The following is a 72,089-nucleotide window of genomic DNA, read 5'->3' as shown; positions in this document are numbered from 1 at the left end:
GTTAATTCATTTAGGAATGAGGGTAGGAGGCACAAATGTTTGCGGTTAAGGGGAAAAGCCAGTCACGTTGATTTAAACATGATTGTTTACTGCTTTTCCAAGGAGGCAACTTTACCAGTACCAAGATTACCACCATCATGATAATTGCTGCCATTTACAGAGCACCTACTCTGGAGATGGCACAATATTAAGACATGTCACACATTAACATTAATTCTCACTAGTTCATAAATGAGGAAACAGGCTCAGAGAGGTTAAGTGATTTGACAAAGGTCACACAGTAACAGAGAAACCCCTGGTTTGAACCTTAATCTTTAATGGATGCATATACCACTTGGGGAGATTGCTAAATTCAGATTCTGATTCAGTAGGTCTGTAACAAGCTCCCTACCTATGTTGAGATCTCTGTTCCTTGGCCCACTTTAAGGAACATGTTATTTTAAACATTCAAACGTGTATAACTTGACACTTCATACACTCAAACAATGAAGTTAGACATCTATTTCCCACCCCCATATACCTATGAAGTGGCTTTATAGGTTTTTGCTTTCTTACAGACAACCTGTGCAATTTTTAAAAACTTGAAATACGTAAAGCCCTAGATTGTCTTTTTGAGGAGAAAAGGTAATACTGGGAGCTCATCCTACACTTTGTAGTTAAAAGTTTTTTATCTTCATTTTTTCATCTGCACAAGTGTTAATAATCCCTTTGAACTGATACTGTGAACCACAAATCCAAATTAACTGTTGGAAGAGATTTGTTTTCCTTCTTTGTTAGAAGAAAAACAAATTATTAGAGTTTTCTAATTGCTGGCAAAGGGCTTGGATGCTCTCAAACATCTTACCTCTCCGCTAGCACAGCACGCTCTCCCCAGCCTTGCCTTGTAGCAATACCCGGACGATTTGTCACAAAAGGAGAGGGACCAGAAGTTGTTTATTCTAGAATGAAAGCCAGAGAGAGGGTTATGTCATTATAAAACATAAAGTTGAAAAGTCCCTGAGACTTGGGGGAGTCATGGCAAGTATCTGGAGGGCCTTGGTCACCATGATCCTCACACTGTTAAGAATGTCATACCTAAAGAGACAGCCTTCATCCGTGAGGAGCACTGTCATTTGGTGTTGAGGGTCAGGAATACTTTTTTTGCCAAAGTTGTCCCAGGAAGATGGTGAGATGGGGGCCGCTGGCTAGGTATAATGGAGGTTCTTGAGAAGCTCCTTAAAAGAGCTGTCTTCTTACCCACAATTCCCCTCTACTTTCCAGTACTGCTTCCTTCCCAAGATAGCCCAATAACTGCCCCAAAGTTCCGAACATCACCTTATTTTGTTGAAAAGCATGCTTTCCTGTTACCAAGGCTAATGGTGCACAGATGGACCTTCTAAAGAGAGGACAATGGTACCTTTTCCCATGGTGAGCCCTTGGCTGAGTCTATAATGAGGCACAGTGAGTGCGTCTGTGCCCTGGGAGCACGGGCTGGTCTCTCGTCACTTCCAGTACCAAAGCTTTCTTCAGCCTTGTCAGGCTCAGGTGCCTCATTCACCCCAGTGCTCCAGGGTGTATGCACCTGCCTTGATACACAGATACACATCTCTAGACTCTGAGTAGACAACTGACAATTTGTACAGCAAATTTAATGAAGTAGAAAGCTTTGGCATAAAGCAGACATTGTATCAGTGGTTAGGATAACCACTGACACAAGCAGCTTTCACTGACTTTACCTCTTCAAATAGAAATTCAAAGAGAATTCCTAGTGATCTAGTGTTGCCTCTGAATGTTTATTCCTCCTTTCACTCTGTATGAAACACCACTGTGCATCCCTTCAGGGACAACTGCCCCCAAATGCAAAATTTCATCCACCATGCAACCAGCCTTATTTCTGCAAGCCCTCTCTTTTCACAAGGAAGAGGAAATCTCTCTAGTTCTTTCTAAAGCACATGGCTTTAGGGGACTCCTTTAAATTTGGAGAACTTTTCTCAAAGCCTCCAACGAATGAATTCTATCTATGCCCCTAACCCCCACTAGGCATTCGACATTTCCTTCCCAGATCTTTCAAACAGCCAAGCAAAGATCCTTACCTTTCCCAGCTAGAGTTAGACTGAGACAGCTGCCTGCCCCGCAAACAGCAGCACAGATAGGGGGATGCAAATCACCACACTAGGGACCGTGAACAAAGTACCCAGCAAGGCTTATACAAAATTAAGGGACCGGAGACAATTTGGTGAGAGGAAATCCCTTAAATGTTGCTGGATTTTGCTGTTTTCCTCCACGAAAATGTAATCCATATATACATATGTAAAGGGCATCAAGTTTGAAAAGAATATCTTCCTTTACTTTTCTCTTTTTACGTCTTTATTCAGGCACTCATTTTCAAGGTTTTTTTCTATCCAAAGCCCCCATTCTGATGCGCTCCCTTTGTGAATCAGAACCTACAGAAAAGAATTTGTAATCTTTGCTCTATATTTCTAAGGGAGTATGGGGTTGGAAAGTGTGTAGATGAGAGGCAAAGTTACTTAGGGGAGAGGGGTCTGGAAGTGGAGGAGGGCAGGGAGCATGGTGGGTACTATGACAAAGAGGTCATTTTGCCCATTTCCCTAAAGTGGAAGCCAAAGATTCAGGCTCTAGTTTGCAAAGGGGATGTTTTGATTTTCCTATTGAGTATATGCTGTTGAAGACCTGGAAATTTCTCCTTTGGGAATACATAAAGTTTGCATTTCGTGAAGTGTAGCCCCATGTGTATTCGATTACTGGCCTGTCTGTATTTCCAATTCACTTGTGCTTGGTATGTTTGAGCTGGCTAATTTCCAGCAGCCTTGAGGATGCCAGTTACTCCTGGCCCTCTGTCCAATCACCACATGCCTTTGATCTTGGTCATCACCCAGTCCAATTGGATGCAGTGAGATTTGGGAAGCTGGCCAGGTTTTCTCCCCTCTAATGCTTCTTTTAAGGGTGTGTCTGCATTTATGTTCTGAAATCATGGACATTTTGAAAAGTGATCTGTGCTTTTGTGTTCATTTTGGAGAACAGGTCATGTTACTATTCCCCCTTTCCTTTTTTGCTCCTCCAAAGCACTTTTCTTTGAGGTCTAGGATATTCAGTAGAGAATTCTGATAGTACCAAGAGGAACAATAAATGGGCCTTAGATACAAATATGTATTTTACTAATTGGTGGTCAATTTATAAGTATGGGAATCTCATAAGATCCCTGTGAATATAGAAATGGAAACACACGACTTTTAGAAGCACGTTACAATCCCTATTCTCTTACCCCATTTTGTTCTGAGTGACTACGAAATTTCACATAAACATAAAAAAAAAAAAATAGAGCTGAGTAAATAATCTCTCACTTCAACAAGAACTAATTGTCATTCTGGCCTCAGATGAGAAGAATTGATTTTCTTGTCTCTAAATCAGAATATGCACTGAAATTCCAGTCATTCTGATACAACCCCATACATTTTGCATAGAATTTTATATTTATGTATGTTATTCTTTGGAGGCCAAAGATGAGAAAACCCAAAGTTCCAGAGTTACCTCCAATTGGGCTGACACTTTCTTTTCTAAGACAAATGCACACTCTTAGAGTCAGCCTCCCTTAGTGAGTGAGCTATGGGTCACGTATTCCGGGCCTTGCAGGAAACCACAATACTTTTTTTTTTTCAGGGAGGAGAAGGGAAGGGATCATAATGACCTCACCCTTTTGCCACTCCTTTCTATACTTGATAGCCTGGAGCCCTTCAATGCCTGTTTACAGCAAAAATCTCCCCCTAGGCTCTGGTGACCAATGTCACTTGTCCTGTTCATGAAATGATGTACATAAACATTGTGTGACTCCAAATCCACTCCTAATCAATGCACAACTTCTAGGCTTTGACACCAATCTGGTACTGGAAATTGGAAACCACCCTGCAACATGTGAAGTGTCCTAAAAACTGATAAGCTGTGGTAACTCTGTAAGGGTCAGTTAGCTTTTCTCTATTCCATATTCACAGAACAGAATATGCCTTCCGACTGGATTAGCCTTCTCCCAGCTAGGTAGCACTGGCCTTAAAATGACTGGCTTAGGATGGGCTCTTCAGTGCTGGCCTCTCTCAAATAACTGATAACACAGTTTAAACCACAGATTTTAAGTTACCGGTTCGGTAAGAGAAGCATGGAGGATATTTTTCACAAATAACTTTATAATTCTCTATTTTGCTGAGAAAGAGATGGAGGTTCAGAGACTAGCACTGTTTCTGGGTTTAACTCCAGGACCCAGGCTCCTTCATTCTGAGGTGACCCACACTACATGCTCCATTTGGAGAGGAAAGAGACACATTAATGCAAGCATTTAACATGCACTACCCATAGCACAGATCTCTCTCAAGTAGTTGTATTTTATTTACAGAGAAAGTGGCAGATCCAGGTTTCACACCTAGGTACCTCTTTCTTCTTCTATGTTGTGTTGTGAGAAATTCATTTTTAAAGTTAGATTATGTACATTTTCCTAAGTTTTGCTTAAGTCTCATTTTCTTGGGTTCAGGGTGATACACTCTCACTAGATTTCATTTGGGTAAAGTGCTCTGAAAAGGGGTACCTATTGCTTCTAGAATGATTAAACCATGTATTTTGCTTCGTATGCATCTGGGTATTAAAATAGAGCTGCATTACTAAGCAGATTTGGTAGGTCTGAGGCCAGGACAGACATATGCCTGGTACCCGTGGAATTCATGGAAGATGCCATGGCAATTGGGCCACTTCAAAAGTCACCGAGGCCACTCCTCTGCCTTCGGGAGCATTTTATTTCCTGTGCTCTTTTGAGTGCCGGGAACTTGCTAAATGCTGTAGCTGAGCAGACGCAAAACAGTGAACAAAGCATGCTCTCTGCTTTCATGGGGTCTATCATCCAGAACAGGAAAGTCATGGGGACACCAATGTCGGTAATCCTTTTCTAGAAGGAATAACAAATGGCTGTGGGAGGCCCAGGGAAGATGAAATCAATTCAGACCTAGGGGTGTGTGTGTGTGTGTGTGTGTGTATAGGGGGTGGGCGGTGGTAGTGGTTGGAATCTTCATGGCACACAGGCATTTGACATTATAAATAGAAAAGGAAAGAACATGATTCCAGGTGGAAGAACCAGCCGATATTCAAGCACAGCTTTGAAAAGTGCAAGTCTTCTGCAAAGACCACTGAGTAGCTTGTTTGACTAAATTTTAAAGAGCACAGGGCAGGCAGAGAGCAGTCAAAATAAGACTGGAAATAGTTTATGGTCAGCTTATTGCCTCAATGGCAAACTTGGACTTTATTTTGAGAGCAATGTGGTTTTGAACAGGATGGCACAGTCAGCTTTGTGCATTATAAACAGTAGCCTGAATTTACAGTGTTGGGATGTCCTAGGGAAAGTCAATATGGGGAGGAGAGAAAGTGGGCTGTGACACCAGTTCAGATGCCACTGTGATTGTCCAGGTAAGAGTCACTGGGCACCTGATATTGGGAAATGTGGTCAGGTAGGAAGCCACTGCAATGGTAGAATCAGCAAAACTCAGCAATGAATTTCAAGTGGGGAAAGTTGTCAAGGGAGAGGAGTTTGTAAGGTTTTAAAGCCTAAGTAATTAATAGCTTGAGGCTGCTGTGGGCAGAAATAGGTCAGGACAAGGAGTAGATATGGAGTGAGGAATATGCAATAATTTTGTTAGCATAACTATTCACTTCTCCTGTGAGAGACAAATGCTAGAGAAAGTTGACATTACTGTCTGATGCATTGTCTGAATTGTCAAAAAATGCTGTCATAGGCTCACAAATAAATTTTCCACTTAAAATTGTGAACAATTTTATAATTCATTTCATTCCATATGCATATGCACACACACGAAATTGCTGACACACGATATATACGCACAGGATGTGAGATTGCTAATGTTTTGCATAGAATAAGAAAATATTTTAAGAATTCTAATTTGAGACTTTATTTTTACTGACCATATGCAAAGAATATATTGGTTATATGTTCAATTTTAAATTCCTTGAGAACAAGAACATAACTGTGCAATTCTTTTTTTATAGTGTTAGACATTATTTTAAAATAAGCACGACAGAGATACTTTCTGGTAATGAAAACATTTTCTCCAGTGGTCACTACTCTAAGGTACTACTTGTGAAGAAGGAATATATAGAAGACTCTCGTCTTCTCACTTCACATATGAAGAAATGCTTTTGCCTTACTCAGAACTAATTTTATGTTTCCCCCATGAGTTAATGCTTTAAAAAAATAGCAATCCAAATCCACTACAGATTTATTTTGAAATGTTCTGTTCTGGGCAATGGAAGCAAGCTTTTATATTGAGGGGTTTACCATGATCATGTTGGTTGGGAAATCATCTATCAGTTCCTCAACGATATTACCATCAATTTTGCATGCTTGGAAAGTCATTGCCAAATAAGCCAATGAATAAATAAAAGAATGACTCTACATTGAAATCAGATGTAAACTTGAAACTCAGACAATTACTTAAATGGGCTATTTTAAGGTACCCAGATATTTAGTGCTAAGTACATTAATTATTCCCTATTATAATGAAAAATATTAATTTATAAATGAATAGTAATTATAATAATTATTCAATTACATTTGGAAAATGGTGCCTAGGACTAGAACCAAAGTCTGATTGATGCCAAAGCATATCTTCCTAATCCCTGTGGGATACTGTTTCTCTGTTCAAATGATGGCGCACTTTCCGTGGCTCATAAGGAGTAAACTTGCCTTCAGATAATCTCATGGGTTTTGATATGATTGCTTCACCAGAACAACAACAACAAAAATGCCATTGCCTTCCCACCTCTGTAGTGGTATATTAATTGAGGATAGAACTAGCTCAACAAACCTTTTGGAAGCATTTTTATCCTCTTAAAAAGTCTTTGATATCCACAACAACGTGTGTGGGTGGTAGGAAACATAACAATTTGCCCAGCTGAACTGAGTTCAAAACAGAACTGTTTATCTTATGAACTTATCTTATGGAACAATGCAGGGAGCAGATCGCTTGCTCTCCTTCTTTAGATAAAAATTTTAAAGTCTCATTTTGTAAAGGAGACGGAACTTTACTGTCTCCTTATTGTTTACTTAAATAAACTATGCAGGAAACAGGCATTATTGTCTTGAAAAGGCAATGAAAAACGTGGTAAAACCAATGATCCCCAGAGAGTACACAGCCGAAGAATGAGAACACGATGTTGCTTCCATCAGGGCACACAGAGGGGCACTGAGTCTACTTTGAATTCCAACTGTACATTTGTACTCAGTCAGTGAATCTGCCATTGATAACTTTGGGTGATTTCCAACATGATGGACTCTGTAGCATCAGGGAAACCTTGTTTTCCTGATTCATTTCTTGCAATTTATTTTCTAAGTTAAACTTAGTTTGCAAAACTTTCTTTACAGTGCTGTTAGGGCTTGCTTATCTTTTTTCTAGGGTTTAGGTTATAGCATAAGGTTTTGGATTGCTTCCACAATTATATGAATATTTCTGACTCTCAATATTGTTGTGCAATGAAAATAGCCATGAACTGAAAGTCAGGAAACTTGAATTTGACTCTTCTTTCCTCTTTGTCCCTTGGGCAAGCCACCCAACTTCTGAGAGTCCCATTGTCAGATCTCAGGATCCCATCTGTAGCTACTTTATTTTTTCTTTTGTTAAAACAAAATCCTATTTGGGCTCAGAATATCAGAGAACTGAGACAAGACAACTTGGGGAAATAGCTAACACTACTACCAAAGCTACCAGAACAGCTGTAGGAAGCCTCTTTAAAAAAAAAAAATCCCCTGGTGCAACATCTGTCAGCAAAACCACTGACCTTTTACTGTGGATATTCATCTATTTCCATGTGAAGGGACCACAGGCGTCTGGCTCAGGGACTGACTGCAGCATGAAGGTTTTCTTCTGTCCCGATCAGAAATTCTAGGTTTGCAGGGTTTACACACTAATTTCCACTCTTTCTTACCCAAAACCAATGCAGTAAGGAGCACGGAGAGTCCAATACAATAACAAACTGTAAACTGAATTTGAAAGGAAAGCAGCAGGGGCCAGAGCTCACACTTGTGGAGCCTCACCCTGCTGTGACTAACATGACGTAAGTCAGAGACCTCGGTTCACAGTTTTATGTGACAGGACACAAGAGCAGCCAACTTTAGGGAAGACTGATAGGAAAGTCCAAGGGTGAATCTCTCTGGGAACAGGAAGCAGGTACCGCTGGACCAACAAGGCTTTTGGACAGAGGACTTTGGCAGTTTTTGTAGAAGCAATTGGGCTCCCCTGAAGCTGCCAAGAGGGTGTGCTCTGATCACATGGAGTGTGCATTTCCTTAGAGCTCCTCCCTTCCCAGCTGAAGGAATCCAGAAAGAAGCTGCTGTGCTGCTGTGTGACTTCCATCAATGCAGGGGATTCCTTTATAAACGCACAGTTCTCATAAGCAGAGAAAAAGATAACACTATATATATCCCTCTTTCCCCCAAATTTTCTTATATTCTTTTTGGTAGGATTACAATCTTACCACTGTCAAACATGTCCTGTACACCAGGGAGGATTTGTGCTACCTGCATTAGAATCACACAGGGTGCCTGCAAAAAATACAGGTTTCTGGGCTCCACCCCAGACCTACTACATCACTGCATCAGGAGAAAGAGAGAGAGAGAGAGAGAGAGAGAGAGAGAGAGAGAGAGAGAGAGAGTGTGTGTGCTGAGAGGTCAGGAACTTGCATTATTTATCTGCATCCCACATGAAGTTTGAGATCCTCTGGTTAATGCTAACACAACAAGTTATCAAGTTTGTAAATCTGGCCTCACACCACTTTAAAACCCATCCATGATTCCTCTTCATCTGAGGTCTAGAATCTCAGCATGACACACAATTCTTCCCATGAGCTGGCCTCTCCCTTCCTTTCCAGACTCAGCTCCAGCTTGGATCAGGTCTCTTGCTCTCTTTCTTTAGATAAAAATTTTAAAGTCTCATTTTGTAAAGGAGACAGAACTTTACTGTCTCCTTTTTGTTTACTTAAATAAACTATGCAGGAAACAGGCATTATTGTCTTGAAAAAGCAATGAAAAACGTGGTGAAACCAATGATCCCCAGAGAGTACACAGATTACAAATAACAAACAACACATTATTTTATGTTTGTCATGCTTTGTTGGTTCCTACTCTTGGAGACTCAAGATGATGTCTACTTGTCTTTTCATGACTACCTTAAGCATCATCTGCTTCTAGAAACCTTCCCAGATAAGTCCTCTGTTTTCAGACTAGGCTGCTTGAGTTTTCTTCCCCTATGTTCCCATACTGTTTATGCCAGTTTTTCTCAATCTGGGTACTTTTGACATTTGGGGCTGGATAATTATTTGTTGTGAGGAGCTGTCCTGTCGTTGCAGAATGTCTAGCAGCATCTCTGGCCTGTACCTACTCCATACCAGTAGCAATCCTTCCTCTTCTGCCCAGTTGTGACAACCAAGAATGTCTTCAGACATTGCCAAATCACCCCTGGTATGAAAATGTTCCTGGCTGAAAATACTGATCTGTGCTTACATGTATCACAGCCCTCAACAAATAGTGTGAAAAGTAGCTGTTTGCTTGTTTATCTTCTCTAATCTAAAAGACTGAGAGTATCTCAAGAGTAAGGAGTGTACGAAATTAATCTTTGTGTCCCATGCACTAAAGCACATCTAATGCATAGTTAGACACACGATACACATTTTTCGAGCAAAACTTTATTGATGGAATAGATGTCAGAAACCCTAGCCAATCTTGGTTGGCTCTACTGCTTGCAATGTTGTGACTGGGGACATATTAGTTAACAGCTCCGTGCCTCGATTTCCTTTATTTGGAAAAGTGGGGTAACCATGCCCACCTTGCTTATTTGGGTTATTACGCAGGTATGGGAAAGTATAAAGTGCAGGAAGTAGCCTGTTTACAGTAACATTACCTAAAAGTTTTTGCTCTCATGTTTGCCTTCTCTGGATCACATTGAAAGTTCAGGGGCACCCAAACAATATCATTCATTTTAACAATAGCTGAAGGATTTTACTAATGCAGAATGTTATAAATGTAAGAAATCTTACTGAAAATGATTGAACCCCCAATATGGAATGAGACCAACATTAATTGTTAAGGAGTTCTCTTAACATTATGCTGTACAACACACTATGGATATCCCAAAGAGCGAACAGTCTCATCCCTATCTGTTATGCCTCTGGATAAAGACTTAGCCAGGCCTAAAGGAGCCTTCTCTGCTACAGATCTATCTGATTTTTTTGTCCTTGAGAAAGTGCCAATCCCATTCTTTGCACCATCTTCTGTCCTGGTTCCCTTCTGCTCTGTGCTGGGACAGTCCGCTGCTTCCTTGCTTCCTGACTCTGTATCAGCGATAGGAAACTAGCAGGTTTTGCATCTATGGGATGCTTCTCCTGTTATTTATTACCTAAGAGCTTTCTCTCTCTCTCTCTTATTGTCTCTTTCTCTGTCTCTGTCAGTTTCTCTGCCTATTTTTCTCTCTTCCTGACTCTCTCTCTCTCTCCCTCTCTCTGATTATTTTATGACTTCCTTTTGTACTTCGGCCATTCCATCACTGTTGCCTCTGTACTATCCCAGCACTGTGGTAGGGTGCTTTAGATACAGTATATCTCTCCCTACTATTACAGAAATAATTAGCTTCCAGATTGTGGTCAGCTGAGAAGGACCCCTGTTGCATGGAAATGTGGACTGCGCCTCTCCCTGCGCCACCATCAACCCCCATCCCCGACCAGCTGCAGCTGGCCAGGCTTTCTCGTTAACCATTTCATGCTCCAAACACTTAGAGTACAAAAGCACTTAAAAGCTGTAAGATTCTATGCAAAGGCGTCAAAAAATCCTAGACACATCTACTAATCGAGCTCTTTCACTTTAGTCTCAGGAATATTGAAACCTGAAGTGGTTAAGTGACTTACTACCATTTTCTTTGCAGTTTCTAATCATCTCAAAAAGCCAATCCGAATCATTCTGTTATCTTTTTAGTGTATCATGACTAATCTTTATTTTCCAATCTTTCCTACACTTCACGGTCTGCTCTTTTAAGCTTAAAATAATAAGCTCCTTTTAGTACAGGCTTTGGAGATGTTTCATCTGAAAAATGTGATAGATGTTGTTTTTAAAACACTGAGTTCTATGTATCTGTTTTTACAGTAGCACAAGGTTTAGAGTAATTAACAAGTTTCTATTTTTTGCATAGATTTAGCTATGGGAGAATATATATCCATGCTTGGATTTACTATGGTATATCTATTTTAAAATTTAATTGTAGTAAGAAATGTACTTAACATGAGATCTACTTAATTATTGTAGACTATATTAGAATTGAGTCGGTTTTCTATATTATCCAGTAAAGTAGATTCACTTTGAAAAATTTTTCTATCTCCATTTGCTATATTTTTCCTAGAGGAATGTAAATTCTTATTTGAGTATCTCCTTTTTATCTCATTTTATTAGTCTTTTCTCATGCTGCTAATAAAGACATATCTGAGACTGGGCAATTTATGAAGGAAAGAAGTTTTATTGCCTCAAAGTTCAGCATAACTGGGGAGGCCTCAGGAAACTTACAATCATGGCAGAAGGGAAAGCAAACATGTCTTTCTTCACACAGCAGCATCAAGAATGAGTGCCCAGTGGAGGAGGAAGCTCCTTATAAAACCATGAGATGTCATGAGAACTCACTCACTATCATTAGAGCAGGATTGGAGAAACTGCCCCTGTGATTTAATTATCTCTGCCTGGGTCCTCCCATGACATGTGAACCACAATTCAAGATGAAATTTGGGTGGGGTCACTGCCAAATTATATCACTTACTAACTTTAACACATCATTTGTTATCCTTTGAAAAAAATCCTTCTCAAGGCTGTGTTAATCTGTTTATAACTTACAATTAAACTTTTCAAAATAAATTTTAAATAGGAGACTGCAGTGTGTAAAGTATATGTCAGTGCCTGGCATAAACTAGACACTCAACTATTTTTAGTTTCCTATACCCACTAAAAGTATGTGTTTTGACTTTCCATATAAAACAATGCCAAACATTTCACGATGTGATAGCCAAACTGAAATTATGCTTCTATGATCTTTGAGAAATGTTCTTGGATAAATGAGGGAAAAGGAAATAAAAATAACCTTTAAGTCTTAGGAAACCTTTCAACCTAGCTATACACCAGCTTTACCCACTCACTTCCTGCTCTCTTCTGCGCCCTCTACCGACCACTGGCTGCAAGTCTGTATTAAATTAGCAAATTTAACTGTTTCGAACATACAAAAAACGCAATTTTCCCCAGCCTATGCCTGAAAGTCATAAAACACAAATTATTGCTTTTAAGAATCATGATGTCTTTTTTCTTTTTTTAGTGGCACCAGGAAAATCTAGCTCTAATGTAAAAAATAAGATAATATGGATAAACCTAAGTAGAAAATAAAAATCACATTAACTCTGCCTTCAATAGAACCATCAACATTTTTTGTATCTTCACTCCATCTTCTCTACACAATATGTCCATATTTTTCTTACAAAAGTAGGATCACGTGGTATCGAATTTGTGTAAACTTTCTCTTTTTGTATTAACCATCAATGGCAAACTCTTTCCAGATAGATAAATGGATCATCAGAAATGGCTACATCATGTTCCATTGCAAGAATGGCCCACAATATCTTTATGGGTGCATATTAACTCTGCTTCCAGCTTTTCTTGTTGCTTTAAAAAAAATTTCCTCTCATGTCTCATCTTCTCCCTGAAAATATGATAGAAGCCAGGGCCAACAGTGATAATTAATTTTGGTGGCTACAAATGACACATATCTCAATATGCACAGTATGTTGTTAAATACCTCTTCTGCCTCATTCCATTGCCTGTACCGCTTTTCCTTTTCCACTAAATTGCATCAAAATATGCAATATTAGTGCACATTTAGTGTGCACATAACAGTGAACATTTTGTAAAGACTTAAATTTTTTTCTCAATAAAATTCAAGAAGACTTTTCACCTCCAAAAATGAGAGTTGACAGTCATTAAGAATCTGCATACATAAAGTAAAAATGAGAGAAAAAGATAAGGAATGAGGACTCCTAACCCAAGGCATAGTCTATGCAAAGTAGAAATTCCAGAGAATATAATGGAACTGTAAGAACACAAGCGAAGATGAAAACAGTAGAAGAAGAGCATTTTGAGCCAAAGGAATATTTGAGTTTGATATTTTAAAAGATTAACCGAAAAGAAATGGAAAAAAAAAATCCCCACATTTCTAGGTATATCCAGGCGAAATTCTTGAATATAAAAGACAAATAAAACTTTCTGTAAGAATTGAGACTTTTAAAAGCCTCATGTACTCTACAAAGGAATAGAAGTCAAGCCATTTTCCCCAAAGCTGAATGCCAAGCAGTCAATGTTTACAGAATTTTAAGCATGAAATCAAATTAACTCATGAATAGTGAAGATGTAGTTCACAAGTACTCAAAGTAAGCACTAAAGTCATGCTTTAAAAACATTTTACAAATGTAAAAATAGAATTCTTTACAGAGAACATGCATGTTTTAAGCCACAATAATACTAATCCAGATTTTTATTCCAAGGTAATATAAGCAAATCCAGGAAATGGCAGATGTTAGTGAGAGAAAGTATAAACTTTCTATGTTTATTTTACACAAAGTCAGTAATAGTTTGTTTCTTGATACTAATAAGCATGATATATCTATTCAAAACCTAAAGGTAACTATCATATGCAGGAATAAGTAACAAAAATAGAAGACATATAGGATATTATATGCAGGAATATACTGATATATATACCACTGTATATCTCAGGTGGTGATATATCAGTATATTCCCGCATATAATAAACCACCCCAAATATCAGTGGCTTAAAAGGACAGTAGTTATTCATTTTGCTTGTGAATCTGTAATTTAGCTCAGGCTCAGTGGTGACAGCTCACCTCTGCTCCAGGTAGTGTTAGGCAGGTCAGTCCAACAGGATTGGATGGATGGGCAGGAGGATCTACTTTCAGGAGGACACCTTTATATGGCTGGCAAGTCGGTGCTAACTGCAGCTGCGGAGCTCAGCCCAGGCTGTTGGTCAGGGGATTCAGATGTCCTCCAAGACATCCTCTTCACAAGATGCTTGGGCTTTCTCCTGGGATAGTGTCTGGGTTCTGGGCTCTAAAATGATGTCTGAGTTCTGACTTTGTAGGCAAGGAGTTTGAATTGTATTTCATGCACAGCCAAGTCATCAGAGAATTTTAGGTGGGGAGTGGCATGATCTCTGGGTTCTGAGAAAGCTCCAAAAGAAGCAGGAAGCTGTATCATCTTTTATGACGTGGTCTTGGAGGTCACAGAATATCTCATCTGACATACTCAGAAGTCTGCTCCAATTTAAGGTAAGGGGACATAGGCTCTATTATGTCCTGTGTCTGGGGTGGTATATTCTATGCAGGAATATACTGATATATAAGATTTTTTTATGTGGGAAGAGAAATACTGTTGTGGCCATTTTAGAAAAGTACAATTAGTTCGTTTTCAAAGTGCTAAAGAAAAAAAAAAGGCTTTCTTAAAATTTAAATTTAATTATGTATGTTCAGAGATAGGTTTCACTCTGTTACCCAGGCTGGCACCTGGGCTCAAGTAATCTTCTTGCCTCAGCCTCCCAAATAGCTGAGACTATAGGCCTGAGCCACCATGCCTGGCAGAAAAAAAGTACTTTTAAAATCCTCAAATAGATGCCCTTATTTGGCTTGGTGATTATGAAAAATTCCTTGGAATAGAGGGATCTGGATATGTATCCCATTTGTAATATTTACTTTCTGTATATCTGCAGAGATGTCCTTTAGTCTTCTTAAATCATGTTAAATGGAAATACAGATACTTAACTCACTGGATTCATAGTGAGATAGTATACTTTTAAGCACTGAGCATAGTCACTGACACATATTACACAATCAATAAATGGTGGCTTTTGTTTCCTTTTTTTTTTTTTTTTCTTGAGATGGAGCCTTACCCTGTCGCCCAGGCTGGAGTGCAATAGTGTGATCTCAGCTCACTACAACTTCCACCTCCCAGATTCGAGTGATTCTCCTGCCTCAGCCTCCCAACTAGCTGGGATTATAGGTGTGCACCACAGTGCTCAGTGTCTTTAGCAGAGATGGGGTTTCACCATGTTAACCAGGCTTGTCTGGAACTCCTGACCTCGTGATTCACCTTCCTTAGCCTCCCAAAGTGCTGGGATTACAGGTGTAAGCCACTGCACCCGGCCTAAGTGGTAATTTTTTAAAAGGCAAGAAAGATGACAATACTCCTGTTTACATTGCTCAGGATTTCTAGCCCAGTGATTGTCAAGCTTGTTTTTTATCAGTAGAACCCTTTGCCTTTCTGGCCAGGTGCAATGCCTGTAATCCCAGCACTTTGGAAAGCCAAGGTGAGAGGATTGCTTGAGGCCAGAAGTTTGAGGCCAGCCCAGGGAATTCAGGGCGATCCTCATCTCTACAAAAATAAATTTAGAAAAACTTCTGCTTCTCATAAACTCTTCTTCAGAGTCTGAATACAGAAAACCAACAACTTAGCTTTCATTTGTAAAGCAAAGATGAGCAAGCCTATAGCTCTCTACCTGCTAGTTTACCTTACTCCCTACAAAGACACCAAGAGCATCTGCTGAGACATTATGAAAACCATTGGTTTCAGCCCAGCTCATTTAATAGCACAGGAAAGAAAAATAATTGGTACAGCTATTAGAAAAACTATGGTAAGTTATCTCTTCCCCCCCTTAACAATCTGATTGTCTATTTAGAAAACTTAGGAGAACAACTTAAAAACTAATAGAACTAGCAAAAGACTTTAGTTTGGTGACTAACACATTCATCATTTATACATAAATATGTGTATGTATACACATACATATTATGTATATAGCTGTAGATCCAAATCTCTCTCTCGGTATGTATATATATATATATATTTTTTTCTAGATATACATCCAGAATTCTTATATTATTTTACCCAACAGATATTTGCATACTTATTACACGCCAGGTGTGTGCTAGTGACCAGGGAGGCAGTGGTAATGGGGGAGCAGGTCTCACAGTCCAGCTTATGCTTTAATGTGGGAGACAGACACTTAGCTAATTACTAACTAACTGAGATTAGTGTTGGAGAGCAATTAATATTTATTTATTTACTTTTTATTGTTTTCCTCCTACCTCCACTGGTGTACAAGTCCAGTAATACATGTTATAAATTTCATACAAGAAAAAAAGAAAAGGCTGAAACTTTAAACAAGGAAGAGTTGGGTGAGGGTTGGGATTGAGGGAGGAGAATCTATGGAAGGAGTGCTTAACAGATACCTGAAGGGTAGGGATAGGTGAAGTGCTGAGGAGGACAGGTGAAGTGGAGAGAACAGTCTGGGGAGGGGAGGGGTTGAAAGGAGAACACAGGACTTTGTAGACAAGGAGTTTGAATTATATTTAAGGCACTGTGAAATCATAAGGGAGGATTTTAGGGAGGGAGTGTCATGATCTCCTTAGCATTTTAGCACAGCTGTCTCTGTCTCTGTGTAGGGAGTGGATCCAGCAGGGAGATGTCAGAAGGTCACTGAATCATCAGGGCAACATTGATAGTGGCTTCAGCTGGTTGGGCAGTCCAGATAGAAAGACATAAACAGATTTCAGCTATGTGGGAAGTAGAAATGGAAAAAATGTTGACGAATCAGATACAGGGTTTGAAGAAAGCAGAAAAGTATAGTTGAAAGGTTTTCAGACTTCCAAACAAATCGGATTTGCCCTCGTGGACGTACAACCTTAGTGAAAAAGCAAGTAGAGGACACCCAGATAAGTTTTCTTCCTTGGTGGAAGTGGTCTGAATTCAGTCTGCTGAAGTCACCCAGAGCATAGTCTACAGAGGAAGACAGTCAGGACTCTGATCCAAACTTGAGACCTCCACTATAAAGAGAAGATTTCAGGTGCAGGAGAAAAGGCACCGATATTTATGCTGATTAGTATGAGGGTGCAGTTCTGCAGTCTGGGGATCACAGCCCAAGTGTAACTCTAGACTTTCGGGCTAAAATATCCTGGTGTTGAACTTGGATCTCCTGCCATGATGAATCAGAGAACGGAAGGGATTTCGTAATAGAATACATCCAGCTTGTCTGTGGAATCCCTTTACTGGAAGAAAGGTGAATGATGACTTTATTCTCTGATCGCTTCCAGGATTCAAACAAGCCTAGTGTTCTGAACGGTCAATTTTATTTAGTAAGTTTCACATAAAGTATTTGTATTAACAGACAAAACTGTAAACTCATCTTCCCTAACATCGGATTTTCATGTTCTTATTTTACTTATATTAGCAGGCCAAATATACTATGGAACCTCAGTTTCTATGGTTCTATGACAAAATGGTTTAACTAACTCAATAACAAAGTTATTATCCAATGTATCCTTGTGCCTTACTTCCTTCATCTGTAAAATGAAAGTGGTAGACTCAATAACACATAACATGTACATAAAATAATTTCTCTAATTCATTGTTTGTGTTCATGTGTTTACATGGAGTACTGGTTAAGAATGAAATTTTGCATCTGATACATCTTTGTACTTTACAACAGCTATTATGGCCATGAAACCATAAAAATTCATACTGAAGGAGCTTTTGGATGTAGCCTTTAATGTATTCTTTTATCTATTAGTGTACTCATTCATTTGACAAATATGTATTAATGATAAATACATACTTGTCAAATGAGTACATAAATAAGAAAGAGAGACTACATTAAAGGTGATATCTGAATTCTTTTTCAGCATGACATTAGAGTATAGTTTTATGGCTATCATGGCTCATAAAAAGTCTTTTGGTAATGAAGACCTTTACAAATGTAATGGGGTTAGAAGCAATGTTCACTACTTCATGCCCACAGATTTGACATCCGTAATAGGTGCCCAGAACATGAGAAAGGGGGCTTTAAGTCTCACAGAACTGACTCTAAACCTCAGCTCTGCCTGTGACCTACCCATGAGACCTTAGAAAAGTTACTTCACTTCTCTAAACCTCAGTTTCTTCCTGTGCAACCTGGAGATTATACAGAACTGACCTCACAGTGGCATTGTTGGGATTAAATGAAAACACTTAGCATAGTTCCTGGTCCATAACGAGTACTCAGCAGGCTTAAACTATTATTAACTGACTGTTGCCAAGTTATTTCATAAGCTTTAGAGGCCAGCAACAGTGGTCTCTAAAGCTTATCAAATGACTGTTTTTTTGTTTTGTTTTGTTTTGTTTTGTTTTGTTTTGTTTTGTTTTGTTTTTGCGACGGAGTCTCACTCTGTCGCCCAGGCTGGAGTGCAGTGGCATGATCTTGGTTCACGGTAACCTCTGCCTCCCGGGTTTCAGCAATACTCCTGCCTCAGCCTCCTGAATAGCTGGGATTACAGGCATCCTAGTGGACTTTACTAGGAGTAGGCATTCAATAGTACAAGTTGAATAGACTAGAACTAAACTGATTTGGATGGCAATTGAAACATTAAAATCGGCTCTGCTGCAACATTTAGAAATGCCTATCACGTGTTCACTTTCACTTTTCAGAGTGCTTTTGCTTGCATTTTCTGTTTAATCACCTCAACAAATCCTCAAGATCAGTATTATTATTTTAATAACACTGGTAAATAAACAGGTTTAAAAAATTAAAGTGACTTGTCTGGTTCTTAAAGTGACTAGAACTTGTCCTTGGCTCTTATCTTGGGAATCCACATACTAAACTGATTTTGCAATGTGAAAAACACCTTTAGGGAAAGTGAGAAGTTCTAACCTTACCCAGATGTTTTCTCTGTGATACCACCTACTTCATTTATTTCTCAATTGCTTGGTGCATAGTAGCTTTTACTAGTAAATAAGAATATACAGTAGCCTCCTCCGTAGCCATGATTTCCTTTTCCCAGGTTTCAGTTACTTGTCAACTAAGGTCTGAAAGTATTCAATGAAAAAGTTTCAGAAAAAAACAATTCATAAGTTTTAAACTGTGTGCCATTCTGAGTAGCGTGGTGAAATCCTGCATCACCTCACCCCTTCCACCTGGGACATTAATTATTCCTTTGTCCAGTGTATCCACTCTGCCTACTTAAGTGACTCACTTGCTGGAAAGCAGCCGGCTCAGTTATCAGATTGTCATGATACTGCAGTGCCTTTCTTCAAGTAACACTTAGTTTATTTAATTATCCTATTTGATGATTAGTTATTGTTAATATTTTACTGTGCATAATTTATGAATTAAATTTTATCATATGTATGCATAGGTAGGGAAAAGCATAGTATATATAGGGTTCAGTAAAGAAAAATCACGGTGTATGTGGGGTTCAGTACTATTCGTGGTTTCAAGCACTCACTGGGGTTCTTGGAACACAACCCCTGAGGATAAGGGGGGAATACTGTATACTTTTAGTATTTCAATTTTTTTTTTAATTGATTATCAGATAACGTATGTGTGGTCTCTATGCAGTTAGGCATCTGTGAACATTCATTCATTCATTTTTTAATAGCATTCTAAAATGGTGTTTTTATTCTGCTATTTTTTCATTACAATTGTACCTTTATTAGAATTTTTAAAATTTAAATTATGCATAATTCAAAAATACCAAAAAGAACAGATGGTAATAGAACACTCATGAACCCACCACTTAATATTATGCCTTATTTACTTCATAATTTTTTAAAGAAATAAAATATTACAGCTACTGTTGAAGTTAAGCTGGATCCTTCCTATTTTACATTTTAAACATTTCTGGGCACATGTATAGTTTATAAACACTATACATTTTCTTGCCCTGTAGATACTTCCGTGACCTGCTTTTTCAATTTAACAGTTTTCAAGATTTATCCATGATAAATAAGTAGATTTTTAAAAAACTTCAAAGGCTATCAGATGAACAGATTTGTTTAATTATTTATTTGCTTACTCTGTGGTTGGTAGATATTTATGTCGTTTCCAAGTTTTTGCCACTAAAATAATGTGCATCCTTATGTACTATTATCAGTTCTCTCAGGCATACTCAAAAATGGAACTGCTGGGTCAAACAGTGTGTGTATCCTCACATTTAATAGGTCTTGCCAAATTGTTTTTAAAATTACTATTGGCCCTTTAACCAGAATGTTTTCTGTTGGAGCTTTCATTTCCATGAAAATTCACCAACACCTAACATCAGATTTTTAAATTTTCTCCAATTTTCTGTTAATGAAAAGGTACAGTTTATTTTGCATTTCCCCCATTACTATGTAAGTAGAACAGATTTTCCTTGTTTATATGCTCTTCGGGTTTTTTCCACTGCTCATATTTTCAGTTGCATTATTTGGGCTTTCTTATTGATTTCTAAAATTATGCTGTATATTTTCAATATTGATCCTTGTTTGTCTGTGTAACAAATGTCTTCTACCAATCTATGTGATGGATTTTAATTTATTTATAGTGTATGATTGAACAGGAACTCTTGCTTCTTAAAGTAGGCAATAATTAATAATTCATGGTTTGTCCTGTGTTATGTCTTTAAGAAATTTGTTTTCTAACTTTTAAGTCATAAAGGTTTAATCCTATATTATCATTTTAAAGTTTCCACATTTTGCCTTATGCAGTTGCTTCTTTACACATCTGAAATTTCCATTTGTGTATAATATACAGGAATATAATTTTAAAAATAAGGATAGCCAGTTGTTCCAACAGCAGTTTAAAAATTGTCCATTTTTTCTTATATACTATGTTTCAAAATGTACATGAGTTGATTATGGATAGAAAGCTGTTACATTGGTTTCTTTTTATTTTTTTCTCTACCCCTAAGTCATTATTATATTATTTTCTTTATGATAAATCCTAATATCTAATAGGGAATATTTTTTCTTTTTTCCCGCCTACTTTTAAAAAATTGCTTTCCTATGTTTTCAAATTGCTTGACCTTTAACTCTTTCTTATAAATTTTAGAATTGATGTGTCAAGTTCCTTGAACACCCTTTATGGAAATCTATTTAAACACCATTGGATTTATAGTTTGGATAGATAGAAATGGTGTTTAAAACATTAAATATCTTAAGCTAGGTATATAGCATTGGTCAGAGGTCAGTGCAGAAAACAAACACTCTCTAGGTGTCTAAGCAGAAATAAATTTGATACAGGGAATTTGTTGTAGGCTAGAGTATGTATATATTTGTTTTATTTTTTAGCTTCCAAATGTATAGGGGGTAGAAACTGGATATTTTTGTTTATTTGCTCCTTCTTTTTTTTTTTGTGGCATTGTCATTGGAGAACAATATTGATTCTTCTGCATTTGTTGAAAACATCCTTTGTGGGTTACAAGACTACCAATTTTAATGAATGCCTTATGAAGATTTGCAAATGTTATGTGTGTTCTACTTATTGAATATGAGGTTCTATATATGACCTTTAGATCAAGCATACGAGTTACATGCAGAAATCTTCCATATCTACCATTAGTTTTTTTTTTTGTCTGCTTAGTCGGTTTCCTAAAAAGGAGCCTTAAAATGTTCCATTGTAATTATGAATTTACTGATTTCTCCTTATACTGATGATAATTTTTGCCTAACTTATTTAAGTTGTAAAATAAATAAATACAAACTTAAGCATTCTGAATACCTGAAGAGTTGTCCTTTTATCATTAACTCAGAAACTTCTATTAACTTTTTTCCTTTAAAGTCCATTTAGTCTGATATTTTCAGAGCCACACAAGCTTTCTTTTGTTTCAGATTTACTTGTATAAATTTTCCATATCTTTACCTTCACATTTCTGTGTAATTATGTTTTAGTTATGTCTCTTATAAATACACATAGCTGGGGTTTCCCTAAATTTTTATTTTGAATAATTTCAAATATGCAGAAAGGTTAAAGAAATAGAAAATAAAAGCCTGGCTACCTTTCATCTAAATTTATCGATTATTTATATTTGTCACTTTGCTTCTCTTTCTGTCTGTATGTCAATTGCACTTTTTTAATGGAATCATTTGAATGTGAGATGCAAGTATCATGCTGCTTCACCCCTAAATAATTCAGCATTCATTTCTCAAGAATAAGAAAATTCTTCCTCTCAACCACAATAAAATTTTTTGCACCTACAAAGTTAACAATAATTTTGTAATGTTTTCTAAAAGTTGTGCATATACAAATATTTCCAATGATCCCAGAAATGCCTTTTAATGGCTTTTTCCTAATCCATGGTGCAAGATTTATGCATGACACATAGTTCCTCTTTCCCTTGACTTTTAGAATATTTTCCTCCATATTGAATTATTTTACTAGTTATTTTGAGAAATTTTCCACTTTCTGTATTTGTCTGATTGGGTTCTTATGGCTAGTTACAAGTTAGACATTTTAGCAAAAATGTTTAGATGATATAAACATATTGCATCATGTCATGGAGGCTGTAATGTCAGTTGTCCCACTATTTGTGATGCAATCGATAGCTTGGTTAGGTGGCAACCACTAGATCTTCCCACTATAAAGTTACACTTTCCTGCCTGTAAGTAGTAAGTAATCAATGGATGATGCTTTGCAATCAGATGAAAAGCTTAATCTCCATGCCCTTTCACCCAGTGGTTGCGACATTCATTTATGATCCTTGACTAAATCTATCAATTATTCATCTGGGGGTCAAAGAATGCAAGTTTTCAAATTTTGACATTCTTTTTACCCAAATTATTTGGCATTCTTTTCGAAAGAAGAAGTTTTCTCCTCTCTACCTTCTCCATTTTTCTCCACTACTTTTCTTTTTTTTTATAATTGAGTAAAACTGTGGAGACATGGATTTTTTTTTTTTTTTTTTTGAGACGAAGTTTGCTCTTGTTGCCCAGGTCAGAACGCAGTGGCACAATCTTGGGCCACTGCAAACTCTGCCTCTCTGGTTTAAGTGATTCTCCTGCCTCAGCCTCAGCCTTCCAAGTAGCTGGAATTACAGGTATGCACCACCACACCCGGCTAATTTTGTATTTTTAGTAGCGATGGGGTGTCATCATGTTGGTCAGGCTGGTCTTGAACTCCTGACCTTGGGTGATCCGCCTGCCCTGGTCTACCAAAGTGCTGGGATTAAATGTGTGAGCCACTGCACCTGGCCTGGATTTTTTTTTTAAAGTCAATATTTTATAATCTATTACTATAACTATTCTTTGTAATCTCAAATTTTCTAAAATTTGAATAGTGGGAACTCTTTCAAGCCAACTCCCATATCTTTTTGACATAACTCTGTTTGTCTTTGAACATCTCCTTATTCTCAGGCACAACATGTTTTAGGCTTACTTTAGAAGTTCTCTGCTCAAGTTCTAGAATCAGTCTATTATGCAAGTTAGGGCAGATGAGAATGCATATATCCTACGAGTAGACAGGTGTCAAAAAGGAAGAGCCAAAAGGGTTAATCTAGACATGACCAATAGTTCCTCAACTATAGTCATGCACAGCATAATAACATTTTGGTTAATGTTGGACTGCATATATGATGATGGTCCCATATGATTAAGCACCATATTTGTATTTTACCTTTTCTGTGTTAATTATGTTTAGATATACAAATTCCGTTTTGTTACAGTTGCCTTCAGTATTCGGTACAGTAACTTGCTATACAGGTTTGTAGCCCAGGAACAATAGGCTATACCATACAGCCTAAGTACGTAGTAGGCTCTATCATCTAGGTTTGTGTGAGCACACTCTATGATGTTTGCACTGGGATGCAATTGCCTGACAATATATTTCTCAGAATATAACCCTGATGTTAAGCAATGCATGACTGCATTTAAATTACCCGTCTTCTGCAGAGTAGGAGTTGAGCAAATGAGTGAGGCCAAGCATATTTCCCTAATGAACGTTCTTCCACAGGGACACATTGTGTGGGGAGGTGGGGTGAGGACCAGACATCCATTCTAAGAATATCCAAGAGCTGGTGTTGCTGGCTTTCATCCTCTCTTCCCTCTCTGAAACCTGGAAGTACTCCTTTTCACTTTTCAGCTAAGCTGTGTATTTAAAACCATTTTCCGAACGTTTTAGCCAACATTGCAATGTTTGAAGCCAGGAGCTTCAGCTGCCATGTTGCCAGAAGTTCTTTCAGAGAGTTTTTTTCACAAAGGAAACAGGCTATTAAGGCAATTGCTCAAGAACAGGCCTTCCTAGATTCCTTTCCAAGCCATTTTTAGACTTTGAGATACCACAAAATATTTCCTAACATTATTCTGTCTTTCATTAACTGTAATAAAATAATTGAGTGTAAATATCAACATATTAAAGTGTATATTTTTCTCCTGAGTTTAGTAGGCAACACACTTTTAAACACATACAATAGATACAATTTGAATTGCATGTCTTATGTCTTACATGATGAAATTTGTGCTCTCATGCTTGTCTAAATTAGTCTATTGGTATAGAGTAACAGAGCTTTATCAAATCATAACTCTATAATGAATTCCTTGAAGATATCTGAAAATAGTTCGTAGCCATTTTTTTTACACAATTGCTTTTTCAAGCAATGAATTTCCACTTAAATAAAATATAGATTTACAAAAAATGGAAAACTTACAAAGCATTATAAAACAATGGGAAAGTATGTCCTTAAACTTTTGTGCATTTATTCTAGGAAAATCTCACATCTCCTTTTCCACACCTATAAAACAAAACAGAATCAGCACTGACCTGAAGAAAGCAATAATTTACTGCCAAATGTGATCATTTCCCTGATTGGAAATTCACAGAAATGAAGAATTTGCCATCAACTTTCTTTCAAATAAGGAAAGAAAAACATTTCAATATAGTCATGCAAAACAAGTGAACATTTTTATTGAACATTTTCTTGGACAGGCACTGTGCAAAATTATTCTGTGTCCAATCACCTCCTCCGCTGTGACTGGCAGCACAATTCTTGACCCATTTTACAGATTAGGAAACATGAGTTTCCAGAGTTTATTGACACTCATGTAGCTGTTATGTCCTTTTGATGTTTAAAGGATCTAATTTATTCAAAGCCAGGTAGTACCGTCAGCTGATGGGAAATAAAGTATTTCCCAAGGGACTTCAAAGGAACAAGTAGATGTTTGAGTTGCACAGTGAGCTAAATTATGCAAGTTGCAGAAATCCTAGGTGGATATTATGATACCTTTCAGATCAGTTTCTACCCTGCAGGGCGGCAATAACCTTGCAGATCCTTTATGGATTAGGTTTGTAAGCGGTTTTGGTTTCATGAACCCCTTGAGTTTTCTAGTGAATCCAATGGACCTTGTCTCAGAATAACGTTTTAAGATGTATAGCAGAAAGAAGAGAAATGATATTGGAATACAGTTCAAGCAGATGACCCCTTAGGATTTTCCCAGCATTTCTACTCTGCCTACTTCTCCTCTCATGTCTACCAAAGAGGCTTTCTCTAATTTATTCAGAAAGGTAAAGGAGAGACACCCAAGCAGGTCTGTAGGTTATGGGGGTAGCAAGGAGTATGGGATGGGCTACTGTGGACGTGTTTTTGAAGTGACATCACCGTCTCCCTTCCTCTTCCCTTTCCCTTCCCTCTGGAAGCCTCCTCACTTCTCTAGCTCTTCCTTCCTTTCCCACACCAAGTCCAACTTCTTGCCTTTTTACCTCTCGTCTATCCTCCTCACCCCTTGCTGAGCCCGCCCACTTTTCTAGGCCCGCCCCTCCAGGCCGCGCCCCCTGTCTAGGCCCCGCCTCCTCCTCAGTTTCCTGCCAATGACGCTGGGGCCGCCCCGTCGCCCCGCCCCGTCGCCCCGCCCCGAGGCCCACACCAAGCGTGTCCGCGGCCTGTCCTCCTGGCGGAGGAGCCTGGACTGCGGAAGGATGGAGCTGGCCGCGGGCAGCTTCTCGGAGGAGCAGTTCCGGGAGTCCTGCACCGAGCTCCAGCAGCCCGCTCTGGCCGGGGCCGACTGGCAGCTGCTGGTGGAGACCTCGGGCATCAGCATCTACCGGCTGCTGGACCAGGTAGCGGCCGACCCGCTGGAGGACTGCAGGGCCTGAAGTGCGACGGGGTCGACCTCCCCGCCGGGAGTGCGGGGCGGCAGTCGCGGACGGGACAGGGGCGGGTCTTCTCCGGCGCAGGGAGGAGCTCCGCCCCGCCCGGGCTCCGGCTCTGGAGCTAGCGCAGGGGCGGTGCCTCCAAGTGAGTGCCTCGTGCAGATCCAGGGGAGCTGGAGTCATCGGGGTTCAGCCTCAGGTCAGGCCCCACGGGGGAAGTAGTTAGTTCGAAGTTAATGACAGTTGAAACGTGGGTCAGCTGGTTCCTAGGCCTGCGCACATGCCTACAAGGGACGTTGATCCTCACTTTCCATTGAGTGCCAGTGGCATCGTGGGGACTTGGGGGGATCATAGGGCTTGGATAGAGGAGGAAATGAAACAGAACTTTTAGGGACTGGATGTGCAGATGGTCAGTGTCGGGGATTGCCAAGAAAGGCCCTACTATTTTAGTGACTCGTTTATTTTGGTTGTTGCCCCTTCCTTCTAAGTGGCACTTAATGAGTCCGAAGCTTCAGGCAGAAGGAGTAACAGGATTGGTAATGTAGGAGTAACAGGACTGGTTATTAAGGTCTTTGGAACCAGGTAGCCATCCAGGTGGAAGGCATTGCCCCTGAGGCCTGGCATCCAAGGCTTGTCATCAGTTGGTTTGTGTAATAGTCGCAGCATGGCCAGTAAGTTAAAAGTTGCCCGCAGGTAATGTGGGTGAAATTGAAGTTTCCTGATATAGGACCAGGATATTATAGTGTTCGAGCTAGGAGGATACCTTGTGCTCACCTGGTTAAACCCTGCATTTCATAGATGAAAGCAGCAGCCCTCGAGGGTGAAGTCACTCCTGAAAGGGTCCAGATAAGTGAATAGCACAGGTGGTATTGCAGGGTCCATAATCTTGTGAATGTCAAACATGTGGTTGCTTTTTTAGGCAATTGCATTTTTGTTTACATCAAATATAGTATTTTTATATTTTAAAACAGAAAACAAACGTTTGCAATATTTAGAATTTGGTCATCTGTTAAACAGGAATGAAAACTCTGCCTACCTCACTGCAGGGTTGTTAGGGGGGTTAAATCCAATTTGTCAAGATATGTGTGAAAGTCTGATAGTGTAGATGACTACAATGCACAGGACTGTGCCCCCATACCTCTCCCAGGGAAGAATTATCCAGTCCCAACTGTAATTTTGCCAAAGTTGAGAAACCCTACTCTAAATAAATGGAGAATATAGGTATTGTGAAGAAATTTCCTGTCTAAATATGTACATATTAGCTTTGGAGGCAGTCCATCCCTCCCCAGTTAGTGGGATATAAAACATGCTACTTTGAATACTTACAAATTGGTAGGGCTAGGCTTTTCATAATCCAGAGCACAGCAGATACTGCAAGTGGATAAACTGCCTTATTTACATTTTTTCAATATACAGATGTTATATCTTGATGGATTACTCACTCAACAAACTCTGAATACTTGCTGTGTGCTAGGACCATTGGGTGGGTATAACAAGATAACCAAGAAGCTTACAGTCTAGAACAGGAAGAATAAATTCTTAGGGTTACTTTAAAAGGTACCTCAGTTTGAAAATTGATGTATTTTCAGACAGTGTTTTTCTTTAATTTTAATTTTTTAGAGATGGGGCCTTGCTATGTTGCCCAGGCTGGTCTTGAACTCCTGGGCTCAAGGGATCCTCCTGCCTTAGCCCTCAGCCTCCCAAAGTGCTGGGATTAAAGGGATGAGCTACCATACCCAGCCAGACAAAATCTTTTTATCTTTTCTGCTATTCCATTTTCCTTACCAGCCACATCAAGGCTTTGGTCAAGTTTTGTTGTTTCAACTGCACAGACATGTCTAGCATCTGGCTTATTTCCTCCCGTTTTCTTTCCTTTATCTTTGCTACTCTGGGTACTCAGCACCCCTCACTTAGAATTGCAGTGACCTCTTAACTAGTTTCTTGACCTACCACCTCTCTGCTCCTGTCTATCCTACACATCACAGCACAATCAAACATGTGAGAAGGTGTGATCTTATCACTACCATTTCAGTGACCTATCGATTGCAGAAATTGTAATAATCATCTTTGTAATAGCTAATATTTATTGCATGCTTTCTTATAATCCCAAGTGCTAAGTGTTTTGCAAGTACTGATTTACTCAATCCCTGCATCAACCCTATGATATGGTATTATGATGATTACCTTTTTACCTAAATGGAAAGGAATGCATAGAAAAGTTAAGTCGGTTGCTCAGGATTCCAGCTGGGATCCAAGCCCAGCTGTCTGCCTCCGGTCCTGTGCCTTCAACCTGCTCCTGAATTGCCTCGCCAAACAGAAGGCAAATGCTGTGTGGTGGCTACACTGAATTAACTTGGTCTCGACTCACATTTCCATCACTCTTTCCCCTGACTTGTCCATAGACCTGACCTCTTCTCTAGCCAGACCAGACCACTGTGCCATCTTCCCTGTATACAAACAAGGCAGTTGAGGTCCAGGGAAAGTCAGTGGCATATGCAAGGGACATGGCTAAGAAGTGGTGAATGAAACTGGGATTTAGATCCAAGTCCATCTGCCCATGAAGCCCCTATTCTTTCTCCAAGCCACACACCGTCTTTTTCTAATAAAGCTTCCCGCATGTGGGGTGGACCATCTTAGGAAGGCGAGGTCCTCATTAATGGAGGTACAGTACTGTGTTGGAGAAAAAAACTCAAACTGTTTTTTTCATTGTCTCAACATCACCAACAACAGTTAGCACAGAAGACTCCTGTGACCAAATGCCTGAGGATTTCCCCCCAAACACCAAGTAAGCAGTCAGTTTTGCGGTGGACATGAGCTAGGTGTCCTCCAGTTCAGTGTTGACACTATCTACCCAGAAGTAGTGTCAGATCCCATAGGTTGAGGTCCCAGTTCCACAGATTAACCCCCTCTCCCCTGCCACTTGCAATGCCACTTGAAAGCCCCAGGTTGTTTTACTTGTGCTTCTGACGAACTGTCTATAAACAGGGGATCCCACAACCCCCTCCTTGGATTCAATTAATTTACTAGAGAGGCTGACAGAACTCAGAGAAACACTTGATTACATTTGCTGGTTTACTATAAAGGATCTTGCAAAGGATTCAGATGCATTGGATGAAGTATGGGGAAGGGGCTCGGACCTTTGGATCCTTGGATGTGCCACCTTTCAGGAACCTCCATGAGTTCAGCTATCCAGAAACTCTGAACCCCATCCTCTTGGGTCTTTTATGGAAACTTCATTGGCTAGGCATGATTGAAGAATGGACAACAGCATTGAAATGTGACTGAATGCAAAGGATCTGAGCTCATATTAGTAGACTGACTGGGGAAACCCAAGGAAGTCTGTCCAGATTCTTCTGGCCTCTCCATGCAGCATTCCTTCTTCCAGGGTGTCGGGGAGGACCCTCTGTGGAATGAAGGTGTTATGACTCTTGATTCAACCCCTGAGGTCTAAAGTGCACCAACATACAAAACACTGTTCCAAGGCCTATGAGAGTTATGAACCAGAAACGGTGGACAGAAATATGTGTGTGTGTGTATTGGCTGTACAGTACTGGAGTGTGTGTGTGGATATGTGTGTATACACACATTCTAGTACTGTACATCCAATACACACCCCACACACACCCATATGTATACACACATATGTATATATAATGTATATTTATATACACACATATACATGTGTGTATATATATATATATATATATATATATATATATAAAATCTCATAATATCACAAGTACTGTATTCAGAAAGGAGACCGGAGACCATTTGTATGTATACTTCATTCAGCTTTTATTGAGGCTCTGCAATGGGGCAGATGGAATGCTATGAATCTAAGAGTTGCTCCTCTGAAGATCCTAGTAGTTTAATTATGAAGTTATGGGCATTGGTTGGACTGATGGTCCTTGAAGGACGGGATTGTGCACAGTATGCTTGCCACTGTGTAGTATGAGCTGGTTGTGATGACCCCTTGCTTTGCTTCCCACATTCAGCATAGAGGTGCCCAACCTAAGACCAAAGCTATGTGGCTCCTTGGGGCTTTTTTTTTTTGAGACGGGGTTTCACTCTTGTTACCCAGGCTGGAGTGCAATGGCACGATCTCGGCTCACCGCAACCTCTGCTTCCTGGGTTCAAGCAATTCTCCTGCCTCAGCCTCCTGAGTAGCTGGGATTACAGGCACGCGCCACCATGTCCAGCTAATGTTTTGTATTTTTAGTAGAGACGGGGTTTCATCATGTTGACCAGGATGGTCTCGATCTCTTGACCTCGTGATCCACCTGCCTTGGCCTCCCAAAATGCTGGGATTACAGGCTTGAGCCACTGCGCCCGGCTCCTTGGGGCTTTTGAACAGGAATTGAAAGAAGGATAGAGAAAAACCAAACTGTGACCATTATTTAAATGATGCTGTAACAAAGTTACTATTATATGTTTTTAAAAGACTGAAACAAGAGTAGAGGCTCTTGAAAGAGATTTCAATGTAGCCAATTGTATTTTAAAATAAAAATAATATAACCATGTCCTTTCTTTAGTTGACACAGATGATTCTGAATCCTCTTCTTGGACAAGAGGGCACTTTTGATGTACAGCATTTTGATAAATTTTTTGTTTTCTATTTTTCTATTAAATCACAACATTTTTGGATTGGAAAGTTTCTTCTAAACCATGCTGCCCAACACCATCATCTTTTTATTTCCTTTACTTCTTCTTTCTTTGCCTACTCTGTTTCCTTCCTTTCTTCTCTTATTTCCCCTCCATGATGTAATGATAATAACTTTATTTGATGCTGCAAATTATAAATGCTGTCACATAAGTTTTCATTTGCCCTTTTACACAGATGTGGAAGATAGGCAAAAATGGGCTTATTTTACAAATGGAAATAAGATCTGGAGTTGTTGAGCAAGCCACATAAGACTTCATAACTAGTAACTAACATGAACAGTCTACTTTGATGAACTCAGTACCAAATACACAGCTTGCTTCAAAGCAAGAGCTGCGTTCTGTTTCTGGAGGCTAAAGCAAAACTAGACCAGGACTGCCATGGGTATTGTGGGAAAAACATGGATTTTGGAGTCAGATAGTCCTGTGTTAGAATCTCAGCTCTGTTCTACTATCATTGGTTTATTCATTTGGGAGATATTCATCAACTGCCTCCCATATGTTACTGTCTTTGCAGACTGTGGGGATAAGTGGTGAAAAAGGAAGATGGTGCTGCTGCTTCAGTGAATGAGCTTCTTTTAACATGGTTCATACTCACTCATAGTGGAAAATGCTATAAAGTGCTTTAAAGAAAATGCTGTTAAGAAAATGAAGTGAGATAAAGGGATAGAGAGATGGCATGGCAGGGTAGCCAGGAGTGATGTGATATGTTTTAGATAAGTGAGTCCAGAAAGCCCCTCTGTGGAGGTAACATTTACCTGATTTGAATAATGCAAATATCTGGAGGAGAAATGAATCCGGGAGTGTTTCTCAAAGTTCAAGCACATTGGAAGCACTTGGGGGAGCTTTAAAAACAATTCCAAGCCCTGCCCTAGGGATTCGGATTTAACTGGTCTAGGGTGGGGCTTGGGTGGTTCTTTTGATAGGCTCCCCCTTCACATAGGAGTTATTTTATCCTCTCTATGTTCATGTATGTTTGAAATCTTTCATAAGAAAATGGTTTTATACACACATGTATATGTGTTTATATGTGTGTGTGTGTGTGTGTGTGTGTGTATTATGAATGTGTATGTATATATAAGCTTCTTAGGAGATTCATGTGAGCATGCTGGCTTTTAAGCCACTGAGGTTGAGGGAACACTGAGTGCTAGTCCCTGAGCAAGGCTGAGCTTGCCTTGTTTTCAAGGAAGAGCCAGGAGGAGAGTGGAGCTGCGATTGAAGAGTGGCCAGGGGCCAGCCTCCACTTACTGGTCAGGTGATGTTGATCAGTTACTTTTCCATTTTGAAATCTCAGTTTCCTCATTGGCAAAACTGGGATAATACCTTTCAGGGTTGTTGAGAGAATTGAATGAAATGATACATGGCAGAATGGTTCTCAAACTTGAGTGTGTATTAGAGTCTCAAACTTGAGTGTGCATTTGGATATATATATATAGTACATATACACAGAAGCATGCATTGAGTGTGCATTAGAATATATATATATATACATGAACACATACATATACACATGTGTGTATATATACACATACACATATACATGTATATATACACACACAAGCGTGTGTGTGTATATACTCTAAAATTATATGTGTGTGTATATATATTCTGATCACACTCATCAATGAATGTGATCCATGTTCTCATCAATGAATATGTTCTATGTTCATGTATGTATGTATAAATAGAGAGACAGATACTCTCTTTTTTTGTGCATTGTATTTCTTTTTTTTTTTTTTTTTTTTTTTTTTTTTTGAGACGGAGTTTCGCTCTTGTTACCCAGGCTGGAGTGCAATGGCACGATCTCGGCTCACCACAACCTCCACCTCCTGGGTTCAGGCAATTCTCCTGCCTCAGCCTCCTGAGTAGCTGGGATTATAGGCACGTGCCACCATGCCCAGCTAATTTTTTGTATTTTTTTTTTTAGTAGAGACGGGGTTTCACCATGTTGACCAGGTTGGTCTCGATCTCTCGACCTTGTGATCCACCCGCCTCGGCCTCCCAAAGTGCTGGGATTACAGGCTTGAGCCACCGCGCCCGGCCTGTGCATTGTATTTCTAACCAGCTGCTGAGTAATGCTGAAGCTACTGGTCCAGGAACCACACTCTGAGAACCATTGGTGGATGGGGAGCATCTAGCAAGCAGTTTTGACATTGAGAGCTGAAGTCAGAGGCAGGACATGAGATGCAATGGAAATTGGAAGGCGAAAGTGAGACCAAAAAATGTCTTAAGACAAAAGTAACATCCATTTTAGGACTCCCTCTCCCTGGTGTTTAAGTTAGTGGCCACCTGGGAGTAAATGTGGTTCCCTGAGCAATGCTGAGACGTTCCCCTGGGAGAAGGGCCATGGATCACTTGGAAAAGCTCTTCTATTGATCTGCAGACAGGCCTTGTAGGAGCTTTGGGATTCGTTACTATGCCATTAACCACCCCGGCATGCCCATAGACAGTGTGAAACCAGCGCACAGAGGCTCACAGCTTCAATTTAGACAAAATAAATGTTGGACTGAAAAGCTCTGGCTGATGGCTTGACTTATTAAGTTTTTAAATCTAAATGCCTGGCACTGTGAGAAGGGACAGCCTCAATTGTGTTATTGTCCTTGAATAGGGCTTCTAATCAAAGAGTTTGGTGAGAAGCGGACAGTACTTTCCCAGGGACTGTTCTTTCCTGTGCTTTTGACCTACTAAAATACTCAAAGGCCAGCATGGCTGGAAAACCTGCATTTGGGCAGGCTTGGCTGAGAGAAAGTTTGGCCTTTAGAGAGAAACACAGATTCAACTCACAGGAGAACAGACTTCACTGTATAGATGAGAAATGCCTACTCCTATTTCCCTGGGTGGGATAATAATCCAATTAGCATCATGAGCCGCTTTCCTTCAGGATTATAAAACTGTTCTGCTCTTTTCTCTCACCCTTCTGATTACCAGCGCCACTGACAGAAGAGTTCTTGAGCCTTGGTCACTTATGGAGCTGAAACTTACTAGTGGGCAGGGCCCCCATGTCTCAAGGACACCCATCTGTGGCATTCTACTTCCCACCAGAGACCAAAGCCAGCTCCTTCTTTCCTGTCTCCCTTGAGTGTGCAACTGGATAGATACGTGAGAGCCTCAGTGTTCCCTCTCCTCGATTCTCTCTCAGAATAAGCCTGTGGGTATGAGGCCACAGGAGAACGCTGGTCTCAAGATTCAGCTTCGGTGGGAGGAGGAGAGAGGAAAGAGTAAGATGCCTCTCTTCTGTCTCCACGTGTGAGGTGTAATTGCATGGTGATTACAGGAGGTGACTGTTAATAAAACAAAACACCGATATTTCACTGGGCCTTGGGAATCCTTTGAGAGGAAAGGTGATTTGTAGGGAAGAGCATAGGCATTCTGAATGCTTGGACGTAATATCATACCAACATCTGTAGTGAACCAGCGGGCGAATTGGGGGCAATGCTGAATGGAGGTTCTTGTCTCCATAAATATGCCTTTTCTGGACACTCTGTAGAACATCTTTAAGCCTCGTTTGCCTGTTTGAAAAGTGAGTTTACTGATGGTCCATACCTCATATCATTATTTGGATTAAGTAGGATAATCCATGGTAAAGCATTTGGGTCAGTGCCTGCCATTCAGTAAATACTCAGTAAATATCAGCTCTCAGCATTATTTTACCCAGCGATGTGCAACCCATAGGGATTCAACTTTTCACATTTTCTTAGAGAGGTCTTAAATATCAACTGTCTGTCTTTGTAGAGTCTTGGCACATACTTCCCAGCAGCAACTGCAACTTTGACTTCTGCCATTAGAACTGCTTTACTTTGGTGAAAAATGCTTACTTTTCATACGATCTGAGTCTGTTGCTTGCCACAAAGTGGCTGGACTTGGACAGCATTTAGATAAATAGACTGGGGAGGCTTCCTGTCCCTCTGAGGAATGGAAATGAGCTCTTCTGTGAGAGGCAAAGAGAACTCAATGCACACTCATGAGTGCATTCATAGGATTTGAGAATCTGTGATTCATCAAGACTGCCTTGTAGTTAGTGGTGTAAATTCAGGTAAACACCATAAATTGGAGGGAATGAGCCGTGCCTTTCTCCAGGCCTGGTTGGGGGATGGGACCTCTACAGGAGATTACTCTTGTGTGGGGATTGCAAATGTCATTTGCAAACATTGTGACATTTTGATGTTTCTCATATGTAAATGCATAGCATCTCTTCCAGAATTTATTCTGCTTGGGGACAAATAAGTGTACTATTGGCGATAATATTTCTCAGAATACTTTAACCCTGTAAATATAATTGAAAATAAATTGCACCGCCTTTTTTTTTCCCCACACATTTAAATCACCATTGGTAAGAAATATACGAATTTAGTGTTTAGACAAGTTAGCCAGAGTAATAACATCTCAAAACTTAGTGATATCAGTAATGGATTTCCTGGCCATGCATTCCCCTGTCTCCAGCCTCCATTTCTTCATTATAAAGTGGATCAATGATGCTTACTTTAAAGGATTATTGCAAGTATTTAGGACCAAGCATAGCCTGGCTTAGAGCGGGTACACTGTAGACACTGGTTTTCCTGAAAATGTACATGATTGTCCTGAATCCTAGTTCTTTAATCTGGAAAAACGAGATCATCATACTTACCTTATTAATGAAATAACAACCTATCATATTAATGGAAACCATATCTAATATTTACTAAGTACTTATTATGTGTACCACATAATAGAACTTTAGATGGGTTATCTAGTTTAATCCTCATGATCATTCCATGAAGTAGGAACGTATTAGACCCATTTTACAGGTTAGTAGGTGGAAGAGTTTAGACTCTACCCAGGTGGTTACTCTGAGCTTATGCTGCAACCACCACGCTATCTTTTCTGATTAGCTTTTCTAATTTATGAGACAGCATTTTGGAATAGTATATGGGAAAACTTGGCACAGTACCTCATCTGTTGAAAATGATAATATTCATTGTTTCTCTATACCTGCCTTTCTCCTGGTTCTTTTCTGAATCCTTCAGAAGCTGCATCTAAAAACATGCCCCTTCTGGCCCTTTGGAGGCTTGTTGGGCAAACACACCAGGCTTAGGGACTCAGGGGAGCATCTCAGTGGGAGGTTTGGTCTGGGTGGCCTGGAGCAGGAGTATTGGCTTAGGGAAGGAATGGGTTCCCATCCAGGCTTTGCCACCAACAGCATCATCAGCTGACTCTGGACAAGTCACTGACATCTTTTACACAGCTGAACTAAGGCCCCTTCCTGCTCTAAGATCCTATGTGATGGGTCTTCTTTATCATTAGTTTGTGGTCTGGAACAATGATTTGGGGATGACATGCAGAGAAAATACAGCTAAATAAGGAGACATTGTTAGGGAATAGAAGAGAATAGACTAGGAAATAGAAGGGGCCAATGTTAAATGACACACCATCTCTTTCTGTTTGTCCTGTTACCAACTAGCTGTAGGACTCAGGCAAGTGAGTTGGCCTCTCTAAGCATCATTTCCTTCTGTAAAATTGGAGATAACACTAGCTTTCCTATCTATATCACAGGGCTATCTTAACTGTTACATGAGAGAATGAATATAAAACTTTGGAGAGTGGACCATGCTTAGAAAAACAATTATTAGTATTACTGAAAGAATTTATAGCAGGTCAAAGGGATTAGAAAACTCCTTCAAATACAGAATACATGACTTTTGTAGTACTGCTAATAAATCACCAAGGGAAACAGAATCCAATCTTCAGACAACTAGAAGCCTCTGATTGATTTCTTCTTGGGATTAAGATGTAGTGAATACCAGCAGGTCTTCACTCTATCTACTATAGTAGGTATATGTATGTAAATCTATATACTTATTGCCATTATATATATATATAAAATATATATATCTGCTGGTATTGTATATAAAATATATAATATATAAATGTTACATATAAAATTTATGTTACATATATCAAACTTATATATTTATATATTTTATATATATTTATATATATTTTTTCTGAGTTACTTATTCAAAGGAGACAGTACTTTTTATAACATGGCATGTATGGTTTTATATGCCTCTGTACAAAATTAAATGTTATACCTCAATTTAATATCCATTAAAGTATCCATAATCTTTTCTTTTCCTTGATAGTGCATTTTAGCAATGTTTATGTACTTCTATGCTGTTTTAATGAACTTATATATAATTATATTTCTTGTAAATATTGATAAGTCTTATCAGCACTACTCTGTCAGCCTTCTTTTTTTACTTTGATGTCAAATTTAAAAAAAATAAATCTGAACTTAGTAAGGAGAGACTTGTATTCACATGGATTATTTCAAGAAGTTAGGGAAAGAAGTATTACAGTAGGAAAAGTGCTTTGCCCATAAGCTCTAAAGGCATCTTGGAAGTTGCGGAGCTGTTCATTTATGAAGAGGAGTAAAGAACGTTAGAAAGAGCCATATGCGGAGATGTGGAATGAAAGGATGGCATGATCGGATAGCAGGTCACGGTATACTCTGCCCTGAGCCCAGCTTGTTTTCAGGAGGAACTGTATGCTGACTCAGGTTTAGGATGGGCCAAAGTTCAGGGGCCTGGAGGAAGGAGAAAAGTTCAACCAGTTAGGTTAACAAGCATTTTGCTCCGGTTGATCAGTGGGGGTGGGCAGCTTGGATAATCATTAATAAGACAAAGAAAGGGACATTTGGAGGGTCTGTGTTTGACCTTGTCATAGGTAAACGGGAGCATCCATGAGTCTTATCTAAGTCCTATGGGGAATGGTAGTGGATCTTTACAGTAAACTTTATGAAACACAAAAGGCGGGGGGATTTCTTAACCTTCACTCTGATCCAGGATGACAGGGTTCAAATAAAATTCAGCATTGTTGATAAGGACTGCTATGTCAATTAGAATTGTTTTTAGCTACGAGTCATAGAAAACTGGGCAATCAATGACAAACAGAGGAACGTTTTTCTCACCTAATAAATTGGTCAGAGATCTACCTGTCGGTAGAGTTGCTGTCATTGGTTTAGCAATCAATCATGCCAGCAACCCTCTGAGTCTTTCTACTCTGTTTCTCATCTTAATTGACTTTTGGTCATAGGATAGTTCCAAATATCATGTCCACATTTAAAACAGGGAGAAATCACATGGCTACCTTTAATTGCAGAGGAGACCAGGGAAGTCCTTAGCAGTTTACGTGTCCACAGGGGTTCTCTTAATAAGAAGGTGTGTTTACCACATCAAGTCTTATGTTTCTTATGGCTCTTATATTCTGTACATGATATTGACTAATCTCCACTACCAACATAATCCTTCTACTGTTTGAATTGTAGGAAACTAAATGTCTTATAATTGGAGCGTTAGAAAAGTATCCAATATATTTTAGTCTAGATAAGGAAATTGAGCCACTGTTAGAGGTGGTTTTCTGGAGGAGCTTCAGGAAAAGCCAAGAATCTCTTGAGTAACCATATTTGGAGTATTTTATTCAAATATTAGTAAGCTTGAAAAAATAAAGCAGATATTGCAAAGGATTTATATCTCTAATTTTAAAGAGATATACACATTAGATCTTACAGTAGTAATAAAAACTTTGCCCAATTAGTTTTGTTTTTTCATATAAAATTGTTTGTATAAACAATGATGCCCAATGCTGGTGAGATGCTCCTTTGGAACTGATGAGAGCACACACTTGGTGCACACGTTCTGCAAGGTTTGTAGAAAGTATAAAGTGCTTTAAAATATTAATCTACTTATCCTAAAATTTATCTCTAAGGAAGCATTTCTATAAAAAAAATAGAATTATGGACCAAGTATTCTACACAAGCATAAATATACTGAAATTCTTTTTTCATAAAAATATTTAGAAACAGAAATACTTTTTGGAGAATAATTGATTTAGGTATGAAGTCTTTATAACCTCAGTATAATATTTATTTTAAAATAAGAATACAAATTACTTATACCATATCATTTCCATTTGATAACATACAGATGTGTTTATTTACTTAAAGAAAATATGTCAGATACTATCAGTAGATATTTGTGGATTATGGGATTACATGTCACTTTTAAAAAATTCTTTTTGTCATTTTTATAATCTTTTGAACCACTTTATTTTATAAAATATGAAATAGGCCGGGCGCGGTGGCTCAAGCCTGTAATCCCAGCACTTTGGGAGGCCAAGGCAGGTGGATCACAAGGTCAATAGATCGAGACCATCCTGGTCAACATGGTGAAACCCCGTCTCTACTAAAAATACAAAACAATAGCTGGGCATGGTGGCACGTGCCTGTAATCCCAGCTACTGAGGAGGTTGAGGCAGGAGAATTGCCTGAACCCAGGAGGCAGAGGTTGCAGTGAGCCGAGACTGTGCCATTGCACTCCAGCCTGGGTAACAAGAGCAAAACTCCGTCTCAAAAATAAATAAATAAATAAATAAATAAATAAAAATGATTATTGTTGCTGAGATCCTTTTTAAAATGAAATAATGGATGAGAATATGCTTTGATCCACGAATCTGTACCAGGCTGTTTAGCACTTGAACATTTTATTGATGAAGTAGGAAAGGTGTTGCCGTGTTACTAAGCATTTTGTTCCTCTGGAGCTCTGGCACTGCTCAGTTCTGCCTCAGACGGAATGTTTGAAGGAAGCTGTCACAATAGTTCATTCTTCTGGATTCAGGCAAATCATGGTTGTTCTATTTTTCTCTTCCTCGAGAACTTTCTCTTCTTTTTTTCTGTGCCGTATAATGGAATGGAAGTCACTAAGGGTTGTAACTACATTCAGGAGAAGGAGGGAACCAGTTTAAGGGAAGAGTGTGTCTTACTTTATATGCAGATAACCAATGCTAAATTATTTAAAGGTTGGGGAGGTCATTATCTTAACACATAAGAATGCTTTTTGCTTAGAATGTGTAGAAAATGAGGCCTCAATATTCTCGAATAATTGCTAGTTGTCTCCCTTCCAAAGCTTATTGATGAAAATGAGTGTGTATGAGTGTAATGTGCAGGTATATAAATCCTTACTAAGTTTTCGTGTGTGTGTCTGTGTGTGTGTGTGTGTGTGTGTGTGTGTGTGTGTAGGAGGAGAAGGCAAGAAAGATAAGATGTTTATCTTCCTGACATTTCTCATCAGCTCCTGAGGTCTGACCTTCTATTGGGGCATCTGTGGCATGGCACATAAGGGGTTCAGATAGACTAGTTTTGATATTTGCTGATTGAAAATTAATGGTTTGAAGCCACATGCATTTAGAGCTGGACAATTCTTATGGATTCAATTTCAATTTTATGTTCATTTTTGCCAGGTACTTTCACATACATCTGAGACTCCTAAGCCGGGATGTATTTATCCCTAGGTTATACCACAGGAGCCAGAAGTTCGTTAAGGCTTCGGGATCTCTAGAAAGATTCAACATGTTTATTCCTTGACTTCCCCTCAGTCCATGGCATCGTGTTTAAGGAGAGGGAGCCATTCACGCGTGATTAGCTAGTAACATGGCCTTAGCACATGGAAGCAAGAGTTCATCCAAAAGTTCATTTTTGTTCATTTGTTTCTTTGCCTTTGTGTTGAAATTCATCTAAGAACGATTGCTTTAATTTTAACAATAGAGCCTTTAGGCAAGGCGAGGGTCAGGAATGGTAAGTTGCCACTATACAGAGAGTGAGATATGTGTTGGGGCCAACTCTAGGCCAAGACCCTCATGAACAAGCCTGTGGCTTACCAGGAAAGCGAGGGAACTCCTTTGTACTCCAGGTCCTTTGAACTCCAGGACCCTCATAGACAAGCATATGGCTTGCCAGGAAAGCAAGGGAACTCCTTTGTACTTTGGAATCTAGAAAGGCCTTTTTCCAAACAAAAGGAGCTTATATGATTTGAAGCAGAGTTTGTTTTGTTTTTCATTTTTCAGTCTTTTATACAGAATCAAAAAGAAGTGGTTGTTGACAAATTATGTCTTGGAATGGATAAAACAATGTGTTGATTTTCATTATGCCACATGGCTATTTAAAAGATAATCCCTCCCAAGAACTGTAGCTGCCTATGTGACACCTTTACTTGGGTGTTTAATAAACATCTTAAACTCAACTTGTTCAAAAGAGAACTTTCTTAATTACCGCCAGAGCCCACCAATCACCACTTCTCCAAGTTTTTTCTGTTTTAGAAGATGGTGTTCTCATCTGCCCAGCTTGGGCTGTAAGAGTTATCCTTGATTCTTTGCTTTCCATTTCCCCACAATCTATCAGCAATTCCTTTTGACTTTACCTCCAAAATATATCCTTAAATCACTGACTTCTCCCCATCACTGGTATTAACTTCCTGTTCAAATCGCCATCATTTCTTACCGGAACTATTGCACTGGTCTCCTAACCCATCTCTTTGTTCCCTCATGGTCTATTTTATACCAAGCAGCAAGAATCATATTTTAAAAATTAATTTGATTATGTCTTTCTTAAACTGAATTTCTAATCAGATCTGGTCATTCCTCTGTTTGAAGCCATCCATTAGTTTTCTATAGCAATAAGAATGAAATCTTTACCTTGTACCCTGGCTTACAAAGTCCTTTGGGTCCAGCCCTCACAACCTCTCTGACCTCAGTTCCTGCCACTCTCATTTTCATCCAGAGTTCTCCAGATCCCAGGTTCTTTAAAGAGGCCTCCCCATCAATCTGAGGACCATCCTTCTACCAGGAATGGGCTTTTCCTATCTTCCTGTGGCTGGCTTCTTCTAACATTTGGAGCAAGATGCTCTGATAAATGTTAACTCTCCTGATCACCTGATTACATAGATGCCCTCCCCATCCCTGCTCCTGCAAGGCATTATTTATAACGCAGCCCTTCTTACCCTATTTAGATGACCTCGATGGCACTTATAGCTATCTCTAGCACCAATGCCTACCTGAATTTAAGATCCCTGAGAGCAAGGCCTGCACCTGCTTTTTTACCTTTGTGTCACCAAGACCACAGAGGACGTCAGTGTTTGGTGTGGCACGAACCCCATCATCAGCTGCTTTTCATAACATGTGGAATCTAGCTTTCTCTCAACTTGGGAACCAATAGACATTTCTACCTGTTCCATTTTTATAGCAGACTAGACTTTATGAGTATAAAGTCTTTGGTGTTCTGGAGGATTGCTCACCAGCTTTACTGGCAGATGTCTATATGGACTTAAACTACAGAAAACAGTGGGACCAGTACGTTAAAGGTAAGTGATGCTTGCTTTTTTTTTTTTTTTAAATCATTAGAAAGTAGATCTATTCTGACTAGGTGCAGTGATTCATGCCTGTAATCCTAGCACTTCGGGAGGTTGAAGCAGGCAGATCACTTGAAGCCAGGAGTTTGAGACCAGCCTGACCAACATGGTGAAACCTTGTCTTTACTAAAAATACAAAACTTAGCTGGACACGGTGGCGCATGCCTGTAGTTCCAGCTGCTCAGGAGGCTGAGGCATTAAGAATTGCTTCAACCTGAGAGGTGGAGGTTGCTGTGAGCCAAGACTGCACTTCAGCCTGGGCAACAGAGGGAAACAGAGGGAGACTCTGTCTCCAAAAAAAAAAAAAAAAAAAAAAGATAATCTGGTTTTATTTATTTTCGCCAGTAGAAAAAATAAATTTAATTTCTACTATCTAGTGCTTCCTATTATATTAAATTTTGGCACAAAAGCACTTCAAATGTGGGACTGAAATGTACTTTTGCTCCCACACAGACTTGCTCATTATATAGTCTGAAATCCTCCTCACAGTTCGCTCTTGGGACTCCTTTGCCCCAAGAACAAACTTTTAAGTTGTGTGATCATCCCATGTATCTAGGTTGTCATGAAAAGTTTCTTGGAGGAGGTGGGGTCCAAATTTTGGTTTGAGAGTTGAATCAAAATTTTCCAAACAGGTAAGGATACATGTATGTGAGGTGAAGAAAGTTGAGGGGATGACTGGTTAAGGACGTTCTAAGCCCAGGGATCAGCATTAGTAAAGTCAGGACAGCAGGAAGCAATACGTTCAATGACCACCAGCAGTTTGCTGGTATTGGGTTGGCTGGAGCAAAAGAACCTATTCTAGGTCTTCTACTACTGTTTGTATTAGTTCTACTACTACTACTGATAGTACTAGTGCTGCTAGTACTCGTAAAACTAGCTAATAGAACTAGTACTAGCAGTACTCAAAGAGCTAGAATAGGTTCTTCTACTACTACGTGAACTAGGGCAGATATTGCGTTGAGATCTCCCAGGGCCTAGCATGGCAACCAGGCTCTGGGTCTTCCATTTTGCCCTTTGAGTGATACAGTTACGAAAGACGTTACACAGGGAATTCTCTCGCCACTTAGAGCTGGAGTAGTCTCTGCCAACCCAGTCACAGTGGAATGGAACTCTGGAACTAGACAAAGGCACATAAAGCCTTTAGTCGAGACTCTTGGTTGCAAGTAACAGAAAGCCAACTAAGGAACGTGTGGGAAGAGGAAAAGGAGTTTGTCAGTTCATGGCATTGAAGACAGTCCAGGGGCTTCTAGCTTTGAGGGCAGCTGCAACAGGGAGCTTAAATGATTTCATCAGGATTGTTTCTTTCTCCATCTCTAAACTCTGTATTCTTCTGTGTTAACCTAATTTCTATGCAGATTCTTAATGTCATGGCCAAGATGTCCACCAGAAGATCCAGGCTTATATTCTAACCATACAAATAACCCCAGAGGAAATCTCTTTCTACTTTTCTAGGGATGGCAGCCAGATGCTAGGATTGACTCTTGTCAGCTCAGCTTGGACTCTGTGCTTATTTTCTGTGGACATTCATCATGGTTTTGGGTAACTTAGTATTTTCAAATATGCTTCCTATTTAGGGGGCAGTGGGATGCTTACCTATCCAAGGGAACAGCCAGACACTGTCTTTCCAGCTCTCCCTTGCAGCCAAGATACAGTCATGTGACATAGACTCTGCCAGTAAGACCCACATGTGGCTTCAGTTTGGAAAAGAGCAATACGAGGAAGCAGGCAGCATGGAAGATCTATTTTTCAGTGACCAGTGAAGGCATCTGACTTTAGGCAAAACAATTGCTGAGCCTCTGCTGTTTGCTCCCCAACATTGACATCTTTCACTCTGGGTTCTGATCCAGTGAAAGCAGCAGTTAGGCTTTGCTGGAACAATCTTGAGGTTGCAGGTCTCACTCTGGTTCATCTGAGAGCTTTACTAAATCACTTTTTGCTCTCAACTTGCTAGAGTGACAAATGACGACTCTGCTCAGATCTGCCATCCCTGAATTAGTCGCCATGGCTGTGTCTTGTTCATTTTCCCAGCCCTGAAATTACTCCATTCAGTCTTGCTGAAACCAAGTAGCTGAGAAGTAGGGAAAGGGTGATGCCCTGAAGGAAACGAGATGCCCAAGGGGGAATCAATGCTGAGCATGCAAAAGCAACAGATGCCCACTTCTCCCTTTCATTTAAGGGCTGTCATCATCCTCCTGTGACATTACTTGGTTGGCAAGCTCCTTAATCTACAGTCTATTTCTAATAGATTTTCTCTCAAAAGCTAAATTATCCCTCCTTAGCATCTCCTCAAGGGACTGTGGGCTCCTTCTCTAACTGGAGGTACAAAGCTTACTGCAACAGCCTGGGGACAGAGAGTAGTGTGTGTGTCATTAAATTTCTTTGCTATCTCCCTCCAAGAATTGGCTGCTGTTTGCACATAATAGTAAGATGGAAGGAATAATAGGGAGATTTGGCCACCCTAGCTGTGGCATAGAATATAGAAATGTGGGAGACAAGAAAGAAACTTGGGGTAAGCCACAGTTCTGCTGCTCTCTAACTATTTAGGAAGGATGTTGCCCATTCTGGAACCTTCATTTCCCACCTATGAATGTGCTGGACTGGGTGACTCAGTTCCAGGCTAGCTGTAATGGGTCAAGGAATCCTAAAGGGAAATAAAAGGGCTCAGAAGCAAAACTATTGGTACTCTAGTGACATCTGGTGGCTATCCTGATTTTAAAACCTCTGACTTTTTCGATGTCTGATTTTCATTGTGTTCTATCAAGAATATTGTTTATGCCATACAGTAGACAAGATTTGTTGGCCTCTGTTATTTGTGCTGTATTTTTCTATCCACTGGACTCTGTCCCTGGGCAATAGGCTTTCAGTGGAATTAATTGGTTTGATATTTTTCTAGAATTCTATACCTTATGAGTTAGTGGTTTAATCATACCCTAAAAAGTCATCTTTTTTGTGGCCGGGTGCAGTGGCTCATGCCTGTAATCCCAGCGCTTTGGGAAGCCTAGGCAGGTGGATCACGAGGTCAAGAGATCGAGACCATCCTGGTCAACATGGTGAAACCCCGTCTCTACTAAAAATACAAAAAATTAGCTGGGCAGGGTGGCGCGTGCCTGTAATCCTAGCTACTCAGGAGGCTGAAGCAGGAGAATTGCCTGAACCTAGGAGGTAGAGATTGAGGTGAGCCGAGATCGCACCATTGCGCTCCAGCCTGGGTAACAGGAGCAAAAAAAAGCTCCGTCTCAAAAAAAAAAAAAAAAAAAAGTCATCTTTTTTTTTCTTGCGATGTGGTGTCACTCTGTCACCCAGGGTGGAGTGCAGTGGTGCACTCATGGCTTGGATCACTGCAGCCTTGACCTCCCAGGCTTAGATGGTCCTCCTACCTTAGCCTTCAGAGTAGCTGGGACTGCAGGCGTGCACCACCTGGCATACCTGGCTGATTTGTTTTGTATTTTTTGTATAGATAGGGTTTCACCATATTGCCCAGGCTGGTCTTGAACTCCTGGACTCAAGTGATCCACTTGCCTTGGCCTCGAAAAGTGCTGGGATTATAGGCATGAGCCACCGTGCTTGGTCTAAGAGGTCATCTTATTAGTTGTAGCTAAAAAGGCTTCCAGATGCATTAACTTCTGTTGCTTTCCTTTAGAACTCTATGAACAAGAATGCAACGGAGAGACTGTAGTCTACTGGGAAGTGAAGTACCCTTTTCCCATGTCCAACAGAGATGTATCCTTTCCACAAGGTACTAATTCCCCGGCCCTCTAAGTGTTTCTGTGTTCCTCAGCTGTAGTCTATTGCAGAGATGTAGAGCTGGTTTCTCAGCAGGCATGGATAACATTTTCTCTGATTCTTGCAGTATTTGCTAAAGATGTTGCTTCTTGTGTGGTGTTTGGAGATCTCAGAGTGTGATTTCTGAGCCCGACCACATGGAGTGTCTATAATTACAGTCACTGGAGAGCAGCTCGTACTTTCCTAAGAAGTTTCCTTAGGCCTTGAAATTGTCGGGTCACAGAATTGGGGACCTGAAAGGAACTTTTTATAAAGAGTGCTTGATACAGTTCCCTCAGCGTACAGAGGAGAAAGGGGCTCCCAGAGAGGTGAGATGACAGAGGCACACAGGTGGTTAGTGGCAAGGTGGGTACTGAACTGAGGCCTCTGCATTTCTAACTCTGTCCACCACCCCTATCTCGACTGACCCCAAGCAATCCTTCCTGGATTGTTGGCTCTGGGTATGGACTCTAAGTTTCTTCCCCTCAATATCCTTGTTTATGAAATGAAAGAGTTGAATGAAATGCAGGGAGGCTTGGCTGGCACTATAAGGTTTTCAGAACCCCCTTAGGACTAAGTTTGGGGGCTAGGATGGAATTTTGGGGGGTGAATAGGACGGAGGTAGGATAACTCCTAGGTAAGATTTTGACTCCTTCACCATCCTCTTCCATCCTAGCAGCCAGGTGTTTCACAGATTCAGTTTCCAGGTAAGATCCTTTTAGCAAAGGATCTCATGGAGTACAAAAAAAAAAAAAAAGTTTGGAAGCCACTGAATCAGATGAACTGTCAGTGCTTCAAAGGCGTTCTGCTAAATTTTAATCACTATATCAAGGTAATTCTTTCTCAGTGGAGTATCAAGTGATATCTTTCACATAAGCTGAGAAAGTTGGGGGAGAGAGTGGGACAGTATTTGTTGCAAGGAAAAAGTACAAGTTTAGGAGAAAGGAAACCAGAGCCAAAGCAATGTCATCTCTTTCCTGAAACATTTAAGAACTTTACTCATCAGTTGATAAGAGTATGGAGCGATAGACTGCCCAGCGTGAGGGTGGGCAACAGTGGGTGCTGTCAAGACACTGAGGCAGGGCTGGGCGTGGTGGCTTACGTCTGTAATCCCAGCACTTTGGGAGGCTGAAGTGGGCAGATCACTTGGTATCAGAGCTCCAGATCAGCCTGGCCAACATGGAGAAACCCCGTCTCTTCTAAAAATACAAAAAAAAAAAAAAAAAAAAAAATTAGCTGGGTATGGTGAGCACCTGTAATTCCAGCTACTCCAGAGGCTGAGGTGGGAGGATAGCTTGAACCTGGGAGGCAGAGGTTGCAGTGAGCCGAGATCGTGTCACTGCACTCCAGCTTGGGTGACAGAGCAAAACTCCGTCTCAAAAAAAAAAAAAAAAAAGACACTGAGGTGGGTGTGGGCTTAGACGGTTGCTGGGTTATAGTAATTGTGTTGTGCATAGTGGATTTTGATTATTTTAGGCTTTTGATTCCTTTGAGTGCAAAACCCAAAATTCTGTTGTATGAAAGTGTAACTAACAAACTAAATATCTGAGCTCTGTCCGGCTATGAACTTCTAAGTTTTGGAGCCAGATCTGGGATAAAAATTCAGGTTGCATCACTTCAGCTGGGATGTGGCATTTTTGGCAAGGTTTTTTACCTCTCTGAACCTCACTTTTGTCATCTGTAGAATGGGAATACTCATACCAAACTCAGAGGGTCTGTGTAAGGATTGAAATTTAAGCTATATGTCAAGTGCATGATGTTACGTGATAAGGGTTTGATAAGTAGTGATTCCTGTTGTTTCATAGACATTCATTATTCTTCCTAGAATAGTGTTGTAGACTTAAGGGTTCTTCTGTCAAGGTTGATGGACATGAAATGGCTTTGTTATTCCTGGTGAACTAGTGTTAGCCCAGAAAGGACGTATGCCTACAAAGTATTCAGTTAGTCCCATGTCTTCCTATGGTCATTAGTTGTGACACTGCTTGACCATTTTCTAGGCATAGAGATCAACAACTAGGGCACTGTGTGAGGCCAGAACCAAGAGGAATGGCACCATTGTCTACTGAGTGCTTATTCTGCCTGAGTCTTTCTCTAATACCCCCACCAAGACTGTCTGGAAGGCATTGTTACTCCCTTTCCTACACAGGGGATCTGAGTCTCAGCAAGGCTGCATAGGCAATCTTGGATCACACAGCTGTTAAGTGACCATTCCTCTGTCATCTAGCGCTTTCTTGGAGAAAGGAAAAGTGGTTTCCTCACATAATTAAGAGCATGAAGGGATGACTCACAGGGAAGAAATGCATGCTCTCTGGTGAGAACACTAGGTGGTGTGAGGCACCGTCTTGCAGGGCAGGTAGGGAGACAGGGCAGGTAAGTAAACTCGCAGTAGAAGGGAGCAAATGCCATGTGGGAGGCACAGAATCACCTCCTTTTGCTTCCAGCTTGTGACACTTTTCTTCTGTCTGTCTACGATGCTGGTATTGGTGTCTTACCTTGACTGGCCACCCAGTATGTCTACCTCCGACAGCGGCGAGATCTGGATGTGGAAGGGCGGAAGATCCATGTGATCCTGGCCCAGAGCACCTCTGTGCCTCAGCTTGGCGAGAGGTCTGGGGTGATCCGGGTGAAGCAATACAAGCAGAGCCTGGCAATTGAGAGTGACGGCAAGAAAGGGAGCAAAGGTAAAACCCATGGTGCCTGTCAGTGCACCCAGCCAGGGGTTCCCACGGGAGGGCCAGGCTGATGGAAAGGCATGTCAAGTACGTGAAACATATCCCTGAAGGTCAGAGGACAGGCACAGGTGCAGAGCAGGCCAGGATCGGCACCTAGAGAGAGCCTCATTCCACCCCGACAGACCTGAGTAGAGCATGAGGATGATGATTAACTCTGACCCACTCTATTTTCTCCAGACGGCATTGTCCAGATGAAACCAGACCACTAAAAGTAAACCAGAGAGTTTACATACTCACTTCCAGCTGGTCCTGTGGATGCATACGCTGGGCCTAAGGCTAGGCAAGGAGGCTGGCAGGTCTGTCTTGGAAGCCTCAGTTCCGGATTAGTACAAACTCAGAGACTCAAGACCTGCCCAGCTCGAGTTCCAGTTCCCACGGAGGAGAGCTGCAGAGAGTGGGGCGTGAGGCTACCTGCTCTACCAGAATGAGTGTGGCCTTGCGTCCTAGGCAGGAATCTGAACTATAGTTAGATGGTCACCTTGAATATGTCACCTAATTTTTATGAGTCTCTGTTTCATCATTTATAAAATGGGATTAATTTTACCATCTCCTTAGGCTTGCTAGGGTAATTGCATGAGAGGCCATATCCACGTGTCCAGCACTTGCCTGGTATTTAATAAATAGCAGCAAATAGTGCCTGTGGCTCTGTTTTCAAAAGTGCCTATATTTAAGTATGCCGTAAGGGAAGTCCCTGGAGAGAAGTCCATCTGAATTATATGCTACCTCCCTCTGCAGTTCCTGAGCTCGAACATGAAGATGTAGAGTTTGCACAGTTTTGTTGCTATATTTTTCTGTCTTTTTTTTTTTCATTTTTCTGAATTGTCCTTTCTTTCCCTCTCTAGTTTTCATGTATTACTTCGATAACCCGGGTGGCCAAATTCCGTCCTGGCTCATTAACTGGGCTGCCAAGGTGAGATCCCAGGAGGTGGGGCGGGGGGTGGGGAGTGTGTTTGACAAATGTTGACTTAGCCCACGGGGCTGTCAGGCTGAAGAGACACATTGTCTCAGGCGTAATGAGGCTCTTTTATGAAGAGTTTGGTTGAGTGACTCTGGTTGGGGCTGGGGTTGCCCACATCCAAGACGGAGACCAGGACAAAAGACAAAGAATTGTCAGCTTGGAATGCCAGCCTCTCCCTGCTTGTGCCCCAAGACCCCACCAGAATCACTCTCTGGAACCTCCGGACAATAGTGTGCTCCGAGAAGGGACAATAGTGCCTTTGGAGCCTATATTCCTCTGCTTATGGGAGAATAAGACTGACCTGGCTTGGAGACAACCAGATGTGTCCAAGCCGTTGTTGTTGCTTTTTTTTTTTTTTTTTTTTTTTTTTTTTTTTTTTTTTTCCTGTAAGGGAGGGAACTGTAGTGATAGCTTGTATCACTAAAGCCCGCCCAGGAGCCTGGCATTATGGGGACCGTCAGCCTGCTTTGTACAACATCTACCTACTAGGGAGCTCAGCAGATTCCTTGGGAGAGTGAAAAAGCATCAACTTTGGAGTCAAACAGATGCAATTTTGAATCCTGGCTCTCCACTGACTGTCCTGCTTTATTTAAGGAAGCCACACATTTCTTCCTTTCTAAAAATGCAGATAGATGTCTTCTACTGCTTAGAGGAGGAGTAAATAAGACAATATTTAGGAAAAGTTTTGTCCAATGCTCAACATTAACTAAATAATGATATATCCTACTCCTTGGTCCCCAGTCCTTACAGTTTTCTAATTCCGTAAAGCAAGACCTTTCTCTCAGCTCTTTGGAGGAATGCAACGACCCAGCCCAACCTCATTGCTTGTGTTTTCTTTCTCTCTTTCTCCCTCTCTGTCTCTCTCTTTCTCTTTCTTTGTTTCTCTCTCTCTCTCCTTCTTTCTTTCTCTTTCTTTCCATCTTTCTTTCTTTCTCTCTTTCTTTGAAAAACACTCTTTCAGAAACATCTTTGCTTCTTTCTAGAAAAAGCGAACATAGAAGGCAATGCCTTGCAAGAGAAGGTCCTGTGGACTGGTCTTACTTCTGTCCTGGGTCTTACTTTTTGTCGTAACTTGTGACAACATTCTGTTGCAATCCAGTAAGGGAGCCTATTTATTTTTATTAGTCTTGAAGCCAACATTGTTTATCTTCTACCACATCCCAAGGAATCAAGAGTGACCACTGTGAAGACATAGAAATGACAGTCTCATTTCCCTTGCAGAATGGAGTTCCTAACTTCTTGAAAGACATGGCAAGAGCCTGTCAGAACTACCTCAAGAAAACCTAAGAAAGAGAATTGGGAACGTTGCATCCATGGGATGATGTCTCCGGAGGGGCCAGCACCCACTGCTGCTCAGCCTTCCTCTCATGTTTCCGTCTTCAGAGGCTTACACACTCTACTATGTCCTTCCTAAGCATGTTCGCCTGACAGGCAGCCCACTCGCCTGCGTCCCTTCTCACTGTCCGCATCCTGGGGTGGGCTGCCTTCTTCTATAATTCAATATGGGGCAGATTAGGGAAACCTTTGCTTGCTTACAGTTAGGAAGAGAAGTCTTCAGTAGGGAACACAATCATTCCATTGTGCCATTTTATGGGGATGGGTGGGCAGAGGGACACAAAAAATATAAGAATGACTATTTGGGAAGGTTGGCTCCTTTGCAGAATGTGATTTCTTCCAACTCCGGAGGGGCTGCTGGAAGTGGTGTTCCGTTCAGAGCTGACTTTCAGTGCACCCACACTGGATGGCATGTGCCCATGGCCTTATGCTTTGTGGAGCTGGTTAGGCTGGGATTTGAGGTGATAATCCAGTAAGTCCTTCCTTGTTCCTACTTGTGGAGGATCAGTAGCTGTTATGATGCCAGACCTTTTGGAGAAGTATCACAGGCCTGACTGGACACATAATGTGACAACCACTTTTTCCTTATCACCCATGTCTTTTTTTTCCTCTCTCTCTCTCTTCCATATGTCACTGGGGAAAGGCTGCCTATACCTCTCAAGCTTTGCATTTTACTGGAAACTGAGGCATCAAGGTGGCTGTGGCAGCTAGCAAAAGCAAAGATGCTTTGTGCATAGCCTTGTGAAAAAGTGTCTTCTATGTAATAAGATGAATTTTCCTTCTAGAATATTTAGAAATGTAGAAAGGGTAACAGTTCACAGCCAGGTAACATTTAATCGGTGGCTTAATGACTCTGCACCTTTTTCTCAGGAATTCTGCCTAAGTCGTCTGCCTTTTCTACCACCAGAAAGACTTTTAGTTTTCTATGTTTTCTCCTGAATTTTGGTAGGATAAGAAATTTTAGAGTCAAAGGCACAGACTTGATGTCCTCAGGGAAAAATTTTAATCACTGTGTGTCATGACACTGAACCTTGATTAATAACAGAGAAATTCAGGATTTAAAGCCATAGAAACGGATTTATTAACCTGGGATACCTCAGACTGTTTTCTCTCTGGGAAGAAAAGCGTGAATAAATAAATACATATATATATGAATAAATACAGAGTGGTTGTTACTTGTCCTGTGTACTGCTTCCTTCCTGCCTTCTCCCTTTTGTGATAATGCATCAGTTAGATGTCCTTTATTTGCCAATTATATTCAGCCTAACTTGTAGAGTTGAACATAAAACATAATTCTGGGCTTACTTATATGCAAGGTCAGATGTAGGTAGCTACAGGTAGGGACCAATACAGGTGCTCAAACTGAGATTAGAGTTCAGATCTTTGAGGTATCTTTGGTATTGGTCTGCATTTGCTGGTAGGATTGCCGCTAACAACAATAGGTAGGTTGGCATCTTCCTAGGCTCATGCCAAGCAAAACAAAAAAGACAATGTTTCTTTCTCGTAGAACCTGCACTATTCCATAACTTAGAGTCCCACTAAACCATATGCTTATCTATGCCCTGCTCATTACAGTCATCTGGATAGAGTTTTACAAGTAAGTGAATGCCTCATAACATTATCATTAAAATATCATTATCAGTAATGTTGCTGGAATCTAGTCCAGATAAACTAAATCTGAATGCCTCATGTTACAGAATTCAAGTTGAAATCTTATGTATAGATTCTTTGGACTAAAAGCACTGAGATTATAGTCATTGAAAGAGAGCTGGCATGAAAGGGTGTCATGTAAACCATTTCTTTAAATAACGTTAAATAATGTGCTAAGAACTCTGAAAATACTAAGAATGTTGAGTTTCTAGGTAAGGCACTTATTTGAACAGGTCACAGTGTTTGCTGTTTGCTCTAATTAAATAGTTATGACTTGTGGCATTTTTACTTGCTAATTTGGAGTAGTGGACAGTCCTCACCAGCATGAATTACGAGGTTATACAGGACACAGAACTCTTGACTTATAATAAGTGCCAAAGGCAAAAAAAGAAAAAAAATGGAAAACGGATGGTTTAGGGCTTTACTTAGGGACCTGCACCTGAGTTTTCAGGGTATGTTTTTCTGCAATAGCAGCTAGATGTATCACTTGGAATTCATAAGTTATATTGTCATTCCTCTAGCCTCTTGTTTTGCTTATTTTTCCCATACCTGTCTCTCCAATCAGATGATAAGCATTTTGTGAATAGAAACAATTATTTCACATTGATTATTGGTCCTTGGGGTAGAATATAATAGGCACTCAAATGGTGACTAAATGAGTGAATAAATGATTTAGAGAAGATTGACCAAATGGCATGAACCTGGAAGACTAAATCCACCCAGACTTAGAGGCTCGATCCCCATGGATTCAAGCCACATTATTCCCCAAGTCAGCACTTTACAAGGTTGGGGGTGGGGGTGGGGGTTCTAGATTTCCCAGGTTCCCATTGGTCCTTCCTTGAAAGTACTAATGTCCTCTCTCTGTTAAGGGGTGGCTTTGCTGGTGTGGCTATGGGTTATATTTTCATGTTACAGAAATTGGCACAGTCTGAACCGAGTCTGGCTGAGATTAGTCAGGATTCCAGTTGAAATTTAATGGCAAAAGTAGCACTACTGTTGGAGCTAAATTTTTTCCACAGGCAAATTATTCACACCGCATAACAATTCAAAGTTAATGACCACCTTGGAACAGGAGGAGTTCCAGCAGAGGGTCACTTCCCTTGAAAATGTTCCTATTTCACAGCGAGGGGCCTGGCCTGACTCTCTGGCTGAGATTCCTCACCCAGAATCCCCATCTATAATGCCTGCCCTTCCAACCTCCCACTTCCTAGCTGGACTTGCAAGAGATGAGGCAGGAAGAGCCCCATTCAGTTCTCACATTTCTAGTAGCACCACCCAGTCAGCTCAGCAAATTATCTTTAAATGCATCGAGACAATTAGTTCTTTAACAGATATTTCTCAAGAGGCTGGAGTCCATCGGCGTTGGGATAGGCATGGCAGTTTGTGGGATGAATGAGAGGAAAATGGTGCCTGCCCCTAAGGAGCTTATGGTCTAATGAAAACCCAGTGAACAAGCTGCTGAAGGATGATAAGTGCTCAGAAAAGGAAAACAAAGGGTGCCGTTAAAAAAAAAAAAAAGGCACTAACCAAGTTTGAGAAGCAGAGGAGAATGTGTCGGAATTGGCTGGGTGAAGGTTGCAGAAGAAAGCTGTTCATGACAGAGCCATTTGCACAGAATCTCTGGAGAGGAAGGAATCAGCAGGTGAGTCCATCACATCTGAAAAGAACAAAAGGCCGGTGTGGCTGGAGCACTGCCATGAAGGAGAAGCATCTTGTATGTGGCTGGAGAAGTAGACAGTGAAGCCATTGGAGAGTCCTGAGAACAATGGCAAGGATTTGGGACTTTATCCCAAGAGTCCCAATAAGCTTTGAAAGATTTTAGATTGTGGAGTGAGCTGAAAATACGTATTATTCTTAACACCACTCATTTTTCTCCATGATTCCCCAGCATCTCTGACAGCCTCTCCTGTAGCACCACATGGGGCTATCCAAGGTACCCTAAGCCTTATTACTTTGAATCCTCTCCAGTGTCAGGCAGCATGCACAGTAGCCCATACTTAAATCAAGTTTCCGAAGCGGAACACCAGCTGCTGAAGTTTAACTGAAAAACAAAAGGCTAGAGGGAGGGGCCCACCTATGCACATCACCTCTTTCTCTCCTGGCCCGTGCTGGGGTACAGCATACCCTCCCACACATCTGCATTATGCAACCCCTCAGAGCAGAGCCATTTAAGGGGCCAGAAGTAGGAGAGAAAAAAAGAAAGGCATAAAAAATGTAGGCAGGTCCACTTTCCCCATCTTCCTTTTTTTAAGTATTCATCTTTAAGTACAAGTAAGAACTTTTTTGTTTGCTTGAGAAGACAGAAGCATAACAGATTGTTTAGGTTGCAGAGTTTAGAACCAACAAAATGGAGGACTTCAGCAAAATTATTTACATCGCTTATGTATTTACATATGTTTGCATCTATGTGTGTCTCTTTGGATGCACATAATAGATGCTGCATTTCATAAGATATAATAATGGAACAACGAAACAGTGCACTATGTAAGTGACTTTCTAAGTAAGTTTTCTGTATGATATGCCAGGCCCATTGCCAGGCAGTGGAGCACATAAAGGTCGATGCGCTAATTTTAGAATTAGTAGACAATAGATTCTGGAGGACAATGAGCAGTTTGCTACAAGCTCTTAAAGTATTACATTTTCCTTCCATCTGATGGTGGTCACATCCTTTCTCATAAACACTTGTGCAACACTCCATGTCCTCTGCAGACTGCTATAATTCCTGAATGGAAGAATCTGCCCCACATTTATGTATTCCACTGCTTAGCAATGGACCTGGCACATCATGTAGAAAACTTGGAAAGTCAGGCACATAGCATACTGCTTAGTTGTTGTGTTATTATAGCTTATGATTCCAAAGTCAGTGCGTTTCAGTTGAGTGCATAGCCACCAGCCACCCCTGCAGTACAGTGTGGCCATGGGACTTAATTCTGGCCAGTATCATGTGAGCATAAATAATATGTGCCACTTCTAGCTCAGGATCTTAAAAGGAAAAGGTATGAACTCAGCTTGTTCTTTCCCTCTTCACCATGTCTGGGAAATGATGCACACGGGAACAAATGCCTTGGAATCAAGGATGAAAGCCTAAGATTAAGGATGACAAAATAACCCTGCCTCCCTTGGACTGTTGCAGGAGACAGAAATAGACTTTTTTCTTATTTAAGCGATGACATTTTAAAAAAACACACAGCACCTTTGCCTATACCAACTCATGAATATCTCAAAGAGAGTGTCCCTTTGGAACAGGAGATCAGGAACCAGCTCAAATGCCTCCTCATCTATAGATCTTGGATCTCCTGGCCTGTCCCAAACACTTAATAAGTGGTCAGCAAATCTCTGACTTGTTCCAGTTTCATTTAATGTGGTCAATAAATGTTGGCTGTTATTAGCTGTTACTCCATCTCTATCTGCCTCCCACTCTCTTGCCCCATGCTTTGCCTCAGGCTATTCTTTTTGTCTGTGTAGAAAATCTTCCCCAAGTTTTGTGAAATTTCTGTCCAAATTGAAGGCTTACATAGTGCTAAATAAATAAATCCAGCAACTTCAGACTGGAGCAATTCCCACTTCTATTAATCACCTTTGAAAGATGCTATATTAGCCCAGGTTCTCCGAAGAAACAAAACCATCAGAATATACCTTATCACGCACCACACCATGATGTCGACAGCAGACTGCACTCCAGTTCATACCACCAACTGAAAACAAACAAAATAAAACACCCCAACAATATGTATGGCAGTAGTCCCATAAAATTATAATCCTAATTTTTACTTTACCTTTTTTGTATACACAAATATGTACCATTGTGTTTGAATTGAATTGCCTACTGAATACCGTAGGCAATTAAAAGATGTTGTGTAGCTTTGTAGCTTAGGAAAACAGGCTACACCATATAGCCTATTTGTAGTAGGCTGTACCATCTGGGTTTGTGTAAGTATACATTATGATGTTTTCACAATGACAGAATCACCTGACACATTTCTCAGAATGTGTCTCTGTTAAATAGCACGTGTGTGTGTGTGCACGTAATTATGGAATTGGCTCATACAATTATAGAAGCTGAAAATTTCAGCCCCAAAATCTGCAGTTGGTAAGCAGGAGACTGAGGAGCCCTCATGGTGTGGTTCCAGTCCCAAAGCTGGCAAGCTGGAAACTCAAATAAATGATGTTTCAGTTCAAGTCTGAAGGCCAGAAACACCAATATCTCAGCTCAAGACACTCAGGCAGGAGGCATTCCCCCTTCCTTAGAAGACGGCCGTCAGCCTTTTTGTTCTATTCAGGCTTTCAGGTGATTGGATGAGAACTTCCTACATTAGGGAGAGCCACCGACTACTCAATTAAAATATAAATCTTGTCCTTAAACACCCCTACAGTCACACTCAGGATAATGTTTTACCAAATATCTGGACAGCCCATAGCCTAGTCACGTTGTCACATAAAATTAAACATTATTCTTGGTGAGAGCTCAGTGTTCTCAGATAAGGAAAAAAATTCAGCATTATGAAGCTCTTATTGTGTGCTAAGCACTAGAATGAATACTTTACTTACACCTTAGTCTTTGGTGAGATAGGAAATACCATCTTCAATTTACTGATGATTAATACAGCCTCAGAGAGGCTAAATAATGTGCCTAAGGTAACTCGGCTAGTTAGGTGGTAGACTGGGAACTCAAAGCCAGGCTTCTTTGATGCTAGATCCCATGCTTCCATATTTCCCCTCACATCCCAACCCTTTCCGTCATCTTTCAGTTCCAGCAGTATTTCAAGCTTGTTTTTGCATCAGTCACTGTACCAGTTGCCCTTTCTGCCCAGAATGGCTTGCTCCCTGATCCACACAAGCCTGAACTCTTCAAATCATGTGAGTCATTGTTTCAATGTCATGTTCTCTGAGAGGTTTGGCAGTAGAAGACATTCCCTGTTTCATTACCTTGTCTGCATTGCATGTGATACTTTCTATTAAAGGTATTTATTTTTTGTTCATTTATTTCAGCTCCAAAAGGGTACAGCACTTTGTCTTATTCCCAAATTATATACTGAATACACGGAGCACAAAAATAGTCTAAAGTGTCTGCTGAAGGAATCAATGAGTCAATGGTCGGGCAACAACCTCAAAGTCCTGTGATCTCAATTTGACCAATAATGCCTGAAAGATGGGTCAAAAAAATGTATTCTTAATATTTCGTTCCACCTAATTCTACCAACGAGGGAACACTGAGGACAAATTAGTTTTCAGTTTTTTTAAAAGCTAGCATTTCTTTGTTTTCCAGGGTTTTTTCTTTATTTTTTTTTTAATTTTTCATTCTGATTTAACACCTTTAGAGAGCACATACTAGCCCCCTAAAAATCTACTCACCAGAATGATATTTTTGACATGACTGGGGGAAGGGAGAGAGGCTGGAAGAGAAGATCTTTTCGTTTGCAGGCCAGAATCCTGAAAGAAGAAAACCTGTATCCCCTAGGGACGGATATGGGGAGGGGGCTGTAGGTGGAAGGACAGCGCACCGAATTCATCTTCTCTTACCCGTCTTAGCCAGTTCCTCTCCAGTGGTTCATAAACTGAGAGAAAGTCAATGGAAACCAAGCAGGGCAAAAACAGCACTTTAAAACTTCTTGCAAAGCATACAGCAACTTTTGTTTTATGTCAAAGAGCTTATGAGGGGCTGGATCTGCTTTTAAGTGGTCATGGATTCTGCTTACCAGTGAACGTGGTGTTTCATTTTCCAAGGGAGACTGAATGATATTCTTCATTAGGAGCCTATATTTCAGGCCTGGTATTGAATAATTACCGGACTGCTGAAAGCTTCCAAGTAGGAGTTCGCCCTTCACTACACGGTTTGGCTCATGTTCCCATGTCGGCTACTTTAAGCTGTTGTAAACAGCATTCGTTTTCCATTACAAGCTAGGAAATGTGACTTCAGCGACGGTGCCAAGTCCCTGGAGAGTGCCTGCCAGGGAGGCCGTTTCCTCACCTCTCATTTTAGTTTGTTACTTGATGGTGAGGTTGAATAATTGCTGAAGCTCCATGTCTGCCCATCCTATTCTGTTCCACTAACTTATAAAACAGCCAGTGACCCGCTTGAGGACGAGCGGATCAACCAGATGTTTCCTGAGCAAAGACAGCCTGCATTTCCCCTTGCACATCATCTTGTGAGAGGGGAGGGCTGGTGGGGCACTCATGCCGTCTGACATCATTGGGCGAGGTGGCCTGGGGGAGAATTTCAAAGCAGAGGAGCTTGGCCAGGGAAGTGCTCAGCTGGCAGCTGTGTGCTGGGATTAACTGACCCAGATAACTAGGGAGAAGGAATTGGCAACCGAAGTGTTTGTTATCCAGCAGGAAGTAGAAGCCTCCTTTCCACTCTCTAAATATCTGTGGCTATAGGATACCTTCCCCCAATGGCTCCACATAAACAGTCCAGAATTGCATCTACCATTTTTCTTCCCATCCCAACTTTTTATTTTTCCTGGCTTTTGTATAAGGTTGACGTGGCACAAGCTCAATCAATTGCAGTGAATGCTAACAATATCAATGAATTCTTCTTCCCTAAATGAAATCGAGGAGCTCAAATTTTAAACAATCTGATTTCAAATAATCTCCTTATAGATCACTAGCTTGTCAGAGTTAGGGTGCTAAGCACCAGTAAAATAATTTTTTCATAATACAGGAAACAGCTGACCTGGAAGTGTCAGGTTCCCCATAGAAAGGTCATTAAAAAAAGACAGATAAAAAGTATATGCAATATACCATTTACCACCACTATGATTTCACAAAAGAAAGGCTTAACCTCTTCCGCTCCAGCCCATCCAAAGTCTTTTCTTTTTGCTTATAATCAAATCCAAATTACTGAGACCTAAAGCATTCCATATGACCTAGGATCTGAACCATGACTGCTCTTCAAGCTCCACCTCCTCCTTGACTTACTCCTCTCCTGCCTTCTCTCTGTTTCTCAAACAGACCATGGTCTTTGCATTTATTGTCCCCAACATCTGGAACGCTCTTCCCCACGTCTGTATATAGCACACTGCCTATGGTAGGCAACTTTCGGACACGTTTCCCAGTGATCCCCATGTCCTGATATTAACTTCTTTGGGTAATGCCATCCTCTGTATGTGGGGTGGACATGGTGACTTACCTCTAAATAATAGAGTAGAGTGAGAATGATGGGATGTCACATCCAAGATTAAATTGTAAAAGACCGTGCCTTCGTCCATTGTTGCTCACTTTCTCCCTCTGGCTCATCTCACTTGCTTGCTCACATGAAGCAAGTTGCTAGTCATCAGTGCCCCGTGGAAGGTCAATGTGACAAGGCCTTTGGCCAAGAGCCAACCAGGAGCTGAGACCCTCAGTTCAGCAGCTTGGGAGGAAATAAATCCTGCCAACAACCTCCTGAGTGAGATTAGAAGAAGATCCTTCTTAATAGAGCTTGGCAATGACTGCAGCTTCAGAAGACATCCTGATTGCTGCCCTGTGAGACAGGCTGAGCCAGAGGACTTAACTAAGCCAAGTACAGGCTATAGACACACTGAAACTTATATATTGTTTTAAGCCAGTATCTATGTAGTGATAGATAACTGATGCAATGCCTCATTTATTTGAAACTTCGCTCAAATGTTTTCCTCTCTAGTTTCTCTCCTCTAAAACAAACCAAACCAAACAAAATGATCATACATTATTCTCTCACACTTTACCTATTTTTGTTTTCCTTCATAACAATTAACACTACTACATTTATATCATAGATTTATTTGTTAGCGATCTTCTCTATTAGAATGAAAATTCAATGAACAAAGAATCTGTCCTTTCGCTTGTGAACAAGATGGATATGCATTTGCCCTGATGATGCTTAAGTTTATTTGACAAATATTGATTGTAGGGCTACTTTGTACCAGGCTCAGTAATTATAGGTTATTTGTTCCCGGTTCTGTGGCATCCAGGCTAATAATCTTAGTATGTTGGCTGAGCTGTTTTGTTTTAAATTTAGCTAAGCTGCTCTTTGATAATGCACCTTTCTGTATCTTTCACGGAGTGTTTGATTAAAGTTCCATATGTAGACTGGGCACAGTGGCTCATACCTGTAATCCCAGCACTTTGGGAGGCTGAGGCGGGCAGATTGCTTGAGGCCAAGAGTTCAAGACCAGCCTGGCCAACATGGCAAAACTCTTATTCTACTAAAAAATTAAAAAATTAGCCAGGTATGGTGGCACGGGCCTGTAGTCCAAGCTACTCGGGAGGCTGAGGCACAAGAATAATTTGAACCCGGGAGGTAGTGGAGATTGCAGTGAGCCAAGATCGCCACTGCACTGCAGCCTGGGTGACAGATTAAGACTCTGTCTCAAAAAAAAAAAAATTAAAAAATTAAAAAGGCCATGTGTGAATGTGTGATAGAGTCAAGAGTAGAGCTTGGTATACTCTTTGAAGTCCATTGTTGAATAAACATAATTATTTGAAAAATTCTCATTTTATGCTATACCGACATATACCTATCTGTTACTTTTGTCTATTGGCCTGAGATTTACTCTCAGAAATAATATAGAAAGTGTCTATTGTTTTTCTCCAATCTAGTTAAAATTGCTCTGTTAACTCTATCTCTTTGGGTATAAGTTCTGTTTATCAAGTTTATTGCCTCTTTTGTGCAATACATTTTTCTTGGCTGTGTGGCATTTCTTCATTTTGTGGTCATCTTGTGCAGTTAAGATTGCAGGTTTAACTTTCTGCTTATTTGAGAGCAGATCTGAGACCTATCACTGTGGCTCCCTCTCCACCATTTCCAATGGGAACAATAGGGCTCCTGGTACCAACAGCCATGCTTCCAGGGATGGGGTGTTAAATCACTCACACCCAGAAATTACCCCATCTTTCTGTCTCAAGCTTCCATATTCATGAGTGAATACATCTCAAGGCAGATTCATCTGTTTCTGGTATATGCATGTATGTGTGTGCTTGTGCATATGTATGCATGAGTGTGTGTGTGTGTGTGTGTGTGTGTGTGTGTGTGAACTGGTTAGTCAACCTGGCTATCTTACTGCTCTTCTCAGAGACCTGGGACATAGACTACCTCTGAACATGGATCATCTTTATTGTTTTTTCATCTTTAACAGCTGCACTTTCCACAAATATCCTAAACTATAGCTTTTTCTGCAATTTTATCTCACGAATTTTCTGTTTGTTTCTAGACCACAAAATGTAACAACTCTTATATTTCAATCCTTGTGTTTTAATTCTTATAAATGTATTTATACATGTATTTGTGTGTGTGGTCATATTTTATATTTTTAAGTATATAAATTATATATATACATATCTATATATGTATATATATAGATATATATATTTGAGATGGAGTCTTGCTCTGTCACTCAGGCTGGAGTGCAGTGGCACCATCTTGGCTCACTGCAACCTCTGCTACTCTGGTTCAAGCAATTATCCCTGCCTCCGCCTCCTGAGTAGCTGGGATTACAGGTGCACGCTACCACACCTGGCTAATTTTTGTATTTTCAGAAGAACCTGGGTTTCACCATGCTGTCCAGGCTGGTCTCAAACTCCCGACCTCAAGCGATCTGCCTGCTTCAGCCTCCCATAGTGCTGGGATTACAGGTGTGAACTACCACACCTGCTCACGAATATATTTTTATTTTATATCTATATGTATATGTGTACATAGGTCATCTTATCTACCATATTGAAACCATTATCTCCACTGCCTTTTTGATCTGTTAACACTTCAAATATTTAAAGATAACTATCACATTCTCCATTGCTGTTTTTTCCTTAGTCTAAACATCCTCAGTTCCTTTAATGATTATAATCTACAGTAATTTTCTGACCCCTTATCAACTAAAATTCCCTTCTCTATCCCTCTCGAGATTTAACATTTATTCAACAGTACTGTCATATAATATGGCCCACAGAGTTGAGAGGGATACTCAGAGTACAATGGGACTGTTACTGCTTGTACTCTTTCTCTATTAATGCTGTCTAAGTCTGGTTTATCTTTTTAAAACCACGTATTTATACTACTGGCTTGCAATAACCAATTTCCTTTCTACCTCTCTTCTGAATTTTGTATGCCTAAACTCTGCCAATCAACAGGTTCCTTATTCTGTACTTGTGTAATTGATTACCAACCAAAATGAAGGATTTCACAGTAATTCTTACTGACTTTTACCATGCTAGCCTCAACCTCTCCACAACCTTTTGTGGTGTATGTCAGAGTATGCAGCAAGACGAGCTTCAGTTTATTCTTGTCTTTAGCAAACTGACAAGCCTCTGATATATTGATCTCTGGTGAATTGTGATTCCTTTCATCTATGGAACACCTTCTGCTATGTTGCCAACTGATTAGAGGGCATACTATTAACTTTTTTAGCCAAACCCCATTTTTACTAGCTGGGATTATGTTATTTATTTACTCAACAAAGATTTATCAAAGGCTAACTCTGTGCCAGAAACCAAGTTGAGCATTGACTATACAGAAATAAACAAACATCATCCTTAACCTCATGGAACTTATGGTCCAGTATTTACATATTTATAATTATGTATAGACTTACTATACTTATAATTGCTAGTTATTATATAGTCAGAATTTTACTGAAAAAAATGCCAATCTGGATAAAGCAAATATAGCAAAGTGTTCGCTATTAAATTAGGGTGATGGGGTACACAGGTCTTTACTATACAATTCTGTCAACTTTTCTGTATATTTGAAAATTTTCATGCTAAAGTGTTGGGGGAAAATTTGCCTGTCCCACATAAGCTGTGTTTCTTTTATAGTTCTCAGCTATGGAATGGTATATGTCCCCCTTTTAAACTCTTTGGATTGTTTTACTTGTTTTTATGAACTTCAGGATACCCCCACCTTTTTCTCCCAGGGTTCCTGGAAGAGATTGTAACATAATAGAAAGAATACTGACACTGGAGATGAACTAGGACTCAGATCTTGAGCCTGGCACCTACTGGCTTCTGCCTCTAGATAAACCATTTAATGTCTTCAAGCCTCAATTTTTCTCATTCCTAAAATGGAGTAATTATATTCACACTTTGTGTGAAAATTAAGTAAAATTATGTATGGAATCACTTAGCGTATTTAAATGCACCCTTTCCTACTTCCATGACTTTATCCATCTATCTACCTTACATGTCACCATTATTTTCTTTCTTACAAATCAGAATTAATTGGTTAGAGCTTTTATGCTTTTATTTATGCTTTTATTTGTTTTATGCTTTTATTTCCTTCCTCTTTGAAAAATGAAATTCTCAGAAACTCAGATCCTTAATGCATTATTGAATGCTTTTGTTTATGAAATATGATATCAGAAGATATGAATTCATCCACAACCTTCACGTTTCCTTTCTGTTCAGATATGGGATTAATGTTAGGAAAGTACCATTATAATATATTAGTGGTCTGTAACTGCTGGTAAGTTGTAAATGCTTTATTGCCAATTTCTGTCTTGATTTAGTATGTGTATGTTGTTGTCTGTGTCCTAGTTGCTCCGTCTGCAATGTTATTTCCTTTCTTCTATTTTTGCAAAAACCCTGTGCATTCTTTGAGAACAAGTGCAATGCTGTGTCCTCCTGTGAAGGCTTCCTAAATCCCTTTCTTCAGGTCTTACTCAAAATATTCTCACTGAACCATGTTATGTCTTAAAATATCTCACATAGCTTACTACTAGATGATAAGAACTGTGCAGCCAGAAAAAAACTTTTTCAGCTTTCTATCCCTATTGTATGGTACTGGAAGCAGCCAGTAGGTACTTCTTAGAGATAATTCATGGATGCTCCAGTAGGTGAATGATTAGAGTTCATCATCCCTGGGCCTCAGTTTCCTTCTCCAGGAAATAAGATAGGTCACCCAGGTGACTTCAAAAGCCTATGTAAGTAAGCACTGAAATTTTATGATTCTTAGTCTTTGTATTATGTTATTCACATGCAGTATACCTTTTTTATTTCAAGTATTTGTCTTAATGTCAGAGCTTTCTGTATGGATCTGGAGGTTCTTAATTTTTAAGCAATAAGGATAGATGCTCATACATTCCTTCTCTGTCTCTTTGCTCTGATTTGCTCAGTAGCTTTGCACCAAAGGTATGGATGCATTGACATGTCTAGTTCCCCAACATATCCTTCAATCCAAACAGACAAAAATGCATCTCCCCATGCCCTTCAACCTCACCCCACCATCCCCTCCATTTTGCAGATTACCTATTTTAGAACATCTCTTCTGTCCTGTGTCCTAACTCTCTGAAGAAGGCCAAGTAGATTCATATATCCTGGAGTCTGCTGGGTCTCTGGATCAGTATTAAGATGATGCTGCCCTCTGAGTCTGAGACCCTTTTGTCCTTCAGCATCTGGTGAGTTTGAGTTGCTGACTATTCTCACCTGATTATTCTGGACAGGCAGCAACACTTGAGGAGGACAAGGAAGCATGTTAGGGAGGTGCAAGATCTCATATTTTCACCCCTGTTTCCTGACCTTTTAAGTTCCAACAAATCCGAACATACTTAATGTTCTGAATTCTCTACACTCTCACTCACCCCTTTTCCCTCCACTTAACAAACACTTCAAATCTCTACCTTTTTTGCCTGATGAAGCTGATTGATCATCTGAGGCTCAGTTGAAAACCACTTCCTATAGAGAGAGTTTTCTGATTCTCCTATTATAACTCTTATTAAACTGTTTGGCGATTATCTATTTACATGATTTCTTCACTTAATGGATGCCATTGTCCTAGAGATTAACACAGTACCTGAAACACGATAGTTGCTTCATTTGTCTCTATTAAATAAATTAATGAGGATGATAGTGCCTGCTCTTATTAAAGAAATTAAAATACTGTAGGAAGCACACAAATAACCAATATATTAATGCCTCTCATTTTACAACTCTTAAGGATCCTATGGAGATAGCATTGTTTCTACCATTTTGAAGAAAGAAAAATGCAGCCTTAGAAGTTATAACAATTGTCAACTTATTCTACAGCTAGATAGTGCCAGAATTGAATTTGAATGCCAGCCTTCACAGTAGAAGCTAAGAGTTCTCTCCATAATATTGCAACAACATGCAACAACTGTTGCAAAACTGGTACAAAAGTTAGCTGCATTGCAGAAATGAGAGAGTTCACTCCTAGATAAGATGACATTTGGGCTTAGATCTGAAAGACAATAACTTGTTAAAAAATATTTTCAATTGTCAGAACAAAATCAACCTCCTTTTGCATTATAATAAATTAAACCAATACAGCCATATGTGATGTAAAAAGTGAAAGCTCATTCCCTTCTTGGTGTAATTATATTCCCAAGACCTAGCAATCATAAAGTCTATCTATATACATGATATGGTGGTTTTACATTACTTAAATGAATTCGTACTCTAAATGTCCAACAATCTTCTTCTCCTTTTCCTTTTTTTAAAGGAAGTCAATACAACCTGGACAACCTTCTCTCTAGTATCTTTATGTCTGCCTCCTGATTTTTAGCTGCTACATTTCATTTCTCTGAAGGAATATTCTATAATTTGTTTAACCAGTCTCATAGTGTGGGCATTTAGGTGTTTCTAAAATTTATTTTCTCCCTGTTAAATAATTCTGTAATAATTCTCCTTGCATTTATGTCTCTGAGTCCTCATCAAAGATTTTCTGTCCATCAATTCCTAAAATAGCATTTCTTAAGTTATGGATCATATGCAATTTAAATTATAAAAAAAGCTGACAGAATTGCATAGAATGTGAAAAAGTTGAAATTAGAGGGCAAAAAACATTCAAGGTGGAACAAGTCACATAAATAAAGGCACCTAAAAGCATAAGTCACATTCCTTTATTTTTCCCAAGAAGTTTCCGCATTTTGACCCTTTGTTTGAGCTCTAATGACAAATTCCAGCTCCTGCCAAGAGACCACAAGCTATTTGTCAGTTTGTCTTTTTATTCTCCTTCTTGTCCCTTCAGTGATGAAGTCTCCAGAGGTTAAACACTCTCATTATTAATCTTACCACAAGAATGCCAGAAAACCAATGTTTGCTGCCCTTTGGTTCTTTATTTTAATGACTCCTCACCACACACAGACCCCTTATTGTGTTATTCACAACTTTCCAGATGAAACCAAAGGCTTGATTCAACTGTAGTCAAAGAAAATGAATTCTCCACAATTCCACACACATACACACACTAACCGTCCTCTTTTCACCAGCGCCTGAAACTTAAAATTGAATGAACATGACATGAGATGTTTCAAAAGAGCTATCCCCCTGCCATCAGTTTTATTAAAGGCATAAATGTGCAGTCACATTTAATGGTGTTTATTTTGAAACATGTGATGTTTACCCTTGAAAGCCTATTATGCATCTCTCACCTTACAGTGAACAAAAGGGCATTGTAACTTCATGTAGTTTGACTGCTTGCTCAAATTTAGGTCTGCACTCAAATGAGAAAAATCCTTGAGTATCAGTCATCTTGGAATCCAAGGGACTTATTCATAGAGCATGTGGGGCTCTATTCATAAATGATTTATGTCTTTGCATAAAGGGGAGTGGGGGTTGTATGTGTTGCCCAGAGAACCATCGTCTGCCTTTCCTGGGTAATTTATACAAGATCAATATTTATCAAGGTGAGCCAAGAATTGTGCCGTAACTCTCCGAGAGCCAAATACTTCATTTACAGTTCCTTCACCCATGGAAGGGAGCGTGACAGATTGAAATGTTTGCATAAAAGCTACTTAAAGAGGTTCTCACTTGGTTCCTGTTGCTTTAAATGCGGGACGATGCCTTGCAAGAAATTGCAGATTTCTCTCATAGATGTTGCTCAGTGACTAACACATAGTAGATGTTCAAAAAAGAATTTGTTGAATTAATGACTAAAGGGAAATAAGCAATCATAATAGAAATAATACTATTCCCAAAGAGAAAGAATGATTGTCCACTTTGTTTATTCTGTTAATAAATATTAACTGAGCATCCATTAGATATTTTGCATTGAATAAAGACAGTTTTTACCTGGAATGATCCCCTATACATATGTGTAAACACTTTAAAACATGTTAATGAAATATATGCTCTATTAAAGTTTCAAAAAAGTGTTTTGGTGATAAACGATCAACTAATTCTGTAGAGGTGTCTAGAAAAGGATAAGTATAAGTAGGAGTTAACCATAAAGTGAATGAGTAAAGGAACTTGAGGGAGAAGTAATAGTATCAGTTAAGGCAACATGAAAGGCCTTTGGATTGCAGGAATGGGCTATATATTTGCCATCAGAGATTAGAGTACTTGTGTGAATAATAGTAAATAAATCTGAAAATTTCTATTATCACTGGATTGTGAAAGGCATAATACACTCAATCAATGAGCTATTTATTGCTTTATTTTGTAAGCAAAAAGAGACTTTCATAAATTTTTAAACATGGACATTCCATGGTTGGATTTCCCATAGGGATGTATCTCTGGTAGCTCAGTCTATACCATTTACCATCTGTTGGAGATGAAAGAGAGGAGATGACAAGTTGGCATAAATTTGTTTATCTCTGGTAGTGTCTCTTTGAAGTATTGTTTTGAGAAGGATTTTAAAACTGCATGTGGACTCATCGGGAAAGGCTTCAATAATGAAGAAATGATGCCTATCATGAATTTAAGGAGGAAAACAGGGAAAGTGGCAGCAGACATAGATAAGCATTTGCCATCGCTGAGTTAGCAGGATGTTGGGAATGTCTAGATGAGGTATCATTAGTCTTTAATTAGGACAACATTAATGTATGGGAGATGATAGAGGTAGATTGATATATGATTATGATCTGTGCACATATGACTTGATGAGTTATGTGCAGTTTAAAATAGAATAGAGGATGACTTTCTGAAGCTTGCAGCTTAAGATAGATCTTGAGAAAAGCAACCATAATTAACTAAGATAGGGAAAAGTAAATCCATAGTGGTAAAGAGGAAAAAAAGATGATTTCTGTACGATTTTTACACTTAATGAATGTAAAAATGTCACAGAGTGTTTGTAGTATGAGTTTGAATCCATCTCTGAAATGAAGATTTAAACCTGGGATTTATCTGAATATAGGCAACATGTCACGTAGTTCAGGGATAATATTACTGAAGGAGACATCCAGTGGAACACCAGCACTCAAACAACGGATACAAGAAAAGGAAGATCCATGGGGATGATTTCAAATTTCCAGGAAGAATATTTTCAATTCGAGAAAATGTAAAATTTGGCCCTCTACCTTTCATTACATACACATAGAAAAACAAAAGGGATTTCTGCTTCTGACTATAACTAGCTAGCATCTAAGCAGTTACCCTGCAGAGAATAACTGGAAAAGCTAGATTCAATTTTTTAAAAAGATGCTTTAAACTATGGGAGATTTACAAAGAAAGTGATAACTTAAGGGACTAAAAAACCAAAGGAGAAGTGCAGAGAGATGAACCTAATGTGAAAGCTTTATATTTTCTCTTGAAATTTTTGTGACTTTCTAAGTGAAGACAAAAAAGCCAAGAGAGAGCAAGGCTTATATAGTCTCATGGGGCTGTGAAGCAAAATATGGAATTCAGAACTTGCCAAGGATAAATGCCTGGTAAAATACCACAGGTTTTCAACTGGTGCCATGGTTAAGGCTAGTAAGAGGCAAATAAGGCATGTATGGTGTAAAATTTTAGGAGGCACTTACTCATTAAATCATGTGTCCTAGGTGGCTCACTTGCCTCATGTTGGTCCTGACTCACACTGGGACACTTGGAAGGTTGTCTATAAGTATGGACAAACTGGAAATAGATCATCCTTTATAAAGACCAGCTCTAAAAGAGATGGAGTCAGAATTGTATGGACACCTGCCTCAAGTCTAACTGTCTGAGAGAAACAAAACTGAGTCCTCTCTGAAGGAAGAAAATGTCATCCAGAAATTCAAATTATTTCTACACTTTTTTTTTGACACAATGCCTTTCAATAAAAAATTTACCGGGCATGCAAGGATATGAGATCTAGCTATTAAAAAAGAAAAATAAAACAAGAATAAAAGCAGACAAGAGTGCCAGACTGGTAGGACATCCAGATATCAAATTTACAAGAATAAACTTAAAAAAAAAAACTGGGATTCATGTGTCCAAAATATTAAATAAAAAGATGGAAAATTTTAGCTGAGAATCAAACTCTATTAAAAAATCAACTAAATATGGACCTGATTGTACATTTAGAAAACCCCATTATCTCAGCCCAAAATCTCCTTAAGCTGATAAGCAACTTCAGCAAAGTATCAGGATACAAAATCAAGGTGCAAAAATCATAAGCATTCTTATACACAAATAATAGACAGCAGAGAGCCAAACCATGAATGAACTCCCATTCACAATTGCTACAAAGAGAATAAAATACCTAGGAGTACAGCTCACACTGCCCAAAGTAATTTATAGATTCAATGCTATTTCTATCAAACTACCATTGTCATTCTTCAGAGAATTAGAAAAAAACCACTTTAAATTGCATATGAAATCAAAGAAGAATCCTATAGACCATTCTAAGCAAAAAGAACAAAGCTGAAGACATCATGCTATCTGACATCAAATTATATTACAAGGCTATGGTAACCAAAACAGCAGGGCACTGGTACCAAAGCAGACATATAGACAATGGAACAGAATAGACACTTCAGAAAACCACACGTCTACAACCATGTGATCTTCAACAAACCTGACAAAAACAAACAATAGGGAAAGGGTCTTCTATTCAATAAACAGTGCCGGGAAAACTGGCTAGCCATATGCCAAAAACTAAAACTAGACCCCTTCCTTACACCTTATATAAAAATTGACTCAAGATGGATTAAAGACTTAAATGTAAAACTCCAAACCATAAAAACCATAGAAGAAAATCTAGGCAATCCCACTCAGGACATAGTTATAGGCAAAGACTTCATGATGAAAATGCTAAAAGCAATCGCAACAAAAGCCAAAATTGATGAATGGGATCTAATTGCATAAAGAACTTCTGCACAGCAAAAGAAACTATCATCAGAGTGAATAGGCAACCTACAGAATGGGAGAAAATTTTTTCAATATATCCGTCTGACAAAGGTCTGATATCCAAAATTTAAAAGGAACTTAAAGAAATTTACAAGAAAAAAGACAACCCCATAAAAAAGTGGGTAAAGTATATGAACAGACACTTTTCAAAAGAAGACATTTACATGGCCAACAAACGTATGTAAAAAAAGCTCGACATCACTGATCATTAGAGAAATGTAAATCACAACCACAGTGAGACACCATCTCATGCCAGTCAGAGTGATGATTATTAAAAACTCAAGTTGTGATATCTCTCTTTCTCTCTCTCTCTCTCTCTCTCTCTCTCTCTCTCTCTGTGTGTGTGTGTGTGTGTGTGTGTGTGTGTGACTTTAGCCTCATTTTTAAAGAGAATAATACATCCCAAAGAATGAAAACATTTTTATTCTTCTCCAAGTGAAGGAAAACAGGCTTATGTGTTTCTAGAGGGTGGGTTCTTCTTACCTCTTTAGAAAGATAAATAAGTTGCCAAGTGCTTAAGTTATTTTCCAAAGAGCCTTAAGTTCTTTAAAATGGGCCATGAACCACAGAGTCTTGTTATTATAAGTAGTAGTATAGTTAAAGAGCTTTTGAATTTAGAAAGGCAAGCAAGAAAAACAGAAAGAGAAGGGATCTAGACTCAAAATCTGGACTTCTGGGTCTCATATTTGAGAGTGATCCTCTACAGAGAGTGCCATAGCAAGTAAACCAGGAGAAGGACCTTATGACAGTGGTGCGCTGGAGGTACTGGCTTATACTGGCTTGCAAGAAACTTTTGTGTGGATATCTTCCCAAATCCAAATTCAGTACCATTACATTGGTGGCTTAAATGTATATATGGTAGGAGTATTTATACCAGAGAAAATGGCAAATGGTACAAAACAGGATTGTGCGTGTTAGGGAAGCAGTTGTTAAACATTTATGAGTATACCATAGCCAGAAAATTACCACTGAATTTACCCTCTGAAAATGCCATCGGAATATAGGACTAGAATACGACCGGCAGCCCCACAATCACACTGACTATTTGCCAGTGCAGGTTTCCTGCTGGAAACACAACCCGCTGGTGAAACTGGCCCCACCACTGGATCTCAGCTACTATTTATTCAGTCATCGTGTAATTAGAAACGTCATTTTCTTTGTGCCCAGAGCAGACTTCCATCAACTATCCTGTTCTACGAAAGGTAGGAAACAACATCCTACCCTAGGACAATGACTTCCCTTGATAACTTGAGAATCTCTCAAGTTTCAAGTGGACCTCTGTACAATTAATGAAGGGAGGCTGAGGAATTAAGGAAGTGTCCGACTTAAACATTGGGACTGAACAGGAACATGTTAATACCTGCTGAGTTTTAGATGGGAGTGTAGACATCACTATTACTGTTTGTGTAAGTATTCAAACAGTATTGTGGCTTCCATTTCATATATATTAAGGAACAGGAAAATGTTGTGGGCTTCATCGTGAAAAAGAGGGTTTTGGAAGAGACAGGGATTTCTCAGTTGAGACCTGAGAAGACTTGACCTTTTATATTGCTAAGTTTCACAGGTCATGGATGAATGCTAATCTGCTAATGACTCAGACTACATTTGATGCAATGTACCCTGTGTCAAAAATGAAACTTATATATATGTATAGAAGAACAGAGTATATCAGAACATGCAAAGAATGAGGGGGACAGTGATTGTGATGGGGGAAGTTTCCTCCTGATTTCCAGAATTCTTTTATGAAGAAGTTAGGCATAATAGAGTCTTGAAAAATGAGCTG

General features: G+C 39.8%; 2 protein-coding genes across 6 annotated transcripts in view; one reads left to right on the top strand and one right to left on the bottom strand.

The window, feature by feature from the left end:
- Window positions 1-7,917, bottom strand: part of TMEM100 (transmembrane protein 100) — an 11,643-nt gene extending 3,726 nt beyond the window's left edge. For 2 of the 3 annotated variants that reach the window (XM_003931329.4, XM_039476909.2), the window contains exons 1-2: window positions 2,073-2,115; window positions 845-938 (exon numbers count right to left, since the gene is read on the bottom strand). The gene's annotated coding sequence lies outside the window, so the exon portion shown is untranslated. Of the gene's footprint in view, window positions 1-844; window positions 939-2,072; window positions 2,116-7,824 lie in introns of those variants that run through there. The other variant, XM_039476908.2, reaches the window with a different exon arrangement.
- A 17,845-nt stretch (window positions 7,918-25,762) lies between these two features.
- On the top strand, window positions 25,763-51,820 carry PCTP (phosphatidylcholine transfer protein). Of its 3 annotated transcripts, none has more exons than XM_010341941.3 (6): window positions 25,763-25,964; window positions 41,710-41,824; window positions 45,513-45,592; window positions 48,144-48,315; window positions 49,209-49,276; window positions 50,546-51,820. In XM_010341941.3, exons 1-6 carry the CDS (start codon window positions 25,824-25,826, stop codon window positions 50,609-50,611), a joined length of 642 nt encoding a protein of 213 aa, XP_010340243.3. In that variant the 5' UTR covers window positions 25,763-25,823; the 3' UTR covers window positions 50,612-51,820. The 3 variants fall into 3 exon arrangements, with proteins under 3 accessions (XP_010340243.3, XP_003931380.3, XP_010340244.1); XM_003931331.4 differs by having other exon boundaries at window positions 41,707-41,824; XM_010341942.2 differs by lacking the exon at window positions 25,763-25,964 and adding an exon at window positions 26,029-26,142 and having other exon boundaries at window positions 41,707-41,824.
- Window positions 51,821-72,089: the final 20,269 nt, after the last annotated feature.

The sequence above is a fragment of the Saimiri boliviensis genome, chromosome 17 (genome assembly GCF_048565385.1).
Source record: "Saimiri boliviensis isolate mSaiBol1 chromosome 17, mSaiBol1.pri, whole genome shotgun sequence".
NCBI lineage: Eukaryota > Metazoa > Chordata > Mammalia > Primates > Cebidae > Saimiri > Saimiri boliviensis.
This window is presented reverse-complemented; position numbering and strand designations above follow the sequence as displayed.

What these genes read in the sequence shown, in the direction of transcription:
- PCTP (XM_003931331.4), top strand. Translation starts at nt 25,824, where the DNA reads ATGGAGCTGGCCGCGGGCAGCTTCTCGGAGGAGCAGTTCCGGGAGTCC. An exon ending in TCTACCGGCTGCTGGACCAG is followed by an intron (nt 25,965 to 41,706) that starts GTAGCGGCCGAC and finishes CCATTTTTATAG; the next exon opens with CAGACTAGACTTTATGAGTA. An exon ending in TCATTAACTGGGCTGCCAAG is followed by an intron (nt 49,277 to 50,545) that starts GTGAGATCCCAG and finishes TTTCCCTTGCAG; the next exon opens with AATGGAGTTCCTAACTTCTT.